Source organism: Schistocerca serialis, chromosome 5, assembly GCF_023864345.2.
Source record: "Schistocerca serialis cubense isolate TAMUIC-IGC-003099 chromosome 5, iqSchSeri2.2, whole genome shotgun sequence".
Classification (NCBI taxonomy): Eukaryota; Metazoa; Arthropoda; class Insecta; order Orthoptera; family Acrididae; genus Schistocerca; species Schistocerca serialis.
In genome coordinates, this window is record NC_064642.1 from 727,021,165 (window position 1) to 727,093,253 (window position 72,089).

Sequence of the window (72,089 nt, forward strand, 5' to 3'; positions counted from 1 at the left end):
CACGTAACAGCTAGACAATGCAACGTGCCACAAAGTTCGTCGTGGACGTGTTTCGTTCGAAAAATACCTCGATTAGTTCACAGTATATCCCTGCTAATCGCACTCCCCGGCTGTAGGTCCAATCACGCTGTGGATCCCGAACCGAGAAAGTTAGCGCAGCTGTCCACAATACTGGAGTTAGCATGAGTCCCTATTCCTAACCTCACTGACTCTCTTCCTGCACCTCCTGCAGTGCTCCGCTCTGTTAAAGGTGTTTATTCAGGATTCTGACAGGTTAACTTTAATTTTAAAAAGCAACAGCCTCAGTTGGCAAAGTTTACCTAGGTTTCAGTCGGGATAACCCAACCTTCTTCAGAATAAAAGTAACTACCGTTTGTCCATAGCAGACATCGTCAAGCTAAATCTACAAATCCATAAATTATCATCAGACTGTAAAATCTTATCTGACACAGCCTCAGTCCCATTTCTCGACCGCGATGCGGCAGCCACGAGTGCTGTACTGGAACTGACCGTAGCGTCATGTATGTGGCCCGCCTAGGAGGACACAGTACATTGCGCCTGCGCATAAACTGTGCGATGGGTACTTGTTAGGACAAAGAGCGAACCTAACTCCTGACCCTGAATTTTCTACTAAAGTGAAATAAAAGGAACAGCTGAGGAAAAGGGCGTATATGTTATACTGTGCAAAAAGTACTTAGATCGACTGTCTGAACATTTATTAAGTATTTGCTGGTCATGATATGAAGAAGGCATCACGTGCTTACAACGATAGCCTGTCTAGGAAAATTTTGTGCTTAAGCACGAAGTTTAATCATCTAAAAAGAACTTAGGAGCGGGAAGGTTAACATAGAGCCAACGTCGTCATTATTATGACTAGGTCTAAAATTTCTTTTGAGACGTAAATTTTAAGCATTTGCTTAGCTATGGTTACAACGCATGAACATCCTATTGACGTAGCACACAAATGGTCATGAATGATCTTATGAGCAAGTCTACATCTAATCTGTAACGCCCTACAATACGGGCCATATAAAATATGTGGTCATTATTCAAGATTAGTATATTTGACGTAAAATGGTCTAAAATCAAGTGAAAGTAAACTAATGCAAGTGCCTGATTGAGCTTCATGACGAAGTTATGCTTTTGAGTTACAGAAAACAACTGAGGCTGTTGGTTTTTAAAACTAAAATTAATATTTATACATTTTTGACAGGTCCACTAAATGTTGAAAATATTTAAATTTTGACAGGTGATCACATTAATATTTGTGTCTAGTGGATACATTGGGGTAAAGTGCTAAATCCTTCGTTCGGGAAACGTGACGATGTGCTTTGAAGAAGAACAGTACATTGGGTGAACACAGCTAGTTGGACAACTGTAGGCAAGCTGACATCATTGCATATGACGTTCAAATTCTGTGCACGAGTGGGGAACCTCGGGAAATGTGCTCCTATACATTCAACCATTTCCACCGTGTAGTCTATCTTCTACGTAAGTTGTGCAGAATAGTGTATTTGTGTGGGAATCTGAATATCTTGGAGGTTGCCTGTTTTTATCCGTGTGCTAGCGCCGCTGTCTCCATTACACAAAAAAAGTAGAAATAAATAAATAAATAAATAAATAAAATAAAAAAAGAGTTAATGTGGGCGAGTGAGGAATGGTCTTCACTCCAGCAATGGGTATGCTGCTAATTCCGCCCGTTACACTTAGACACGCCGATCTCTGCAACTTCTTCAGTTCCTTAGCTGCAACTTCTACTAACTTCCACCCTACTGTAACCGCATTCGTTATAAGTCTCATTGCAGAAGTGGGTATATGCTCTTGGGACTTGGACCTCAGTTACTTCCCACGGGACGTTATAATGAACACAAGAGCATTTTCCATCTTATAACTTATATCCGAGGAACCCCTGTTAGTTTGGCAATCATCCCTTAGTACTTCAGTACGCCTTCCACTGGTAGCATTTTGTCGAAAGGCTTCGCCTACCAGCCCGTGTCCTGGATATGTTTACTCATGGACAGTTTTACTGCGACTGGCTATTAGATCCTCTTCCTGTTCCTTCTATTACTTTTTACAATGTTAAAATCGGATTGTGCATTTGCTCTAACTGTACTTTCAAATTTGCTGAATATCACTATGACTAAATCATCTGTGTATCTCTATAAAAAGTAAATACCATTTAAATCTTTAATGAGTTCATTCACCGCTTGAATTAGCAATAGCGGGACATAACACAAACCTGCTGGCATGCAGTCGTGGAGTGCGTCAATCAATCTTCATGTCCATCATTCGTGGTTCTGAATATCGTCCATAATCTGCCAATCTGCCTACATATCATGGTCTCATGCACTTATGCAGTTCTAAAAATGCATTGGAATGTCGTATTGCTGAAAACCCACACAATATCCAAAACGACGCAAAGAGCAATTTATGAAAAATGTAGGGCTTTTTCTATCTCCCCAGAAAGTTAGTGAGCTAGTGTTTTGCATGGTTTACCTGCTAGGTATGAATGTTGGCTTCCATATAAAGGGACCTCAGCTAACCTTCTTTCCTTAACGTGAAAATTAACCTGTTTTTATAATGCCCTTAAAAAGATCCTTGATATGATCAGTTTTCCTTGGCTTTGGAATTAAAACAATAGTCATAGTCCTACAACAGTTTGGACTGATTGCTGCTGCTACACTGACTTAAAACAGCCCGACAAGAATCTGATTAATTTTGGTCTTGCTTGCTGTAGCAGAGCCTTTGCATCTGAGTCTGGTGACCTGAACAGAGACACATTCTATCGGCCACAGAAGTTTCTTGAAGCCACCACATTCTTTAGCAGATTACCAGTTCTCCTGAATGTTATCTGTTACCCAGTACCTGGCTGGGATTGAATCCTGGTCTGCGTTACCTGTCAGACTGCCGGGAGGATATTGAGTCTTGAGGAGTACATCCAACGCCTCATGTGGAGTTCTTGTACAACCATCCTCCTTGCTTGGTATGCCTCATGAAATTGCCGGTGTTCTGGTGAGGATTATGGGAAGTTTGGCTTCACCTGTTATACTTTCCACCTGCTCATAAAATACCTACAACAATAATTGTTTCTCTTGCTCAATGAAAACACTGGATTAACTGACGGCATCCCAACATTTCACCCTTTCTCCTCTTCTTCTTAGCTGTTTCCTTCGCAGTTCAAGGTTATTACTCGAAATAGGTACATTCCTGTTTGTGCACTTAATGATGATAGAAATGTTTTCATTGTGCAAAGTCACAATGACAGACCTCCCTTCTTCTGCCACTTTCTATAAAGCTACTAGACTTATTATCGAAGTTTTAACGCTCGGTAAGTGTGAGTTTCGATCTTTCATATACGAGTCGCAGTTTGTTTTCCTAGGATTTCTATAAGCCGTGGACTGTTTATCACCCATTGCACTCCTAATGAAGTGATCAGATATTTTGCAGATGACAATGTGGCCTCAAACCGAGAAGAATTTTATTGACTAAGATATTTATCGGTTCTTCGTGATATGCCATTATTTGATATATTTACCCATTAAAGTAGATCCAAAACCTATATAAATCAACTATTCCCTTCTTCTGTTCAAGGGTGTATGTTCCTTACCCCTATTCCAAACGACTAGATTGATCTCCATTAGGTATTTATGTAGGTAGTCACCTGTGCTGTTCGCATTGCAGCCAACAACCAGTTGTTCATCCATGGGCAATCAGCTATCAGTCCTCCCACTTCCTTGGAAGGAGGAACACTGTCGTTGCAAGGAAGGAAGTCCAGTACAATTTCCCTCGTGCTCGCACCCAAACACTATTTCATCCTGATAGTTACTAAGTCACTAGAAAGGAAGTTCACCTTCGGTATGAATGAAATTCCGTTTTTAATATAAAGAGATATTTTGAGGTATTTAGGTTTCTGCCATAAGTCAGCTTATATGCAAGTACTCCAAGCCATGGTACGCCCTCTTTATGTAAAACACGTTCCTGAATGAGTGCTACATCCAACTCCTGTTTTGCAAGAACGCGACTCAAAATGGCAGATTTCACATTTCTGCGTTGCAGGTTTATCTGAAACATTTCCATCCACCAGCTTGCCTCTTCTGATATATTTAATCACCCTGACGGTAACCTGTGAGAATAATAAGTTCGGTTTCTGGTCCTGTTCTCTTACTGCGTTCAGTGATTTCTCAGCGACTTCTACTATTGGGAATTGGCGACTTGATCCTTTTTTCCGGTTTATTTTTATCCCCGTCGATACGTTCTTGCTCTGCGCCTGGAAGTTTGAATCGGGTCTTTGGAGAAAGGTCCTTAAGCAGACAGGATATCCAGTAAAACCTCTTCGCGGTCTTGAATAGTTCCTCTGCAGTCCTGACCAGCAGCTTCACATCTTCCTGTGGATATGTACTGGGCACGGTCCCCCTTCCCCCCCCCCCCCCCCCCCACAACAGATTATGATTAGAGCACCTATGTCCAGACAGACACTCCTGAATTCGGGGCTTTTGCATTCTCCACAAATTTTCAGCGAGGGCCGGCTGAATCAGCTCTTTCAGCTGCGTGGTGTTAACATGTGGGTATTCTATTTGGATTGTCACCATCTAAAAAACCGAAACTGGAGCACTAATTATCTGTTTCCCTGCTTTGTACCTCGGCATTTTCTGTATATAGTTATAAAAAAAAGGATGGTTCAAATGGCTCTGCGCACTATGGGACTTAACATCTGTGGTCATCAGTCCCCTAGATCTTAGAACTACTTAAACCTAACTAACCTAAGTTTGCCTTTAGGAAAAGTAAAGGGACGAGAGAGGCGATTCTGACGTTACGGCTAATAATGGAAGCAAGGCTAAATAATAATCATGACACTTTGGTAGGATTTGTCGACCTGGAAAAAGTGTTCGACAATATAAAATGGTGCAAGCTGTTCGAGATTCTGAAAAAAGTAGGGGTAAGTTATAGGGAGAGACGGGTCATATGCAATATGTACAACAACCAAGAGGGAATAATAAAATTGGACGATCAAGAACGAAGTGCTCATATTAAGAAGGGTGTAAGACAAAGCTGTAGCCTTTCGCCCCTACTCTTCAATCTGTACATCGAGGAAGCAATTATGGAAATAAAACAAAGTTTCAGGAGTGGAATTAAAATACAAGGTGAAAGGATATCAAGGATACGATTCGCTGAAGACATTGCTATCCTGAGTGAAAGTGAAGAAGAATTAAATGATCTGCTGAACGGAATGAACAGTCAAATGAGTACACAGTATGGTTTGAGAGTAAATCGGAGAAAGACGAAGGTAATCAGAAGTAGTGGAAATGAGAACAGCGAGAAACTTATCAGGATTGATGGTCACGAAGTCAATGAAGTTAAGGAATTCTACTACCTAAGCAGTAAAATAACCAAGGACGGAGCAAGGAAGACATCAAAAGCAGACTCGCTATGGCAAAAAAGGCATTTCTGGCCAAGAGAAGTCTACTAATGTCAAATACCGGCCTTAATTTGAGGAAGAAATTTCTGAGGATGTACGTCTGGAGTACAACATTGTATGGTAGTGAAACATGGACTGTGGGAAAAACCGGAACACAAGAGAATCGAAGCATTTGAGATGTGGTGCTATAGACGAATGTTGAAAATTAGGTGGACTGATATGGTAAGGAATGAGGAGGTTCTACGCAGAATCGGAGAGGAAAGGAATATGTGGAAACCACTGATAAGGAGAAGGGACAGGATGATAGGACATCTGCTAAGACATGAGGGAATGACTTCCATGGTACTGGAGGAAGCTGTAGAGGGCAAAAACTGTAGAGGAAGACAGATATTGGAATACGTCAAGCAAATAATTGAGGACGTAGGTTGCAAGTGCTGCTCTGAGATCAAGAGGTTAGCACAGGAAAGGAATTCGTGGCGGGTCGCATCAAACCAGCCAGTAGACTGATGACCAAAAAAAAGAAACCTAAGGACGTCACACATATCCATACCGAAGGCAGGATTCTAACCTGCGACCGTATTATAGTTATCCTCGGACGTGGGAGTAATGAGTAATAGACGTCTCTGTCCCGTCCTCGTCTTGCAAGTGGAATGGGGCTGTTTACCCCTTTCACTCTGACATAGTCTTTTCTTGGTGGTGTTCAGTTCAAATCATTTTAGTTCCCTAGTTTTGTTTTCAGGAAGTTTTGCCTTCCTGTAATTTTCGTTCTCTTAGAAGTGTGCTTCTATTTGCTACTGACAGGTTTTCGACCTGGATTTGCTGGAGCTTCTCAGTGTCGTTTTCCAGTCCTTGGACTGTTCTGTCGTCCGATCCGATTGCGGAACGGCTTCCATCAGCTCAAAACAATAAGTTCGGTTATTCAAAGTATCATAAGGCCCCACAGATTTTGAGTTAATTCATGTATGCTCCACCTTACGGCTCACGAGAACTCGGGATGTATCACATTAATACCAGGGGATACCACATCGGTGTAGAGAATTGATCATGGAGTTTGCCCAATTATCGAATCACATCTTGCGTTAACCTTCCAATAGTGTTTCAAAGAGAAACGCACATATTGTGAAAGGGTCAGTTAGACCTGCTGATAAGGAAAATGTATTCTTGAAAGGCACTTCAAAGTATCTCTTGTAGATGGTTTTCTATGTAGAAAAAAGACATTGGAACTTAACAACATTTATTGAACATAATTACTACAAAATAAAAAGTTGTTTACAAAATTTTAATTGGAAAATAAGTTATTGTCACATGTAACTTCAAAATACTTTTTTGTAGCAAAACACACATTAGAGCTTAAATTTCAACTCTTGTTGCTGAAAACAATTACTATAAAATTTAAATTCAATTACAAAATTTGACTTTGAGGAAACATATTGAACTTAATGTCTATGCCTATCGCATTAACTTATGAAGTTCTTGTAGTACATGTTTGCCTGCTCTCGGCAGTGGAATGATTGACATCTACTGCACTTTTTGTTTGTCTTTCGCTCTTTCTTCGGTACACACTCCTTACATACGCTCCTTTTCCGTTCTTTTGCTCCTGAACTCGTACCTGCAATATTCTCCAAACTAACTTTGATCTTGTTAAAAAATTTTTGGTTATTCTTTCCTCTCGCATTTGTTTTGGTAGCTCATATTCAAATTCTCTTAGGAATAACCGCCTTCTGTACAATTTATTTTGATTGCAATATGGATTGATAAGTAGATAAAACAAACTGGAATTTATTGCAGCAATATCTAGCACGCTACAGAACAAACAAACAGGCCATAGTTTGGTACACCTTTTACAGGAATAAGTGCTGAGGAGTTTATCTGTTGTGTCAAATCCTCCTTTCGGTCTGATGCAATGACATATTACTTCAGCCTCCATATGCCTTTCTAAAGACAAGCTACAGTCATGGTGTTTGATAGAGAGTAATAGAATAGCTTTATTTTCCTTTTTGGCTCGTACGACCAAAGTTACGTCCCTTTGGAACCAAAAGATGATTGAACGTACTGGTGTGGTATTGCTTGGCTGCATTTCGTCCGCAATCTCAGAATTGTTGTTTCTGGTAGTTCCTACTCATATTACATTTTTATTAGAAGTTTCTTGGCCAGATTATTCACTGTAAAGAAATTATCTGTAGTAATGTTTACCTCAGTTTCCTCAGCATTTTCAACAAGCCTCAAAACAATATTTTTTTCTCGTGGTCCATTTTCCAGTTTTTACGTCAGATAACAACCCCAATTTTCCCTCATTTTTTTCTCTGCGTTTTGAAGTTATATACTGCCGGAACGTACGCCTTCCTCTGAATGGAACTAGTTGCTTATCCACTGTGACATATTCGTAAGGAAGAAACAATATAGGCAACTGTTCCACAAACATTTCAAAGTAATTCCCGGTAGCAGCCAGTTTATCATGATGTCGACTAGCTGGTCGATCTTTTTTGTTGTCAAATCTGAGAAATCTGTTTACCGTACGGAAACGCTGAAGTGACATCGTTGCACGAGAAACTGGTGGAGCATTCCTGTTGTCCAATATCTCTTTAAGAGATCCTCCAGAATGCTTGTACACACCAGCTAATATAAGATGTCCCAAGTAAGCCTTCAGTTCCTGACTTGTATTAGGAGTGGAAGTCGCATTTTTGACTTGTGATAACTATCTCATTTCTCTGTTTGTTCCGTTCAAAATCACTGTCATCATCACTTCAGTTATGAACAGTAGGAGTGATGATACTTTCTTTTCGTCAATCCGTTAAAGAGCAAACCCCATAGGCCCTGGAACAGCATGGAAAATGTTTTCACATCGAAAATAAAAATCTAAAACAAAGAAATATAAACTAAACTAGAATTAAATACAGTGCAATAAATTATATTACAAAGAAACACAATAAAACCTAAACCTGACAAAAATTAAAAATATCCTGCATACAAAACGCAAGGAGTTACGCTTGATAGAGGTTTTCATCTCCCTAGACAGTCTACATACAGAAGATAAAAGGGTAACAATGAGAAATCCAGTCCCAGCACCGCATTCTCCACCAAAACTATCACTAATGGCCTGACCGGGTTCCGAATGACAGCCCAGAGCATTAGTGGCTAGACTAAGATACAGTGCAATAATAAACATAGTATACCCATCAAATGCAATTCCGTATAATATAATTATTGTGCTCACCTTGGTGTTGACTCTGTTGGAGGATTTGTAGGCTAATTGTGCCATTACGGAACGTATATACTCTTACAACTTCATCGGTTTCTTTAGACAACGAAACACCGCCGTTATCTACTTCACAATCTCATCAATATCCTCATTCCAGCTTATACGTCATCATCATTACTTGAACCATTAAGAAAGACTAGAAAAATCAGGATTATCGACAGGATCATCTACCATTTCATCATCTGACTCATTCAAAAGCCTTTCTAACTGGTAACCACTTAGGAAACTTCTGCCGATTTTGGCACACAAAATCAGGCTAATGACGTAGTTGTTATACTTGTACCTAGTCCTACAAAAATTAAAATGTGAAATGCCTCTGAACCATTGTGGACCATACAATGACAATCGCATTTATTTCAAATAAAATATTGTTAGAATTCAAACGACAATTTTTGCCTAGGTCTAAACGATTCATTCACAATATGTGTGTCAAAGTTGTGTGTCTCCGAAATTATTTTAGATTTTGAAATAAAACTAAGGATTACCTAACGTCGTGAAGCATATAAATATTAATCGCGGTTTTCTGTTAGTTTTAGTAAACTAACTGAGTCAGTTAGTTCCAATCACAATAAGAAGGTTAAACGGCCAGTGTTTTAGGAAAAGAACTATGGGGAAAGATGCAGGGAGCTGTAGGGGGTTTTCAAACGTGTGTCGTGAGGTTCTTCCAATGAGACCTGTCTGGCTTGGGAGAGCCTGCCAGCAGCTATGGCCAGCCTTACGAAAGGACAGTGACATACGATTAAAATTTGCTTCTGTACTAGGTAATTCTAACACATTATATACTTCTGTGTATATGTATTCCTCCAAATCTCGTCATATTATGTAGGTTTTATTGCCTAATTGGTAAAAGCTCTGCCCGATTTTACGATATTTCGTATTTCGTTACTTATGCAAAATATTTACGTCTGGGGTGGAAGGACCCTTTGGTAACAACTCAACAAAGAAAGTAAATAAGACAGGCGAGATACACTGTAGGCTTCGTTTCCTCGTTCAAAACGGGCAGGTAATATGGCGACCTACAGTAAAGAATATTGGAGTGTACGCTACTTTTGTCTCTCCATCCTGCTTCTTAGAAATACGATGCTGCAGTCGTCCTAATCAGTCTTCGGCTGCGTGGATAATTGGTATGTAACATTAACTACTTCTCATCTACTGAAAGTGCATTCACTCAACCTGAGGGCCAAAAGGTGAGGAAAAGGGTGCTGTAGGTGGTCACTACGGACACGAAAGCAGCAATGAGGCTGAGCCGCACGGTGAGAACTCCAAGCAGGTTGGCCTCTGGGCGTCCAGAGGACACCTGCCGCGCCAGCAGCCGCAGCTCGCGGTGGGCGGCGCCGCCCACACGCCGCCCTTCCAGCAGCAGCTGCGAGCACAGCCTCTGCGTGCGCCTCGCTTCTGTCTCCACACAGTGGGCGGGCACGACGAGTATCGTCAGATGAGCAAGACTGAGGAACATAGTCAGACTCTCCTGCCAGCTACTGATATTACTCATAGCAAGGAATGATGATTTTGTTCCAAGGAAGTATATCTGAGCAGCCATAAACATTGAAATTGATATGAAGTATGTCACTAGAAAAACCTCATGAGCAGAGACAGCTAATTCTGACAATTCACTGAGTTTTGCATGCACTTGTGTGAGACTTCGCACATAGTCTGGTACACTCCAAAGAATTCTAGTGTGTGATCGTAGACTCCCTACGTACACAGACTGTTTCTTTACAGAAATGTTACCATAATATGCTACGTCGTTACTTATATCGCGAACGCAAACATTCAGAAGTGAAAGTCTGTATCTAATCACAAACTGTAAATTTGCAAATCTCAAAAGTGATAAAGAGGTAGCAAGAAAACCGCCCACAGTAAACGCTACACTTAGCCTAAGTTCATGAGATTTAATAACCGTCAACGTTGGTAAGTAGTATGAACAACCGTATAAAAATAGCAAAACCAGTTGTAGTCTTACTATCTTCTTCTCACATGTATTTACAGGACCAATATGAATCGTCAGAAGTTTGTCACATGATACTAACAACTTAGCCATTGTCTCATACTTTTGTGTATTGAGGAAAACATCTGACACTATCGTTACGAACGTCATTGTTGACAAATTCACTAATCTGAAAAGTGATACGACGTTCACTATAGACATTGTAGGGAGCGGTCTGCAGTAGAAGTGCGCGGAGAAATACCCAGATATCAGGTGTGATATGCTGGTGAGAGTTACAATAACTAGATCCGATTTTAATTTCTTCAGAGATCCAGTTTTCGTATCAACCGTAAATGGCATGAGACCAATCAACTTGCACGTGATGTGGAATTGCTTGGTGGCCAGTAGAAGTGTCCTAGTGTTTTCTGGCAGCAACGGGTTAGATACATACGGTGACATCACCTGCAACAGAACAAAAGAACAAAAAAAAAAAATACACAGTACTCATACTTCACAATAGCTCCTACTTTATAAGTAGTAATGAACCGGTTTTCAGATTTCTAGGCCATCGTCAGATAACCTGATTAAATAGGTAAATCACATATCAGCGGCAGTTTATATGAGCAAATTACATTTTGCAAGGATATAGCTAAACAAAAACAATGAATTTAGTAAGCAAGCTATGAATGAACAAGTTTTATGTTACTTTATAGTGAAAGATCTAAAGTATAAGAATGTACAGGCAATTAACGGCACACACTTGAAAATCAGCACAGAGCACTATGTTACATAAACAAAATAGCTAATGTATGGAATGAACATGCACGAAGAAGGGGGAGCAGAGCGGACGAAAGAGTCAGTGGAATGTGGAGTATAACAGTTATACAATTTATAACAAGCATATTATCTAATGCTGAGAAACATATTTACTGGCTGTTACTAATTGGAACTGATAAGCAAATGTTACCACAATGTATAGCGTCGTTTCTCATATCGCCAATGCAAATATTTAAAAGTGAAATTCTGTACCTAATAACAAATCGTAAATTTGTAAATCTGAGATGTCATAGAGAGTTGGCAAGAAAACTGCTGACAGTAAATGATGGACTCACAACAGTGCATAGAGTGCATTACAGTGCCTAATTTATAAGCCGCAATAACACCTATCTTGAAAAATTCTTGTTAACTTTATTTTTCTTTCACCTCTGTATGTGCAGATAATTTTCCGTTGAAAAGTAATTTATAATTCACAGCGGAATTTCTACCACAAAAACGCGTTAACGTTTTTCATTTCTTAGTTTCGTCTCTGAGAGTAAGGATAAGGTACTACAGACGTGTACTCGATCTCACGGAACTCGAGGAACTCACGAGCTTCGAACGTGGTCAGGTGCTTGGGTGTCACTTCTGTTATACGTCTGTACGTGAGATATCTCCACTCCCAAACATGCCTAGATCCACTCTTCCCGATGTGATAGTGAAATGGAAACGTGAAGGAACACGTACACCACGAAAGCGTACAGGCCGACCTCGTCCGTTGAATGACCGCCGACAGTTGGTAATTTGTAGCAGGCAGACATCTGTCTAGAGCATCACACAGGAATTCCAAAGTGCATCAGGATCCACTGCAACTTCTATGGCAGTTAGGCGGGAGGTGAGAAAACCTGGATTTCATGGTCGAGCGGCTTCTCATAAGCCACACATCACGGCGTAGAATGCCAAGCGACATTTCGCTTAGTATAAGGAGCATTAACATTGGACAGTTGAACAGTGGGAAAACTTTGTGTGGAGTGACGAATCATAGTACATAATGTGGCGATCCGAGGGAGTGAGAATGGCGAATGCCCAGTGAACTTCATCTGCCACCGTGTATAATGCCAACAGTAAAATTCGAAGGCGATGGTATTATGGTGTGGTCGTGTTTTCCATGGAGGGACTTGTACCCCTTGTTGTTTCGTGTGGCACTATCACAGCACAGGCCTACACTGTTGTTTTAAGCATCTTCTTGCTTCCCAGTGTTGAAGAACAATTCTGGGATGGCGACTGCTTCTTTCAACACGATCGAGCACCTGTTGATAATGCACGGCCTGTGGCGGAGTGGTTACCCTACAATAACATCCCTGTAATGGGTTGGCTTGCACAGAGTCCTGTCATGAATCCTACAGAAAACATTTGGGATGTTTTGGATCGCCGATTTCGTGCCAGGCCTCACCGACCGACATCGACACCTCCCCTCAGTGCAGCACTCCGTGAAGCATGGGCTGCCATCCCCCAAGAAACCTCCCAGCACCTTACTGAACGTATGCCTGCGAGCGCAATAGTTGTCATCGAGGCTAAGGGTGGGCCAACACAATATTGAATTCCAGCATTACCGATGGAGGGTGCCATGAAATTGTAAGTCATTTTCAGCCAGTTGTCCAGATACTTTTGATCACACGGTGTACAGAAAGAAATAGTGCAGTATTACAGACTAAGATACGTAATCAATCGGGAGTAAGCAGTAGTTAAAACTAAATAACTGCAGGAAAAAAATACGGTACAGAAAAGAAAACGGTCGCCCGAAGGGCAGACTAAACTCATAGAAAGGTCAAAATAGCTTCCGGGTAACTTAAAGGCAAACATGTCCTCAATACCAATGTAAAAGGAACTCCAACGTTAACCACAAACGAAAGCGAATATTAGTGGAAGGAGTACTATGTTTCCTATGTGGAGAGAAGAATATAAAATAAATATGCGTATGTAAGGCATGAGGGATCAAGTACTAATATCTGAGATTGAAAGAGCTTTAGAGGACATGTGATCGAACGAATCACAAGACATAGATAACACTCGCTCGGAGTTTCTGAAGTGACTGCAGGAATTGGCAGCCAAATGTTTCTCCAAATTAGTGTGTGGAATCTCCACGCATTCTTTTGGACTTTCGGAAGAGTATCAGCCACACAGTTCCTAAGTGAACAGGGTAAGTAACTGTGAAAGCGGCTGCACAATACGTCTGACAGATCAGGCGTTAAACTTTCTGACCAAATGAGTAGAAAGAATTTTGTGAACCTGTTACACAGGACAAACGAAACTACGCCACGGCAAATTAGTTCAAGGCTTTTGATATTCCCAAAACAATAAGTACTATGTATCTGGAATGATGGGTAATGAACAATAAGAATGGTAGATTAAGAGAGAAGGGTGTGAGGCAGAAGCACAGTCAACTTCACCACTGTTCACCCCTCAAAGCAAAGAATAAAGAAATTAATAAAAGGCAGATTCGAAAGTGGGATTAAATTTCGAGGTGGAAGGATGTCACACAAGCCTTGAGGCTGATATAGTGGGGTGTGCGTACTGTAAGACCTTTGGTACACACACCATCAGATTATTTGACTTGTTGCTCTAACGAAGTAGGCGAGTGTCAGCAATATGTCTCGTGGTCTTATCATGGAGTGTTTATCTTCTGCCGTTAGGTCAGGCGATAGAAATGCCACTTGCACGCTTAGAGCAGCAGATTGACAGTGACCAACTTTAAACAGAACTTGATTAATTTTTGCACACATTTATGAAAATAATAACAACCATAAACCCTACTTAACTTGATTCTGGATGATATTTACAATTGACAATTTGAAGTTCCTTTGGTCTTGGTAAGTTAATCTTATTCTCACATATCTCTGATACTTGACTAATTGTCTATACATTTATCTGCATGGCTATTTACAGGAATAAGATAATCTTATTAGGCGCAGACTGAAACGTGACTACAGACTAATGCAGACTAATGCAGACTGGTACAGAGTGGTGCAGACAAATGCGGACTGATTAATCGAAGGTTTGTACAGTTGTAATAATACCTCACGCGTTCAGATATCACCGCATGAGTGTGATCCGCGAGGAGGAGAGGTTCTACGCTAGCAGCAATCTCATTGGCTGCGTTACATATTAATACGTGGATCAGCGGAAGCAGTATTTGGTCCGTCTCTAAGACAACGCCATCTCGTAGTGCAGAGGCGGACGAGCGCTGCACCTGCGCTATTGTGCTTAGCGGGGCGCGCTCTAGTGGGAAAGTTGTTTACGCGCTGACTACGCGGAACTATGTACACTACACATGGCTCTCTTCTCTAATAGGATCTTTTTATGTGGTGAACTGTCTATTGACTACACTGTTTGAACTGAGAGTAAATCAAAGAAAGACGAACGTGTTAAGCAGTTGCGGAAATGTGATTAGGGGTAAATATAACATCACAAATGGAGATCACGATCTAGACGACGTGGAAGCACTCTCCTAAAGCAACGTATGTTAATTTCAGGAACAATCTCTACGAATGTTTGTTAGGAGCATAGCAATCTGTGGAGGTGCATCATGGACTGTGAGAAAACGTGATAAGAAGGAAATGGAAGAATCTGAAACTTGTTATACTGAAAGATGCTGAATTTTAGATACACTGATATAAGAATCCAGGTGGTTGCCACAGAATCGACTAACGGAGCAATACACGAAAAATATATTAGAAGATGTCAGAGAACATTCTCTATGTTACTATATGTTAAAAATTGAATGGGACTGCAGGTATGAGAATATCACAATTCATAACTGGTTACGTATGATGCAGATGCCACGCTGTAATGAGCAGGTTGTGATAAAGGAGGAGGTTGGGAAGGGAGGGGAAATCGCATGAGGTCGCGCCAGCCAGTGTGCTAACGACGAAAGTAAAGCAAAAAAAATAAAACACTTTAATGGACAATAACGGTTACTCCACACCAATGGTTTCCTAATATTTTGCTAATCACTGAGCTGTCTTCTCGGTGTCCAGGAATCTTGAATTTTTGTTTAATGTCACAGTCTTTAAATATTTCTTCATTCAGTGAAATGTGACTAAATGGTAGATTTACCATATGAGGAAAATTATTTTCATGATAATTTATTAGTGTTGTCAAAAGCAATAAGCGGAAGAATAAAACTGGCCCAGAGTGCTGTTTATAAACTAAATCGAATTTTCAAACCGAAGCATCTAGTGAGACTGGACCCATCAATGTGTGTAATTTGTTTCGAGTCACGGCAGAGAAATGTGGACTTAACTAGCAGAAAGCATTCAAGACTGAGGATCGTGTTGTGAGAGAGGGATGTATACATGTTTCGAATTACTGCGAGAGTAAGAGGAAATAAAATTCAAATGTAGTAAATAGCAAAGACCTCACCCGGCAGTACTAAAATTTAAATGTATATTGCCTGTATGTAAATGGAGACGAGTGGATAACTGCTGAAGTTCCCTGTTTCAGTCGAAGAAGAAGGCAAAGACTGGTACTACGTTGTAATTGATGTCGAATATCGTCTCACAGCAGGAAATACGAAAGATCATCGTGTATGAGTGTCACTGAAGAACATACTATTCCAGGAATAGTCAAGGAGAGAAATTTGCCCAATAGTGGATGCTAAAAAGCTGATGACTGTTGTAACTGTGGTGCTCTGTTTGACTTCCTAAATATCTCAGACAACCAGTCTCTACTGATTGCATCCTACTGTGAGGGTGTCGAAGTGAATCCACAGCAGAATTTTATATCTCTTTGGCCCGACTGCATAGATCGTACATTAACATAAAATGGTTTCAGTACAAGATACCGTTTGTAAATGTGACCGTAGAACACGAATGGCATGAAGTTATTAAATTGAACTAGTACCTGGAGTGAATTTAAATAACTATGATACGACGACTAGTAGGTTTGAATTCCAATATACACTCCTGGAAATGGAAAAAAGAACACATTGACACCGGTGTGTCAGACCCACCATACTTGCTCCGGACACTGCGAGAGGGCTGTACAAGCAATGATCACACGCACGGCACAGCGGACACACCAGGAACCGCGGTGTTGGCCGTCGAATGGCGCTAGCTGCGCAGCATTTGTGCACCGCCGCCGCCAGTGTCAGCCAGTTTGCCGTGGCATACGGAGCTCCATCGCAGTCTTTAACACTGGTAGCATGCCGCGACAGCGTGGACGTGAACCGTATGTGCAGTTGACGGACTTTGAGCGAGGGCGTATAGTGGGCATGCGGGAGGGCGGGTGGACGTACCGCCGAATTGCTCAACACGTGGGGCGTGAGGTCTCCACAGTACATCGATGTTGTCGCCAGTGGTCGGCGGAAGGTGCACGTGCCCGTCGACCTGGGACCGGACCGCAGCGACGCACGGATGCACGCCAAGACCGTAGGATCCTACGCAGTGCCGTAGGGGACCGCACCGCCACTTCCCAGGAAATTAGGGACACTGTTGCTCCTGGGGTATCGGCGAGGACCATTCGCAACCGTCTCCATGAAGCTGGGCTACGGTCCCGCACACCGTTAGGCCGTCTTCCGCTCACGCCCCAACATCGTGCAGCCCGCCTCCAGTGGTGTCGCGACAGGCGTGAATGGAGGGACGAATGGAGACGTGTCGTCTTCAGCGATGAGAGTCGCTTCTGCCTTGGTGCCAATGATGGTCGTATGCGTGTTTGGCGCCTTGCAGGTGAGCGCCACAATCAGGACTGCATACGACCGAGGCACACAGGGCCAACACCCGGCATCATGGTGTGGGGAGCGATCTCCTACACTGGCCGTACACCACTGGTGATCGTCGAGGGGACACTGAATAGTGCACGGTACATCCAAACCGTCATCGAACCCATCGTTCTACCATTCCTGGACCGGCAAGGGAACTTGCTGTTCCAACAGGACAATGCACGTCCGCATGTATCCTGTGCCACCCAACGTGCTCTAGAAGGTGTAAGTCAACTACCCTGGCCAGCAAGATCTCCGGATCTGTCCCCCATTGAGCATGTTTGGGACTGGATGAAGCGTCGTCTCACGCTGTCTGCACGTCCAGCACGAACGCTGGTCCAACTGAGGTGCCAGGTGGAAATGGCATGTCAAGCCGTTCCACAGGACTACATCCAGCATCTCTACTATTGTCTCCATGGGAGAATAGCAGCTTGCATTGCTGCGAAAGGTGGATATACACTGTACTAGTGCCGACATTGTGCATGCTCTGTTGCCTGTGTCTATGTGCCTGTGGTTCTGTCAGTGTGATCATGTGGTGTATCTGACCCCAGGAATGTGTCAATAAAGTTTCCCCTTCCTGAGACAATGAATTCACGGTGTTCTTATTTCAATTTCCAGGAGTGTATTATGACTGAACCATAAGGAGTTGCCAGACAAATTAAGTATCATCTAGGTACGAATAAGAACAATATAACCTAGTAACCTAGATGGGGCCATACAGCGTTTGTCACTTTACAACGCCAGTCGCTTTCGCCATTTCAGCATGAGGTCATACGATATAATAAACAGCTAGTTTCACGCTCGCTGGTGGCGAATTCAGCGCAAAAGCTGACACAGTCACGTACCACGTGTAACCAAACAGCTCCAAATGCAGTATATATGGACGCTACCACAGGGCTAGCATGAATGAGTTCCAGCCAGCACCAAAGCTGCATCCTGCCAGCTACTCTGATGATCAACAGCCGACAACAGAAACTACGTGAGCGACACCTAAGCAGGTGCGCTAAGAAAAGATAAACAAGCCTTTTGGGTTTCCGGACTGCGATTAGAGGTTTGATTCGAACCAATATTCCTCTATACGTTTGTCATTTCCATTCTGACATGCATCTGAACCTAGAGGTAGGGTTACTGCTATTGAAACTTGTTCCGCTTCATGATTCGTGGCCTGGAGAAACATCGTTAGACGCTCCTGTGTGTTATCTAATCCTAACAGAGTGTTAGGTCTGTGTGACCGTTTGTTTTCATAATTAGTTGAAGTATGACGTACGATAGAAATGTCGTCTGTCTTTTGCATATACGATATGTGGGTTTTCTTACACTAGTAGTAGTCTGTGCTCCCCGGCACACTGTAGACAGGTGTTTCTTTAGCTTAGTATTTCAGATGACCAGAAGGCTAAGATCATCAGTCTCCTATTCACTCCCCCATGAGTGTGCATATGGAGATATTAAGTAATTTGTTGCATGTAAATGGAAGAAAGCGTTTAAAATATTTGCATGCATCAACATCACATTTATATCGATACTGCGAAAGCCGCCGTATGGTGTGTGGCGGAGTGTACCCTGTACCGCTACTAGTCATTTTCTTTCCTGTTCTACTTGCAAATAAAGCGAGGAAAAATCGACCATTCATATGTCTCCGCATGAGGCCTAATTTCTTCGTAGTCCTTCCGCGCATTGTGTGATGGTAGCAGAAGAATCGTCCTGCAGTCAGTTTCAAACGCTAGTTCTCTACACTTTTTTCACTGCTGTTAATCACAAGTAACGTCACCTACCCTCCAGGGAATCCCGGTTGATATCCCGAAGCATCTCCGTAACACTTATGTGTTGTTCAAACCTATTGGTAACGTATCTAGCAGCCCGCCTCTGATCTGCTTCGATGTCTTCCTTCAGTCTGATTTGGTGCGGATCCCAAGCACTCGAGCAGTACTCAAGAATAGGTCTCACTAGTGTCCTATATGTTGTCTCCTTTACAAATGAACCATTCATTGCTAAAATTCTCTCAATAAACCGAATTATTCGATAATTCGTCTTCCCTACCACAGTTCTCCCATGCTACTTCCACCTCATCTCGCTTTGACTGTGTCAAGCAGGACACTAATAATACTGTGTGTAAAAATTACAGGTTTGTTCTTCCTACTCATCCGCATTAACTTCAATTTTTCTACGTTTAGAGCTATCTGCCATTCATCACACTAACCGGAATTTTTGTCTAGTCGTCTTGTATCTTCCTACAAACTTCCACACCTTACCATACAGTACGGCAACATCAGCAGATAATTGCAGACTGCTGGCCAGTCTGTCCACCTAATCATTTAGGCCTATGTATATAGAGTACAACATCGGTCCCATCACAGTTCCCTGTGGCACTCCTGACTACACCCTTGTCTCTGACGAACACTAACCGTCGAGGACAGCATACTGGGTTCTGTTACTTAACAATGGGTAGCTTTGAGGGATAAAATAGTGAAGGCAGCAGAGGATCAAATAGATGAAAAGATGAAGGCTAGCAGAATTCGTTGGGTAACCGAATAGATATTGAATTTAACTGATGAAAGAAGAATAGATAGAAATGTAGTAAATGAAGAGGCGAAAAGGAATACAAAATTCTGAAAAATTGAGATGGACAGAAGTTTCTAAATGGCTAAGTGGGGATGGGTGGAGGACTGATTTTAGGATGTAGAGGCAGATATCACAAGGGGAAGATAGATATAGCCTACAGGAAAGTTAAAGTGGCCTTTGGAGATAGCAGAACCACCTGTATGAATATCAAGAGCTCATGTGGAAAACCAGTCTTAAGCAAAGAGGGGAAAACACAAAGGTGGGCGCGCAGGGAAGCCGCACAGTCCGAGGCGCTTTGTCACGGTACGCGCGGCTCCCATCGTCGGTGGTTCGAGTCCTCCCTCGGGCATGGGCGTGTATGTTGTGCATAGCATAAGTTAATTTAAGTAGTATATAAGCCTAGGGACAGATGACCTGAGCAGGTTGCTCCCATAGGAACGTAACACAAATTTCAAAAAAAAATGCAGAAAGATAGAAGGACTGTATAGAGGGTCTATACAATGGCGATGTACTTGAGGGCAATATTATGGAAGTGGAAGAGGACGTAGATGAAGATGAATTGGGAGATATGATACTGCGTGAAGAATTTGATAGAGCACTGAAAGACCTAAGTCGAAACAATGGCATGGAAGTAGACAAAATTCCATTGGAACTACTGATAAACTTGGAAGGGCCAGCCATCTCTACTATCTGGCGAACAAGATGTGTGAGAGAGTCGAAATATCCTCAGACTTGAAGAAGAATGCAATAATTCCAATACCATAGTAAGCAGGTGTTGCTAGGTGTGAAAATTACCGAATTGTCAGTATAATAAGTCACGGCTGCAGAATACTAACACGGATTCTATACAAACGAGAGGAAAAGCTGGTAGAAGACGACCTCGGGGAAGATCAGTTTGAATTCCGTAGAAATATTGGAACACGCGAGGCAATACTGACATCTTATAAAACAGGTTAAAGTAAGGCAAACTTATGTTACTAGCATTTGTAGACTTAGATAAAGCTTTTGACAATGTTGACTGTAACACTCTCTTTGAAATTCTGAAGGTGGCAGGTGTAAAATACAGGGAGCGAAAGGCTATGTACAAGTTTTACCGATAACGGAAGTCAGCTACAAGAGTCGAATGGCGTGAAAAGGAAGCGGTGAAGGCGAAGGGAGTAGGACAGGTTTGTAGCCTCTCCCCAATGTTATTCAATCTGTATATTGAGCAAGCAGTAAAGAAAAGGAAAGAAATATTTGGAGTAGGATTAGAAATCCATGGAGAAAAAATAAAACCTTTGAGGTCTGCCGACGAGATTGTAATGCTGTCAGAGAGAGGAAAAAGCCTGGAAGACCAGCTGAACGGAATGGACTATGACTTGATAGAAGGATATAAGATGAACATCAACAAAACCAAAACGAGGATAATGGAATGTAGTCGAATTAAATCAGGGGATTCTGAGGGAACTAGATTCAGGAATAAGACACTAAAAGTAGAAGATGTTTTTTTGCCATTTTGGGAGGAAAATAAGTGATGGTGCTCAAAGTAGAGAGGATATAAAATGTAGATTGGCTATATCAATGAAAGCGTTTCCGAATAAGAGAAATTTGTTAAGATTCGTTTAGATTTAAGTGTCAGGAGGTGTTTTCTGAAAGCATTAGTACGGAGTGTAGCCACGGATGGAAGTGAAACATGGATGATAAACAGCGTAGACAAGAAGAGAAGCTTTCGATATGTGCTGTTACAGAATAACGTTGAAGATTGGATGGGTAGGTCACGTAAATATTGAGGAGTTACTGAACAGAATAGGGGGCAAGTGGAATTTATGGCACAACTTGACTAATAGAAGGGATCGGTTGGTAGGAGACGTTATGAGGCATCAAGGGATCACCAATTTACTTTTGAAGGGAAGTGTGGAGGGCAAAAGTCGTAGAGCCAGGCCAACGGATGAATACACTAAGAAGATTCAGAAGGATGCACGTTGCAAAAGCTATTCGGAAATGAAGAGGCTTGCTCATGTTAGACTATCATGCAGAGCAGAGCTGAAACGAACCAGTCTGTGGACTGAAGGCCATAAGAACACAACATGCTAGGTGAGGGGCCAATGCCGAAGGCTACTCTTTGTAAAATCGAACTGGTATTCCATCCGAACTTGATGATTTATTTCCGCTCAAATCTTTCAGTCGTTGACTGGGTGCCGCGGCAAACTTATCCTATCAATGACTAAATTGATGTGGCAGGAAATTCATCACCCTGATGGACAAAGTTGGCGAAAAATGTACAGAGTGGATGATGGGTGAGGGATGAGTCGGAGGATTATGAGAGGCGCCGAAGTATTCAAAAGCGTCCTGACTTTGTCTTTTGGAGGCTTGTCATTTCTACTGATTTTTCACACTTTTCGTCTGGTCCCTGCATTGATTCTGATTTACCCTGTTATCCTGTGACATCCTGAGTCAAACGACCCTTACTGTTGTTCTATGCTTGAATCTTTAGGCACCCGCCTGTTTCACCTCGTCTGACCTCAAATTCCGAATATAACAATACAATGAGGGGGTCATGATCGCAAACAATATATGCGGCGTGTACGTTAGGAACCTTCAGGTATCCGCTCTCGGAGAGGACAATAGCACCGTATTGGCCGCTGTGCAGTGGTTTTACCTGACGAGTTCGTAGGGAGGTTACGCTTCACGACGAAGAAGTTTGGACGCGCAGAGTGACGCCTCCAAAGCTGCGATAGATGCCACCCATCTGACACTGAGATTCGGCGAGATGGAACGTACTCGCAACGTCCATGACTGCACTTAACACCAAGTCACGTCGTATGATGAGAGAAAGTGGCTAAAGTAGTGCGTTACATACCTTATTACGGAATTGTGTCCATATCCAGGCAAACTGGTTCACATTCAATGTACGTGTTTATAATTTCTTAGATATTGTAAGAAATGTAAATATTTTGCACCTTTGTGCTTCGTCATTTTAGATTCCTGCATTTTGCCACCAAGTGTAGGTCCATTATCACTTCATTTCCTTATTTTACTGCAGTGAAGTGTGATTCATTATTTTATGTAAGTCTGCACGCAATCCGTGCACATTATAAAAACTGGTAGTATGTATGTGCGTCCCACATCTCCCAAACCACTGGACCAATTTTAAACACACCTGGTACACATATTCATTGCTGAGAAGCAACAGTCGCTGAGTTGGGGAGCGGGGTGGGGGTAAGTTCCATCTATCTATTTCAGGAGATATTGTGTCATAAACAATGAGATGCGTGGAAAACTGTTGCATCATGCGTGACGTTTAAATTGATTGCTTCTTTGCTACTCTCCCCACTCCTAACATATTTCGCAGACAGCATCCCCATACGTCGCTGAATGAACCAACAGAGATCTATCACTGTACGACACATATTACTAGAGATATGAAGTCATAAACAGTGATATATATGAAGAACTTAGGCTTCTTGCAAAAAGTTTTAATACATTTATTCATTACTACTCTGACACACTTACAGTCGAGTCAACTTAAGGAAATTCCTGTCGTCTGGTTGTGCCTTTGACAACTTACAGCTACGAGACGCAAACGGCCATAGGCGGAAATAATGGCATTCTGTAGAGCAATGAAGAGGCGTTGCCATGGAGGCTTGTACAAAACAGCGTTGTAGACGTGTGAAGCAACAGCGTCTAGCTTACAGAAACAGTAGGAGACACTAATTATACGTTTCTACATTATGCATATTTCTATGTATGACTGTTTCACATTTTAAAAGACTTTTTCATGAATACGCAGAAATCAAACATTTTCGATATTACGCTACGAATAAATTTCATATTTTTGTTTTCGCTTCTAATAGAAAAATTACAAAATGTATACCTGGGCACTAAAGGTTTTTCACCTACTTGTCTGTAAAACAAAGCTTCAATTTTCCCTAATTGCTAGTGGAAAGTAATTTATTATCGATTTCCTATTATCGTTATATGTCACTCTTTGGACAGCAAGTGTACATTAAAGCAAGCTTTAGAGACGGCTGCTTGTCACTCGGGCAAACCTGTAAGGTGATCGCGGTCGCCCTCCACTCGGTCCCTTTGGAAGCATGTAAGCTTTGCCGATTATACTTCCAGCTTGAGCTTTGTGACCTTTCACGTATTTTAAGGGATGTACTCCACTCAACGTTGTTTGAGTACAGCTTTTACCTTAAGCCAGACAATCTCTTAATCAGAGAACCTTTCATCTCGTTTTCCATTAATCAAATGACCTTGTGGTAAGCGATTGTCATGTCTATAGCTTACAGGCAACATATCCATCGGTATCGAATGCACATGGCTGGTAGTTTAGCACTTCATATGGATCGCAATTGCTCATCTTATTGAAACTTTCGGGACCGAGACAACTTTGGTTGATCAAGATGCCTCTATGAAAACTCATTGCGAAACACGTATTTCAAAAAATTAGAGAGGTTTTATTGAACTAAGGGTACCCTGTGGTCTACGGATAGCGTCTTTGGCTAATAATCAAAACGACCTCGGACCAGGATTCGGTCACAGCCAACGATTGAATTTTCAGTAGAAAAATCATTAGCAATGGCCACCGAAGGCAACAAGAGCGTAGGCAGTCACTCTTCATCAGCCAACGATATTCTCAGCGTGACGGAGGAGGGTTGTGGTGCGAGAAAGCCCCTAAATGTCGGGATAATAAGTAACGATTAACGACATGAGGTTTCAGAAGCCGCATCTAAATACATATTACATAATAACTATGAGCTGGACACTCGGTCAATTAGTGAAAAAAGAGTAATGATGATCATGCCATCGGTCAAAGATTACGGATTAGTCCCCCAAATTCGGAGCTAATTGCAGGGGAGATTAAAATGGGTACTGAATGTGGGAGAAAGACTGAAAAACCAGCTCTAGTGTAACCTTCTCCTAGTTGCAATGTGGCATCTTAAAAGTTTACTTCTGATAGGGAAGGTAGAAAATATTATAATGCTCAATCTGGATATAGTTTGTGGATCAGGGAAGCGAAATGAACGGAAGAAAAGATTTTCTAGTCACACGAATATAGAGAATATCACCAGCATTAGCAAGTGGTATACAGGTCTGGGACTCTGTATTAATAGGACGGCAAGGCCGAATCTGATTTACGCCATCATTAATAGTTGAGATGTACAATCCTAGATTTCAGGATTGACACGGTGCCCCACACTTACAGACTGTTAACCAAGGTCCAAGCATACACAATAGGGTCCCAGATATGTGAGTGGCTCGAAGACAAGTTACGTAATAGAATGCAGTACGTTGTCCTCGACGGCGAGTGTTCATCAGAGGCAGGATTGACGAAGAAAAGAGTAATCGGTCCGCTCTTGTTCGCTACATAAATTGTGTAACGAACTGAGTGAGTAGCTAACTGCGGCTGTTTGCTGATGACGCTGCGGTGTACGCGAAGATGTATTTGTTGGGTAACTGTCAGAGGATACAAGACGTCTTACGAGTAGACCAATGTATTATTTCACGTGGTGAACAGCAGCTTGATCTAAATGTGGAAGTTTATGTAGGCGAGTAGGAAGAAAAATCGTATTACATCCTGGTACAGCATTGGCGGTGTGTTGAGTGCACACTCACGTCGATTAAGTACCTCGGCGTAGCGTTGCAAAGCAATCTAAAATGGAAAGAGCTCGCAAGGACGGTATTAGTTATTGCGAATGGTCCTATTGAGTTATTGGGAGAATCGTAGGACAGTGTAGTTCATCAATAAAGGAAAACAGGTGTAGAACGCCCGTGCGACACATTCTTCAGTACTGTTCAAGTGTTTGGAATTTCCGCCAGTTCGGATTAAGACTGCCGTCGAGGTAATTCAGAAGCTGTATCTGACAGCGATGACTTTGATCAACACATGATTTTACCGGGATGCTTAGTGAGCTACACTGAGAAAATTTAGAAAACTGGTTTTTAGGCTGACTGCACAACGATTCTACTGTCGTCGGGGCACATTTCGCGAAAGGACGACAAAGATAACAAAAATTAGGGCCCTTATGCGAGTGGAACAGGAAAAGATGTGACTAATAATAATACAAGGTATTCTCCGCTATATGCCATATAGTGACTGTAGAAATGTACGTCGACACCGACCGGGTAACCCACTACAATATAGAAGAGGGTAGGGGGAGGGATAGCAAACAGAGTTGTGAGAGAATATGGGCTCGATGGTACTAATGAGACCACAGATAAAGTATTTGATTTTGCAATACGTTTCAGCTGCAAATAATGAACACAATGTTCAATAATCACAGCAGGACTACTACTACATGAAAACGCCTGGAGATGCAGGCCTCTACGGCTGGATTACATCACGGTGAGACAGAGATACCGATATAACATATCAATAATTAACAGTATTGTACGCTTTACTGTTCGGAATTATCATTTCGTAGTGCTGTATATGCCACAAGCTAAATCCGCATGAAATCGACAATGTAGAAGAGATTTTTAAATCTCTTTGAATATGTAATACATCTGCAGTTACTGTTATTTACCCACAGAATAACCGATGAGTTGTACCTGTAAGTTATTATATTTTTGTTGTAGCTCCTGTTTCCAGTAATTTACGGACACTGAAACACTGATCGTCGTGTATGGGACGGTGACAAGTACGCTGTACGTTCGTGAAGTACAAATTATTAATCAAACTTTTCACGAATAACTATATAAGTTACCAACGGATACTTACTGCTTCAACTGAATGATGGCGTACCAAGAAGTGCTATAGAGCTACTTGACTGCACAGTTGCCAGTATCTTGGCGTAAATACGATGCAACTAATGACGTGAAAACAGGTGGCTCCTGCACAGACGTCTCGGTGACGCGTCGTCGATACGCGCCTGCTACTATCTCTAACTAATGACGTCAATATACGCTACCTCCATTACTTAAATGAGCGCAGCTCGTGAGATATCGACAACGGAACATTATGCAGCAGCGTAACGAGTTGACTGCCAAAAACTGAATCGTTGAAAAATGATGTATGTGAAGAATGTGGAGTTTGTGGAGTTACATATTATTTTGACTGCTAGATCACTATTTTCAGCGCTCAGTTTAGCTGTTACATCATGAAACCGTTATCGCAGCATTACTGCAAAGATGATTTAGTAACTAGTATCAACTACAATAAGTGTTTGTCTGTGGGGACTGCGGGAACCGCGGTTTGGTGCCCCCGAGCGTCCGGACGAATGAGGGCATCGCTCACACAAAAAGGATGCTGGAGCACACCTTTCAAACACACTTGATGTTGAATTGTACGGTCACTGGTTTGCTACTTGGTAAGATGATTCGTGTTGTTGTAATTCATTGTAGGCATTGCGAAACTGCAAAATTTTGTCGTTGATCATTCGGTGAGGTAGTTACGTTTTATCGTTAAATTTTAATCACTTCAAGTTGTGTAATTGATATGGACAGTGGGAACAGACTTGCGATACTTGGTTCATTACTAAAAATTTGTTTCTCAGCTAGGTCAGCAGCTAAGAGGCTTCTAACGGAATTTGACCTAGTCACTTAATCTAAAGACTATTACAGTCAGTTCAGTCCCTGTTCCATCAGCTTAATTTCCTAAATGCTTTGTATCACATATACAGGATTCGTTCACATTATAAGTACATATTTAAGTTTTACCTAACATGTATCGCTTGTATATTAAGGGAGCAATGTATTAGTTTGTTTATTTGGTTTCACAAGTCGGTTGTATGATGTGGTATATAAATACCCCCACGAAGTACGATTTCCTAGCTACTGGTTTTGTTGTTTAAAAGCATTAACATGGATGATACTCTACAGCTATTATACGATCTCACCATGCCGTACGGTAATTTTGGCTCTACGAAGAGAGAAATTCCAACACTTTCACATGATATTTCAAATAAAAGATCGCTTTCAGTATTATCAATATTACGTATGCCCTTCTACGAACGCATTTTTCAGGGTAAGTGTGACAGTGTAGCAACTTGAGGAGACGATGTACTTGGCTCTACACAAGTGTACGTGTTCGATGTTTCGTATTTGACCATCACGATTACGAATCAGTGGAGAGCGTTTTTAGGTCGAGTTGCTAAAATACATTCACTATTGCTGGAATATTACAGATTGTTTTTACTGATTTACTTTCTTTTTAATTTGTTGTTTACTTTTGATTATTGTGGCGGAATTTTGATTATTCGTCTGCTGTCGCTTATCTGGTGATTATATATAGAGATTTCGGCGATTTAGTGGAAAGTTATAACCGTATTTCTGTTATCAGTTGTTCGGCTTATGTTTTCAGTGGATTAGTGACCTATACCTAATGCCGTCGGCACACGGACCGTGCTGTCGAACGTTAACGTTGAGCGTGTCAAGTTCACCGTGCTGCTGAACGCTCAGGAATGATACAACTCGTGCATACGGTACGTGGGCTCCAACGTGGTATACGCGATCGCAGCGCACTCCAGCGGCAGTTGAGGGGTGTTTCTAGTTCGTAAATCACACTGTTTACTCTATTGAAACCCACATTTCCTCCATCGTTCATGAAAAGGAAGGTACCATGTCCAATCAATAAGGACACAGGCTTATAAAGGTTCTATTACAAACAGTGCGGTACAAATTTGGAATACTTCTCCGCATAAGATAAACATTATTTCATAATTCCCACATTTTAGTAAAACCCCAAGGTCAGTCTTACTTGATCACTGTTTCTACCCAGTAGCTGAATCTTTGCAACATGTGAATTACGAAGCGTAAAATAAAAAGGAGCAAAATATCTTTATACAAGTAGGGCAAGCTGTCCTGTAGATTAAGCCAATCGAACAAAGTCACCCCTCAAAAAAAAGTTAGCTTATATTTACATAACATCAAATATTATATTATATATTTATATGAGGCTAATAATAAAGTATCAGAACCTAATAAAAACGCGAATGTTAGGAAAAAATATGGCAGTGTCATGATGCGAACCACCGCCCAAACCAACAGAGGACAAGGACGCTACTCATTACGCTATACGAACTTCACACACGCAAATCTATCATATTATGTTACAACGTGCCGAAAACCTTAATCGTAAATATGTTACTAACTGAAATTTAATTATAACAAATTGTACCAAAAACAATACGTTTCGGGTGGATAATCAGTGTGTCGCTGCCTTCAAATAGCCTACTCTCATAATAGGCAAGTTACAATAATTATTTTGCCACGAATATAATGTTTCTCATTATTTTATTGGAACGAATCACACAGTTTTCAACGGGTTTTTCAGTGATTCTCAATTTGCTGGTGCTCAGATACGGCATATATACATATAGGCTTGAAACGAATGCCAATATGGCGCCTCACATTTCTGTACTGAAGGCAGACGGCGTGCGTGTGACGTAGGTGGCGTTGTGCCATCTCATTGGTCAACGCTCAGACGCACGCTCATAATATCTGACATGCCAGATATTGCTCTGCACGTTAGGAAAGACTCCCGATCGAGCTATTCCATGCTATGACGTCAGAAACTCGGCACGCTCAACGCTCAACGTTCGGATGCACGGTCCGTGTGGCGACGGCTTTAGACGTTGCTAGTTTCTTTGGGTCATTCGGTATTCACTACGAGATGAATTGTGTGTATGGCTCGGTCCTCCCGTCAGGTTGATTGGTCGCCATATGCAAGTCTTTTAGCTGATGCCGCTTGTGTGTTCATGATGAAACGATCATGAAGACAACACGACACCCAGTCCCCGAGAGGAGAATATCTTCGAATCGGCCGGGGAACCAAACCCGAGCCCCTAGTATAGCATTTTGCTGCTCTGATGACTCACCTATCGTGGTGGACCTTACGAGATTGAGAGGACGTGTAGCAAGAATCAGTAGTATCTTAGGAGTTTAGATAGGAGTGAGAAATCTAAACTGGTGTGGCAGACTGATGGTGTTGCTTTGAGGGGGAGGGCAGGTAATTCTTAAGTAGTGTTGACAGTGCAGTCTACAAGTGTACCTGCTGTGATGTTTTGTCAGATAACCCTCCAGATTCTACCAACTGTCATGTTGAAATTGAAAAACCGAATGTTGGTCTTATTTGTTTTCAGAACTTGATAAGAATGTTAGCAGCATAAAGGATGTAATAGAGGCCCAGTTAAAGATAAGCTGAATAATTCATTGACTATAACAAGATATAACAACAATAACAAAATAGCTATGACAAGAAATGGCACAGGTAAATTAAGAGACCGAGTAGGAGATAAAGCAAAGGAACATAATGAAAAGTTAGAGGTTACTGCTCGCAGTTTAAGTGAAAAGGTGGAAAGGATTTCAAGATAGCAGCACACTAATATTAATGCAGACGAAGCACATATTCGAAACTTAGAACAAAAGTTAGACTCCTGTGAGGAAACTGCTTCAGGCAGGTTTTATGTCCTCGATATCCAAGGTAGTTGCATTCTGAACGGTAGCAACTCTGTACCAGAAAACAGATTTGTTACTGTAGATTTTTAATGAAGGTGTGAATAGACATCATAAGTCATTACAAGGAGGTTTCCATGTTTTGTTTTATTAGAGGAGTGTGTGAAATCTGAGACAAATCTGTCAGGGAGAACTGATACTATTCCAAGTCAGGAATATTAAAGGAAAGGGTTTACTGAGGCACCTGTCTTGGATTTGGTCTGTATTTGTTATCATACGCTTCTACAGTGATGAGCCACCTGTCACATTACTTGTCAATAAAATGACCTTGTCTTTAAGAGTCTCCACTTTTTTCGGTAGTGTATTCAAGTTCAGTGAATTTATTTATTTTATTACGCCTCTTCCGTTCCAACGGTCACCCACCCCGCTTTACTTTCTGTACGCTATATTCCGTGACCCACCTTTCATGCGGCAGTGCATAGTTCTGAGAACGCTATCTTTTACATTCTGTCCTGCTCCATTTACGAATGATGCATAATCAAACTGTCAAAAGGCTATTTCATGAGCTCTAATTTCTCTGGTTTTCCCATTGTACTCATTTCGTGGAACATATTTGGGAGAAAGCAATGTGTTTTCTTTTTTCAGAAAGAATTCTCTCGGAATTCCAACACTAAATCTGCCTGACATGCAAATCGCTTGTCTTGTAATGTCTACCACTATAGCTTCATGAGCATCGCGTAATACTCTAACGCATACTAAACTAAACTGTGATGGAACTTATTGTCCCTCTTTGACTCTTCTATATACTCCTCTGGATATTATCCCCAACCTTTGGCAGAATCAGCAACGTGCAGCGGGCATGAGGAAGAAGAAGGCCATAAAAACTATCGTGTCATGAAGCTCTGTCTATTGAAAAAATATTCCGGATTGGTCCCACATTCGGGTCCCCAGGAGGTGCTGCCGAGTGGGCGGTGATCATGAGAAAGAGATGGAATAACCAAGGAAAGGGTGACACTATACGAGCCGGAGTGTGAAATGTCGCAAGTTTGAATGTCGTAGGAAAGCTAGGAAATCTGAAACGGGGAAATGCAAATGCGCAGTCCATATATGGAGCGGATCAGTGCACTGAAATGGAAGGTATTTCGGGTCAGTCGACACAGGGTAATATTAGCAGCAATAAAGGAACGTATAACGGAAGTACGATTGGGGAAACATGAGAGAGAATGAGTTACTGTAAAGAAATCAGTGACCGGGTTTGTGTCACTGTATGTGACAGCAAATCAACGCAGACAACGATTCTTCAGGTGGAAATAACGACACCGAAAGCACAAGATGAAGAGATACAGAGAGTATATGAAAATACGGTTATTCATCATGTGAAGGGAAAAAAATGTGATAATCATGAGGAATTAGAACGCGAATGTATGGAACGGAACAGGAGAAGGGGTTCCTGGAGAATGTTGGATAGGTCGCAGAAGTGAGAAAGACAAGTTGAGTCCTGCAAGAGATATCAAATGGTGCTGGCGAATACTCACAAGACTCCCAAACACTCGTTCGACTTATACTTGAGTATTGCTCATCAGTGTGGGATCCGTACCAGGTCGGGTTGACGGAGGAGATAGAAAAGATCCAAAGAAGAGCGGCGCGTTTCGTCACCGGGTTATTTGGTAACCGTGATAGCGTTACGGAGATGTTTAATAAACTCAAGTGGCAGACTCTGCAAGAGAGGCGCTCTGCATTGCGGTGTAGCTTGCTGTCCAGGTTTCGAGAGGGTGCGTTTCTGGATGAGGTATCGAATATATTGCTTCCCCCTACTCATACCTCCCGAGGAGATCACGAATGTAAAATTAGAGAGATTAGAGCGCGCACGGAGGCTTTCAGACAGTCGTTCTTCCCGCGAACCATACGCGACTGGAACAGGAAAGGGAGGTAATGACAGTGGCACGTAAAGTGCCCTCCGCCACACACCGTTGGGTGGCTTGCGGAGTATCAATGTAGATGTAGATGTAGATGTAGATGTAGATGAAGACGAAGAGGTGCACTAAGAAAAGTGCCGGAAACATGGGAAGATTCCATGGTCAGACACAGAGTCGGAATTCAGGTATTGGATTGTAAGGCGTAACCAATAGCAGATACAGGCTCGACTCTTATTTTAGTAAGGATTATATGCAGACTGAAGTTTGAGCCACTCATTCGGAAGAAGCAAAGTAGAAGGTTGCGCGATAGTTCTGTAGTGGAGAATGATAGGACGCTTTTGGAGATCGCTAAGGATGGGGTACTCCTATATAGAATGTCCCACTAGGCAATTCAATTGAAAAGGATTGGACATCGCTAAGAAGGGCAGTCGAAGATCTTAGACTGTCGGACATCGGTACAAGGTAGGTAACTCCGAAGAAACCCTGGGTTACAGAAGAAATATTGAAACTGATCGACGAAAGGAGTAAGTTCGTAAATGTTCAGGGAGAAACAGGAGTACAGCAATATAAATAATTTGATAATGAAAGAAAGAGAAAGTGCACGCCAACCAAGGGAAAATGGAGACAGGAAAAATCTGAAGGAGCCGTAAAAGAAATTACCGTCAGAATGACTGACTCAGCATACAGAAAAGTCAAAATAACTTCCTTGTAATTTAAAGAGAGGATTCAAGGGGAATCTCTTTGTTACACGCAGATAAAACAGCGAATAGTTGGAAAGAGTGTATTGAAGTCCTGTATTAGGGGGGGGGGGGGGACTGCTCTTTGACTTCATAGAACAAGGAACTGAAGTCGATAAGGTTCAAATGGTTCAAATGGCTCTGAGCACTATTGGACTTAACAACTGAGGCCATGAGGCCCCTAGAACTTAGAACTACTTAAACCTAACTAACCTAAGGACGTCACACACATCCATGCTCGAGGCAGGATTAGAACCTGCGGCCGTAGCAGTCGCGCGTTCCAGACTGAAGCGCCTCGAACCGCTCGGCCGCTCCGGCCGGCCAGCTATTTTCTTTTTTTTGTGTGTGTAACTGTGACCTAAACCACGTTGCAGTCATTAGGTACGGATCCTTCGTGTAGCGAGAAGTTGTACACGACTGCTAAACTGGAGCTACTTCATCAATATACTCCGAAAGAATAGCAGTTAGTTGGAAATTATAATATCCTGCCGTTATGTAGACATGAGTGACACCACCGGCAGTCGACCAATGGCGTAAACGCCCAGAAGATGACCCCTACGTCGGGTTGAAAGCGGTAGGCGGTATTATAATAATAAATGCGATTAAGATTGTTTTTGAATAATTGATTAAGCATACTAATATATTCTTCATCTCCACAACCATATTGTCCAAAAATCTAGTTCAAGTGGGCCACCAGAGACGATGTGATCAAACGTTTACTTCGTTGGTTTTCCTAAAATCGAACAAGAGAGGAGCTCAAATCTCGGTCGTGGGACGGTAGTAGAAATCGAGCCCGAGCCAACGTGTGAAGAGTGTGCTGCGCTATTGTCTATGCTAGGAGAACGACTAGCAGTATTTACATCTGGAATGCAGATTGAAATTCGGCGCAATGTCCTTATTGGCCAACTTCGAAGCTAATTAACTCGAATACGTCGCAACATATAAGAAGAAAGGCTATTATTTATATAACAATATTTTTTCATGCCAAACCAAAACTCTGCGTATTACACAAAAACAGCAGCTGCAACAGTGAAGTTTGATAGCGGTGCTAGTTCTGCATCACATGTTCACTTCTGAGTCGGACAATTTTTTCCAAATGATTGGTGACATGGTGGAGTGGTAGAATGCAGAAGTCTACATTTCAGGAGTCAAGGAAACGTACATCCATGAAAATCACCTCCTCGTCATTACCTAAAGAAGCGAGTTGGATAATTATGTCCTGCGCAGAGCGAATCGCGACGATGTTGAAAAGCAAAAACATCCTCTTCATAGCATTCCGTAACCCTTGATCTTGACAGCCATCCAGACCCTCTTCAGGAGATATTACGCTCTTGCGAAGATTTGTCTCTTACAAGCATAATCTGTCAGCACCCCGTCACGAAATTCTTAAAACAAAACTCAACTTTACGTTGCTCGATGACAGTTGTACCTTTGTCTTTTTCGGCACTGGTGAATCCGTAAGTCGCTACAGCCTGCTGTACTTCTGCATGGTAGAGTCGCAATACCACCGCCTACGTTGGTAAACATACAGTACGCACTCACAGACGGCAGATGGCAGTACTAGCATTGCAGGGTATACAATGCGTAGGGGGATGACGCGGAAACAGTGCAGTGTTGTCATATTGCGGAAAAGAAGCGATTTCTTTGGCGTCCAGAGGGGCTTATCATTGGCTTTCAGGCCAAGGATGGAAGCATTTCCGAAACGGCTAAGTCTGTAAACTGAGCTGTGGTTAAAGTGCACGGTGAATGGTAGAGTGGCGCTATGTAAAACCGACCCTGGGGCAACTCTGGTGCACCACTGGCCACAGATCACAGCAGTGAACGAGGGCTGTTGGGATGTGGACGTGCGAACAGAAGAGCAACCGACTGACCGGATGAACTAAGGGGCTACAGACAGTGTCTCTTGAGCGACAATTCAGCGGACATTGCTGCGTTGGACCTCCGCAGCAGTCACCATGTTCATTCACTCCAACTTAATGCTGTTCGTCGGCGACGAAAAACCCCATCGGGACGTCTACTGAGCGGCGACAGGAGGCATATCAGGTGAATCACTTTTTCTGCTCCATCAGGCAGATGGCAGTAGGCATGTACTGCGTGAATTGTTTGAAAGGAGACACCCTGTAACAATAGTCTGGAGGGTCATGTTGGAGGTGAGAGCGTTGTGGTCTGGGGAATGTTTTTGTAGAATCCCCTAGGTGATCTCATCATTATAGAAGCCACAACGAATCAACAGAAGTATGCATCTGTCCTTGGAGCCATGTACACCCGTTTACGCAGTTTGTTTTTCCCCGGTACGACAGCAAGTAACAGCTAGACAATGCAGCTTCCCACAAAGTTCGTAGTGGACATGTTTGATTCGAAAAATACCACGATGAGTTCACAGTATATATCTGCTAACCATACTGTAGATCCAATCATGCTGTGGATCCCGAACCGAGAGAGTTAGCTCAACTGTCCACAATACTGAAGTTAGCATGACTCCCTATTCATAACCACACTGACTCTCTTCCTGAATCTCCTGCAGTGTTCCGCTCTGCTGAAGGTGTTTATTGATGATTCCTACAAGTTAATTTTAATTTTAAAAACCAACAGCCTCAGTTGGCAAAGTTTACCTAGGTTTCAGTCGGGATAACCCAACCTTCTTCAGGGTAAAGGTAACTCACGTTAGTCCATAGTGGACGTCGTCAAGCTGAAACTACAAAACAATAAATTATCGTGAGATTTGTAAAAACTTATATGAAACTGCCTCGGCCCCACTTCGCAACCGCGATGCGGCAGCCACGAGTGCTGTAGTGGAACTGACCGCAGCGTCATGAGGCCCGCCTAGGCGGACACAGAACCTTGCGCCTGCGCGTAAACCGTGTGATGGGTACTTGTGACAAGAAGCGCACCTAACTCCTGAACTCACTAGTAAAGTGAAGTAAAATAGAGGTACAGCTGAGGAAAATGGCGTATATGTTGTCCTGTGCAAAACGTACTTAGATCGACTGTCTTAACATTTATGAATTATTTGCTGATCATGATATGAGGAAGACATCACGTGCTTACAACGTATGGCCTGTCTAGGAAAATTTTGTGCTTAATCACGAAGTTATATCATCTGAGAAGAACTTTGGAGTGAGAAGGTTAATATAAAGCCAAATCGTCATTATTATGACTAGGTCTAAAATTTCTTTTGAGACGTAAATGTTAAGCATTTGCTTAGCTATCGTTACAACGCATGAACATCCTATTGACTTAGCAGACAAATGGTCATGACTGAACTTATGAACAAGTCTACATCTAATCTGTAACATCCGGCAATACGGGCCACATATAATAGTCATTATTAAAGATTAGTATATTTGACCTGAAATGGTCTAGAATCATGTCAAAATAAACTAATGTACGTGCCTGATTGAGCTTCATGACGAAGTTATGGTTATGAGCTACAGAAAAAAAATTGAGGCTGTTGGTTTTTAAAATTAAAATTAATACTTATACTGTTGCAGGGATGCGAAATGTTGAAAATATTTAAATTTTGACAAGTGGTCACATTAATATTTGTGTCCAGTGGATACATTGGGGTAAAGTGCTAAATCCTTCGTTCGGCAAAGGCGGCGATGTGCTTTGAAGAAGACACGTGGATTGGGTGAACACAGCTAGTTGGATAACTGTGAGCAAGCTGACGCCATTGCATGTGACGTTCAATTTCTGTGCACGAGTGGCGGACCTCGGGAAATGTGCTCCTATACATTCAATCATTTCCACTGTGTAGTCTATCTTCTATGTAAGTTTTGCTGCAGAATAGTGTATTTATGTGGGAGTCTGAATATCGTGGAGGTTACCTGTATGCTATTGCCGCTGGATCCATTAAAAAAAAAAAAAAAAAAAAAAAGACGTAATGTGGGCGCGTGAGGAATGTTCTTCACTCCAGCAAGCAATGTCTATGCTGTTAATTCCGCCCGGTACACATAGACACGCCGTTCTCTGCAACTTCTTGAGCTCCTTAGCTGTAACTTCTACTTTATTCCACCCTAAGGTAATAGCGTTAGTTATAAGTCTCAGCATTTCTAGAGACAAGATACAGCATGGCGTATTGTAGAGAGTAATAGAATAGCTTTATTTTGCTTTTTGGCTCGTACGACCAAAGTTACGTCCCTCTGGAACCCAAAGACGATTGATCGTACTGGTGTGGTATTTCTTGGCTGCATTTCGTCCGGAATCTCAGAACTGTTGTTTCTGAGAGTTTCTACCCACAATACATTTTTCTTAGTAGTTTCTTGGCCAGATTATACACCGTAAAGAAATTATCTGTGGTAATGCTTGCCTCAGTTTCCTCAGCATTTTCAACAAGCTTAAAAACAACATTTGGTTCTCGTGGTCCATTCTCCAGTTTTTACGTCAGATAACAATCACAATTTTCCCTCATATTTTTCTCTGCGTTTTGAAGGTATATCCTGCCGGAAAGTACGCCTTCCTCTGAATGGAACCACTTGCTTATCCACTGTGACATCTTCGTAAGGAACGAACATTATGGGCAACTGTTCCAAAAACATTTCAAAGAAATTCCTGGTAGCAGCCAGTTTATCATAATGTCGACTAGCTGGTCGATCTTTTCTGTTGTCAAATCTGAGAAATCTGTTGACTGTATGGAAACGCTGAAGTGACATCGTTGCATGAGAAACTGGCGGAGCATTCATGTTTTCCCATAGCTCTTTAAGAGAGTCTCCAGTAGGTTTGTACAAACCAGCTAATATTAGATGTCCCAAGTAAGCCTTCAGTTCCTGACTGAGTGGAAGTCGCATTTTTGACTTGTGATACCCATCTCATTTCTCTGTTGGTTTCATTCAAAAACACTGTCATCCTGTCTTCAGTTATGAACAGGTAGTTTCGTCAATCCGTTAAAGAGCAAACCCCATAGGCCCTGGAATAGGATGGAAAATTTTTTCACATCTAAACGAAAAATCTAAAACAATGAAGAATAAAGCAAACTAGAGTTAAATGCAATGCAATAAAATAAATTTCAAAGAAACACAATAATACCTAAACCTGACAATAAGTAAAAAGTAAAAATATAGTGCTTACAAACCCCAAGGACTTTTGCATGATAGAGGTTTTCATCTCCTTAGACAGTCTACACAGAGAAGGTAAGAGGATAACATGTCCCAGCATCGCGTTCTCCACCAAAACAATCACTAATGGCTGGGTCGAGTTCCGAACCCAGAAACACAACTATGACAACCAAGCGCATTAGTCTCTAGACTATGACGCAGTGCAGTAATAAACATAGTATTCCCATAAAATACAATATCGTATAATATATGTATTACGCTCACCTTGCTGTTGACTCTGTTGGAGGATTTGTAGGTTTATTGTGCCATTACTCCTCCATCTACATCTGTTTCTTTAGACAACGATACACCTCCTTTTTCTGCTTCACAATCACATCAATATTCTCACTTCCAGCTGATACGTTATCATCATCACTTGAACCATCAGAAAAATCAAGAAAAATCAGGATTAACTTCAGAATCATCTACCATTTCATCATCTCACTCATTCAAAAGCCTTTCTAACTGATAACCACTTAGGAAACTTCTATCCATTTCGGTACACAAAATCAGGCTAGTGACATAATTGTTATATTTGTACCTAGTCTTCCAAAAAAAAAAAAAATGTGAAATGCCACTGAACCATTGGTGGATCATACAATGACAACTGCATTTTATTCAAATAAAATATTGTTAGAATTCAAACGACAGTTTTTGCCTGAGTCTAAATGACCCATTGACAATGTGTGTGTCCAAGTTGTGTGTCTGCGAAATTATTTTGGAACTTGAGATAAAACTGAGGATTACGTGACGTCCTGTTAGGGTATAAATATTAATCGCGGTTTTCTAGTAATTTTTTAAACTAACTGAGTAAGTTAGATCCATTCACAGTAAGAAGGATGAACGGCCAGTGTTTTAGCAAAATAACTATGGGAAAAGATGCAGGGAGCAATAGGGGGTGTTCAGACGTGTCGTCAGGTCCATCCAATGAAACCTGCCTGGCTTGTTGGAGCTTGCCAGCAGCCATGGTCAGCCTTACGACAGGACAGTGACATACGACTAAAATTTATTTATGTACTAGTCAATTCTAACACATAATGTACATCTGTGTATATGTATTCCTCCAAATCTCGTCATATTGTGTAGGTTTTATTGCCTACTTGGTAAACGTTCTGCCCCAGTTTACGATATCTCATATTTCGTTACTTATACAAAATATTTACGTCGGGGATGGAAGTACATTTTGGTAAAAACTCAACAAACAAAGTAAATAAGAAAGGTGAGATACACTGTAGGTTTGATTTAACATAGGAGTGTACGCTACTTCTGTCACTCCATCCTGCTTCTCAGAAGTAAATCCGATGATCCAGCCGTCCTAACCAGTCTTCGGTTACTGGGTAATGGGTATGTAACATGAACTACTTCTCATCTACTGAATGTGCGTTCATTCAACCTGAGGGCCAAAAGGTGAGGAAAAGGGTGCTGTAGGTGGTCACTATGGACACGAAAGCAGCAATGAGGCTCAGCCGCACGGTGAGAACTCACAGCAGGTTGGCCACTGGGCGTCCAGAGGACACCTGCCGCGCCAGCAGCCGCAGCTCGCGGTGGGCGGCGCCGCCCACACGCCGCCCTTCCAGCAGCAGCTGCGAGCACAGTCTCTGCGTGCGCCTCCCTTCTGCCTCCACAAAGTGGGCGGGCACGACGAGTATCGTCAGATGAGCAAGACTGAGAAACACATTCAGATTCCCCTGCCAGCTATTGATGTTAATCATAGCTAGGTACGATAATTTCGTTCCAAGAAAGTATACCTGAGCAGCCATAAACATTGAAATTGATATGAAGTATGACACTAGAAAAACTTCATGAGCAGAGACCACTAATTCTGACAATTCGCTGAGTTTTGCGTGCACTAGTGTGAGAGTTCGCACATAGTCTGGTACACTCCAAAGAATACTAGAGTGTGATCGTAGACTCCCTCTGTACACAGACTCTTTCTTAAGAGAAATGTTACCATAATATGCTACGTCGTTCCTTATATCGCGAACGCAAACATTCAGAAGTGAAAGTCTGTGCCTAATCACAAACTGTAAATTTGCAAATCTCAACAGTGATAAAGAGGTAGCAAGAAAACCACCCACAGTAAACACTAGGCTCAGCATATGGTCCTGAGAGTTACTAATAGTGAACAATGGTAAGTAGTATGATCAACCATAACAAAATAGCAAAACCAATTGTAGCCTTACTATCTTCTTCTCACATGTATTTACAGGACCAATATGAATCATCAGAAGTTTGTCACATGATGCTATCAACTTAACCATAGTCTCACACTTTTGTGTATTGAGGAAAACATCTGACACTATCGAAACGAACGTCATTGTTGACAAACTCACGAACATGAAAAGTGATATGAAGTTCACCATCGACATTGTAGGGAACGGTCTGCAGTAGAGGTGCACGGAGACACACGCAGAAATCATGTGTGATACGCTGGCGAGGGTTACAGTGACTAGATCCGATTTTAACTTCTTCACAGATCCAGTTTTCGTATCAACCGTAAATGGCATGAGACCAAGAAACTTGCATGTGAAGTGGAATGCCTTGGTGGCCAATAGAAGTGTCCTAGTGTTCTCTGGCAGCAACGGGTTAGATTCATGCGCTGACATCACCTGCGAAAGGGAAGAAGATAAAAAATACACTGTACTCGTACTTCATAATAACACCTATTTTATAGGTAGTAATGAACCGGTTTTTAGATTTCTAGGCCATCGTCAGATAACCTGATTAAATAGGTAGGTCACATATCAGCGGCAGTTTATAGAAGCAAATTACATTTTGCAAAGATATAGGTAACAAAAACGCAACTACAATGAATTTAGTAAGTATGCTATGAATGAACATGTTTTAAGTTACTTTATAGTGAAACATCTAAAGTATAAGAATGTACAGGCAATAAACTGCACACACTTGAGAATCGGCACAGAGCACTGTTACATAAACAAAATAACTAATGGAATGAACATGCACGAAAAAGGGGGAGCAGAACGGACGAAAGAGTCAGTGGAATGTCTAGGATAACAGTTACACAATTTAAAACAAGCATATTATCTAATGTTGAGAAAAATATTTACTGGCTGTTACTACTTGGAACTGATAAGCAAATGTTACCATAATGTGCAGCGTCGTTTCTCATATCGCCAATGCAAATATTTAGAAATGAAATTATGTACCTAATAACAAATCGTAAATTTGTAAATCTGAGATGTCATAGAGAGTTGGCAAGAAAACTGCTCACAGTAAATGATAGACACATACAATGCGCAGTGTGCATTACAGTGCCTAATTTATAAGCCACAATAATAACTATCTTGAAAAATTCTTGTTAACTTTATTTTTCATTCGCCTCTGTATGTACAGATAAGTTTCTGTTGAAAAGTAATTTATAATTCACAGCGGTATTTCTATCACAAATAACGCGTTAACATTTTTTGTCTCTTACATTCGTCTCTGAGAGTAAGGATAAGTTTTTACAGACGTACAATCGATCTGTTAGACTGCGCGAGAACCCACTTTTAAAGAGGCAGCACGATCTGTTCGTTTTAATACTCAAGGGCATGGAAGACTACCAAAACACACTAGGAATATATTTCTCGATATAGTGATTTAGGTGTTCTAAATTTAACTGAAACTGCAGTAGGACTTCCCGAGTTCCTATATTCCTATGATCCTCTCACAATGCACCGGGAGTCTTAGACCCACAGAAGAGTAGGCTGAAATTTAAGAGAATCGTCAGGAACAATCAAAGTACAGCGAGGTGAGATCTAGGTACGTTGAGAAGCCATGATGTTTCGACGCTGTCTGGGGTACTGAATGTCATGTTCAGTTAAAGGGGAACTGACATATCTAAAAATTATAATCATATAACCTGGACACACAAATATTGGTACAGGTAAAATGTAGGCAATGAAGATGTGGATTAGAATCCAAAACTACTCCAGCTGACAGATGAAAGGAGAAAGTACACAAACGATCAGGTACACTCTGTGATCAAAAGTATCCGGACACCCCCAAAAACATACGATTTTCGTATTACGTGCATTGTGCTGCCACCTACTGCCAGGTACTCCTTATCAACGACCTCAGTGGTCATTAGACAACGCGAGGGAGAAGAATGGGGCGCTCCGCGGAACTCACGAGCTTCGAACGTGGTCATGTGCTTGGGTGTCACTACTGTCATACGTCTGTACGTGAGATATCTCCACTCCTAAACATCCCTAGGTCCACTCTTTTCGATGTGATAGTGAGACGGAAACGTGAAGGAACACGTACAGCACAAAAGCGTATAGGCTGACCTCGTCCGTTGACTGACAGAGACCGTCGACAGTTCGCAATGTGTAGTACGCAGACATCTGTCTAGACCATCACACAGGAATTCCAAAGTGCATCAGGATCCACTGCAACTACTACAACAGTTAGGTGGGAGGTGAGAAAACTTTGATTTCTTGGTCGCCGGTAAATACCAAACGACGCCTCGCTTAGTATAAGGTGCATAAACATTGGACAATTGAACAGTGGGAAAACGTTTTGTGGAGTGACGAATCATGGTACACAATGTGGCGATCCGAGGGTGTGAATATCGCGAATGCTCAGTGAACGTCATCTGCCAGCGCGTGTAATGCAAACAGTAAAATTCCGAGGCGGTGGTGTTATGGTGTGGTCGTGTTTTCCATGGAGAGAACTTGCACCCCTTTTTGTTTTGCGTGGCACTATCACAGCACCGGCCTACACTGATGTTTTAAGCATCTTCTTGCTTCCCAGTGTTGAAGAGCAATTATGGGATGGCGACTGCTTCTTTCACTACGATAGAGCACCTGTTCATAATGCAATCCTGTGGCGGAGTGGTTACCCCACAATTACATCGCTGTAATGGGTTGGCTTGCACAAAGTCCTGTCGCGAATCCTACGGAAAACCTTTGGGATGTTTTGGAACGCCGTCTTCGTGCCAGGCCTCACAGACCGACATCGATACCTCTCCTCAGTGCACCAGTCCGTGATGAATGGGCTGCCATTCCCCAAGAAACGTTGCAGCACCTCACTGAACATATGCCTGCGAGCGCGGTAGCTGTCATCGAGGCTAAGGGTGGGCCAACACAATATTGAATTCCAGCATTACCGATGGAGGGTGCCATGGACTTGTAAGTCATTGTCAGCCAGGTGTCCGGATACTTTTGATCACACAGTGTACGGAAGAAAATTGTGCAGTATTACAGATCAATAATAAATGAAAAGCACCAAACTGGTTTTTTTCATTTATTATCATAATGTTGTTTTACCAAGAACCGACGGAAGATTCTGTTAATACGATTACAGACTAAAATACGTAATCAATCGGGAGTAAACAGCAGTTAAAAAGAAATGTCTGCAGGAAAAATTACGGTACAGAAAAGAAACCGGTCGCTCGAAGGGCAGACTCAACTCATAGAAAGGTCAAAATAGTTTCCGGCTAACTTAAAAGCGAACATGTCCACATTACCAATGTAAAACGAACTCCAACGTTAACCACAAACGAAAGCGAATATTAGTGAAAGGAGCACTATGTTTCTTATGTTGATAGAAGAATATAAAATAGATATGCATATGTAAGGCATGAGGGATCCATTATTAATATCTGAGACTGAAAGAGCTTTACAGGACATGTGATCGAACGGATCACAAGGCATAGATATTACACGTTCGTAGTTTCTGAAAATGGTTCAAATGGCTCTGAGCACTATGGGACTCAACTGCTGTGGTCATAAGTCCCCTAGAACTTAGAACTACTTAAACCTAACTAACCTAAGGACAGCACACAACACCCAGCCATCACGAGGCAGAGAAAATCCCTGACCCCGCCGGGAATCGAACCCGGGAACCCGGGCGTGGGAAGCAAGAACGCTACCGCACGACCACGAGATGCGGGCTGTAGTTTCTGAAGTGACAGCAGGAATTGGCAGCCAAATGTTGCTCCAAATTAGTGTGTGAAATCTCCAGGCAGTCTTTTGGACTTTCGGAAGAGCGTCAGCCATACTGTTCCTAAGTGAACAGGGTAAGTAAGTGCGAGAGCGGATGCACATTCGACTGACAGATCAGGCGTTAGACTTTCTGACCAAATAAGTAGAAAGAATTTTGTGAACCTGTTACACAGGACAAACGAAACTACGCCACTGCATCGTGGTGCAAGGCTTTTGATATTCCCAAAACAATAAGGTGATATATATGGAATGACGAATAATGAACAATAAGAATAGTAGAATAAGAGAGAAGGGCGTGAGGCAGGAACACAGTGAACTTTACCACTGTTCAACTCTTAAAGTAAAGAATTAACGTCCGCAACTCGTGGTCGTGCGGTAGCGTTCTCGCTTCCCGCGCCCGGGTTCCCGGGTTCGATTCCCGGCGGTGTCACGGATTTTCTCTGCCTCGTGATGACTGGGTGTTGTGTGATGTCCTTAGGTTAGTTAGGTTTAAGTAGTTCTAAGTTCTAGGAGACTGATGACCATAGTTGTTAAGTCCCGTAGTGCTCAGAGCCATTTGAACCATAGTGCCCAGAGCCAAAGAATTAGCGAAATAAATAAAAGGAAGATTCTAAAGTGGAATTAAATTTCGGGGTGGAAGGATCTCGCACAAGACCTGCGGCTGACATAGCTCTAGTCTCTAATAGGATCTTTTTTATGTGATGAACTGTCTTTTGACTACACTGTTTGAACTGATAGTAAGTCAAAAAAGACGAACGTGTTAAGCAGTTGCGGAAATGTGATTAGGGGCAAATATAACATCGAAAATGGGGATAACGATGTGGACGAAGTAGAAGCATTCTGCTAAAGCAAGTACACTAGTATCGAACTATATCAATTTGAGGAACAAATCTCTACGAATGTTTGTTACGAGCACAGCGATCTGTGGAGGTGCATCCTGGACTGTGAGAAAACTTGATAAGAAGGAAATGGATGAGTCGGAAACTTGATATACTGAAAGATGCTGAATACTAGAGTGATATAAGAATCTAGGTGGTTGCCATAGAAACAACTAACTGAGCAATATACGAAAAATAGATTAGAAGATATGAAGATATTTAATCAAATATCAGAGAACATTATCTACGTTAGTATACGATAAAAATTGAAGGGGACTACAGGGATGAGAATAACACAATAACTGGCTACGTATGGTCCAGATGCCACGCTGTAATGAGCAAGTTGTGACAAGGGGGCGGGTTGAGGAGGGTGGGTAAATCCTATGAGGTCGCGCCATCCAGTGTGCTGACGACCAAACTAAAGAAAAAAAAAAAGTAACCCTTTTATGGATAATAATGGGAACTCCATACCAAATGTTTCCTAATATTCTGTGCTGTCTCCTCAGTGTCCAGGAAACATGAATTTTTGTTTAGTGTCACAGTCTTTAAATATTTCTTCATTCAGCCTCTAAATGGTAGATTTATCGAATGAGGAAAATGATTGTTATGATAATTTATCACTGTTGCCAAAAGCAATAAGCGGAAGAGTAAATCTGGCCCAGAGTGCTGTTTATAAACTATATCTAGTTTTCAAAGCGAAGTATCTAGTGAGACTGAACCCATCAATGTGTGTTATCCGTTTCGCCTCACGGCAGAGGAATATGAACTTAACTAGCAGAAAGCATTCAAAAATGAGGATCGTTTTGTGAGAGAGGGATGTACGCACGATTCGAATTACTACGAGAGTTGTTGTTGTTGTTGTGGTCTTCAGTCCTGAGACTAGTTTGATGCAGCTCTCCATGCTACTCTATCCTGTGCAAGCTTCTCCATCTCCCTGGACCTACTGCAACCTACATCCTTCTGAATCTGCTTGGTGTATTCATCCCTTGGTCTCCCTCTACGATTTATACCCTCCACGCTGCCCTCCAATACCAAATTGGTGAGCCCTTGATGCCTCATAACATGTCCTACCAACCGATCCCTTCTTCTAGTCAAGTTCTGCCAAAAACTTCTCTTCTCCCCAACACCTCATCAGTTATGTGATCTACCCATCTAATCTTCAACATTCTTCTGTAGCACCACATTTCGAAAGCTTCTATTCTCTTCTTGTCTAAGCTATTTATTGACCATGTTTCACTTCCATACATGGCTACACTCCATACAAATACTTTCAGAAACGATTTCCTGACACATAAATCAATACTCGATGTTAACAAATTTCTCTTCTTCAGAAACGCTTTCCTTCCCATTGGCAATCTCCATTTTATATCCCCTCTACTTCGACAATCATCAGTTACTTTGCTCCCCAAATAGCAAAACTCCTTTACTAATTTAAGTGTCTCATTTCCTAATCTAATACCCTCAACATCACCCGACTTAATTCGACTACATTCTACTATACCCGTTTGGGTTTTGTTGATGTCCATCTTATATCCTCCCTTCAAGACACCATCCATTCCGTTCAACGGCTCTTCCAAGTCCTTTGGTGTCTCTGACAGAATGTCACCGGCGAACCTAAAAGTTTTTATTTCTTCTCCATGGATTTTAATACCTACTCCGAAGTTTTCTTTTGTTTCCTTCACTGCTTTCTCTAGGTCTACAAATGCTAGCTTCTAAGATAAGCTGTAAGGTCAGTATTGCCTCACGTGTTCCAATATTTCTACGGAATCCAAACTGATCTTCCCCGAGATCGGCTTCTACCAGTTTTTCCATTCGTCTGTAAACAATTCGCGTTAGTATTTTGCAGCCGTGACTTATTAAACTGATAGTTCGGTGATTTTCACATCTGTCAACACCCGCTTTCTTTGGGATTGGGATTATTAAGTTCTTCTTTAGGTCTGAGCGTATTTCGCCTGTCTCATACATCTTGCTCACCAGATGGTAGAATTTTGTCAGGACTGGCTCTCCCAAGGCCGTCAGTATTGTAATGGAATGTTGTCTACTCCTGGGGCCTTGTTTCGACTCAGGTCTTTCAGTGCTCTGTCGAACTCTTCACACAGTATCATATCTCCCATTTCATTTTCATCTACATCCTCCCCCATTTCCATAAAATTGTCCTCAACTACATCGCCCTTGTATAGACCCTCTATATACTCCTTCCACCTTTCTGCTTTCCCTTCTTTGCTTAAAACTGAGTTTCCATCTGAGCTCTTGATATTCATACAGATGGTTCTCCTTTCTCCAAAGGTCTCTTTAATTTACCTGTAGGCAGTATCTATCTTACCCCTAGTGATATATGGCTCTACATCCTTACATTTATCCTCTAGCCATCCCTGCTTAGCCATTTTGCACTTCCTGTCGATCTCATTTTTGAGACGTTTGTATTCCTTTTTGCCTGTTTCATTTTCTGCATTTTCATATTTTCTCCTTTCATCAATTAAATTCAACATTTCTTTTGTTATCCAAGGATTTCTACTAGCCCTCGTCTTTTTACCTACTTGATCCTCTGCTGCCCTCACTACTTCATCCCTCAAGGCTACCCATTCTTCTTCTACTGTATTTCTTTCCCCCATTCCTGCCATTTGTTCCCTTACGCTCTCCCTGAAACTCTGTACCACCTCTGGTTCTTTCAGTCATCCAGCTCCCATCTCCTTAATTTCCCACCTTTTTGTTCTTCAGTTTTAATCTATAGTTCATAACCAATAGATTGTGGTCAGAATCCACATCTGCCCCTTACAGTTTAAAACCTGGTTCCTAAATCTCTGTCCTATCAGGGTTCTTCCATGTAAGAGGAAATAAAATTCAAATGTAGTACTACAAGCAGTACTACAATTTAAATGCATATGGCCTGGAGGTAGATGGAGGCACGTGGATAACTGTTGAAATTCCTTGTTTCAGTCGAAGAGGCAGGTAAAGACTGATACTACGTTGTAATGGAAGTCGAATATCGTGTCACAATAGGAAATACGGAAGATCATCGTGTATGAGTGTCACTGAAGATCATACTATACCAGGAAAAGTGAAGGAGAGAAATTCACCCAATAGTGGATGCTAAATAGCTGATGACTGTTGTAATTGTGGTGCTCTGTTTGACAACCTAAATGTGTCAGACTACTAGTCTCAAAGTATTAGAGTCGTTAGTCGCTTCATAGCTTAAGAGAATTACAGCTTGGTCCGAAGCAGCCTTCCTCCTGCCGACGGTGGGTGACGTCAGCAGCTCGGTCAGTATGTGTGCCTTCTTCTCCCCTTGGCCCGACTGCATAGATCGTACATTAACATAAAATAGTTTCAGTACAAGATTATGTTCCTAATGTGACTGTAGAACACGAATGGCATGAAGTTATTAAACTGAACTAGTAACTGGCGTGAGTTTAAATACCTATAATACCACGACTAGCAGGTTTGAATTCGAAAATATCATGACCGAACCATAAAGAGTTGCCAGACAAATAAAGTATCATCTAGACACGAAAGAGAACAATAATACCTAGTAACCTAGATGGGGGATACAGCGTCTGTTGCTTTAAAACACCAGTCGCTTTCGTCATTTCAGCATGAGGTCATACGAAATAATAAACAGCCAGTTTCACGCTCGCTGGTGGCGAATTCAGCGCAAAAGCTGACACAGTCACGTACCATATGTAACCAAACAGCTCCAAGTGCAGTATATATGGACGCTACCAGAGGGCCAGCATGAATGAGTTCCAGCCAGCAGCAAAGCTGCATCCTGCCAGCTACTCTGAGGATCAACAGCCGACAACAGAAACTACGTGAGTCACAACTAAGCAGGTGCGCTAAGAAAAGATAAACAAGCCTTATGGGTTTCCGGACTGCGATTAGTGGTTTGATTTGTACAAATATTCCTCTATACGTTTGTCATTTCCATTGTGACATGCAACTGAACCTAGAGGTAGAATTACAGCGATAGAAACTGGTTCCTCTTCATGATTCGTGGCCTGGAAAAACATCGTCAGACGCTCCTGTGTGTTATCTAATCCTAAGAGAGTGTTAGGTCTGTGTGACGGTTTGTTTTCATAATTAGTTGAAGTATCACGTAGAACAGAAATGTCGTCTGTGTTTTACATATACGGTACGTGGGTTGTCATACACTAGTAGTTAGCTAGTGTCTGTGCTTCTCAGCACACTGTAGAAAGGTGTGGCTTAATATTTTAGAAGACCAGAAAGCTAAGATCATCAGTCTCCTATTCACTCCCCCCATGAGTGTGCAAGCTGAGATATTGAGTAATTTTTGCATGCAAATTGAAAGAAAGCGTTTAAAATATTTGCATGCATCTACATCACATCTACATCGATACTCCGAAGGCCGCCGTATGGTGTGCGGCGGAGTGTAGCCCTACCCTGTACCGCTAGTAGCCATTTCCTTTCCTGTTCTACTTGCAAATAAAGCGAGGAAAAAGCGACCATTCATATGCCTCCGCATGAGGCCTAATTTCTTGTATCTTCTCATCGTAGTCCTTACGCGCATTGCTTGATGGTGGCAGTACAATCATCCTGTAGTCAGTTTCAAACGCTGGTTCCCTACATTTTTTTCACTGCTGTTTCTCAAAATGAACGTCACCTACCCTCCAGCGATTTCCATTTGAGTTCTCCAAGCATCTCCGTAACACTTATGTGTTGTTCAAACCTATTGGTAACGTATCTAGCAGCTTGCCTCTGATCTGCTTCGATGCCTTCCATCAGTCTGATCTGGTGCGGATCCCAAGCACTCGAGCACCATTCAAGAATATGTCACACTCGCGTGCTGCATGATGACTCCTTTGCAGGTGAACCACTCATTGCTAACATTCTCCAAATAAACCGAATTAGACGATTCGTCGTCCCCACCACAGCTCTCACATGCTCCTTCCACCTCATCTCGGTTTGCCTGTGTCAAGCAGGACGCTAGTAATACTGTGTGAAAAAATTACAGGTTTGATCGTCCTACTCATCCGCATTACCTTAAATTTTTCTACGTTTAGGGCTAGCTGCCATTCATCACACCAACCGGAAATTTTGTCTAGTCGTCTTGTATCTTCCTACAGTCACTCAAGTACCACACCTTACCATACAGCACGGCATCATCAGCAAATAGCCGCAGACTGCTGGCCAGTGTGTGCACCAAATCATTTAGGCCTATGTATAGAGAGAACAACAACGGTCCCATTACATTTCCCTGCGGCACTCCTGACTACACTCTTGTCTCTGATGAACACTCACCGTCGAGGACAACATACTGGGTTCTGATACTTAAGAATGGGTAGCACTGAGGGATGAAATAGTAAAGGGAGCAGAGGATCAAATAGATAAAAAGTCGAGGGCTAGTAGAAATCATTGGGTAACCGAATAGATATTGAATTTAACTGACGAAAGAAGAAAATATAGAAATGCAGTAAATGAATCAGGCGAAAAGGAATACAAAAGTCGCAAAAAGTGAGATGGACAGAAGGTGCAAAGTGGCTTAGCGGGGATGGCTAGAGGGCAAATTTAAGGATGTAGATGTAGAAACAAGAGCACGGAAGTAGACAACATTCCATTAGAACTACTAATAGCCTTGGGGGGGGGGGGGGGGGGTAGTCCTGACAAAACTCAACCATCTGGTGAGCAAGATGTATGAGACAGCCGAAATACGATCAGACGTCAAGAAGACTATAATAATTCCAATCCCAAAGTAAGCAGCTGTTAATAGGTGTGATAATTACCGAATTGTCAGTTTAATAAATATCGGCGGCAGAATACTAACACGGATTCTACACAAACGAGAGGAAAAGCTGGTAGAAGACGACCTCGGGGAAGATCAGTTTGGATTCCGTAGAAATATAGGAACACGCGAGGCAATACTAACATCTTAGGAGACAGGTTAAAGAAAGGCAAATGTATGTTTCTAACATTTGTAGACTTAGAGAAAGCTTTTCACAATGTTGACTGGAACACTCTCTTTCAAATTCTGAAGGTGGCAGGTGTAAAATAAAGGGAGCGAAAGGCTATTTACAGTCTGTACAGAAAACAGAAGGCAGTTATAAGAATCGAATGGCGTGAAAAGGAAGCAGTGGCTGGGAAGGAAGTGGGACAGGGTTGTAGTCTGTCCCCGATGTTATTCAATCTGTGTACTGAGCAAGCAGTTAAAGAAACAAAAGAAAAATTTGGAGTAGGATTTGAAACCCATGGAGCAGAAATAAAAACTTTGAGGTCTACCGACGACATTGTAATGCTGTCAAAGGGCCTGGAAGACCAGCTTAAAGGAATGGACAGTGACTTGAAAGAAGGATATAAGGTGACCATCAACAAAACCAAAACGCAGATAATGGAATGTAGTGTAATTAAATCAGGTGATTCTGAGGGAACTGGATGAAGAGATGAGACACTAAGAGTGGAAGATGTGTTTTGCTATTTGAGGAGCAAAATAACTGATGGTGCTCGAAGTGGAGAGGACATAAAATGTGGATTGCCTATGGCAAAGAAAGCGTTTCTGAAGAAGAGAAATTTGTTAAGATCCGTTTAGATTTAAGTGGGAGGAGGGCTTTTCTGAAAGCATATGTAGGGAGTGTAGCCACGGATGGAAGTGAAATAAGGATGACAAACAGCTTAGACAAGAAGAGAATAGAAGCTTTCGAAATGTGGTGTTACAGAATAATGTTGAAGATTAGATGGGTAGATCACGTAAATAATGAGGAGGTACTGAACAGAATCGGGGAGAAGAGGAATTTATGGCACAACTTGAATAATAGGAGGAATCGGTTGGCAGGAGACGTTATGAGGCATCAAGGGATCACCAATTTACTTTTTAACGGAAGTGTGGAGGACAAAAGTCGTAGAGACAGGCCAACGGATGAATACACTAAGCAAATTCAGAAGGATGCAGGTTGCACAAGCTATTCGGAAATGAAGAGGCTTGGTCAGGTTAGAGTATCACGCGGAGCTGAAACGAACCAGTCTGTGTACTGAAGACCAAAAGAACACATGATAGGTGAGGGGCCAATTGCGAAGGCTACTCGTTGAAAAATTGAACTGGTATTCCATCCGGACCTGATGATTTATTTCCTTTCAGTTCCTTCTCCACTCCAGTTACGCTTATTACTATGTCATACATAAGGGAGTCTGTCCGACGGTCAAATGATGGTATGTTTGTTTTCCGTAGAAATATAGGAACACGCTGGTGTTCTGATGTTATACGCTAGCCGCCACCCAGGAACTTCTCAAAGCAAGTTTGGAAACATGAAACTTCCTGGCAGATTAAAACTGTGTGCCGGACCGAGATTCGACCTCGGGTCTGTGCCTTTCGCGGGCAAGTGCTCTACCATCCGAGCTATCCAAGTACGACTCACGCATCGTCCTCACAGCTTTACTTCTGCCATTATCTCGTCTCCTACCTTCCAAAGTTTACTGAAGCTCTCCTGCGAACCTTGCAGAACTAGCACTCCTGAAAGAAAGGATATTGCGGAGACATGGCTTAGCCGGATTCGAGTCTCGGTCCGGCACACAGTTTTAATCTGCCAGGAAGTTTCATATCAGCGCACACTCCGCTGCAGAGTGAAAATCTCATTCTGGAAACATCCCCCAGGCTGTGGCTAAGGCAGGTCACGGCAATAACCTTTCTTTCAGCAGTGCTAGTTCTGCAAGTTTCGCAGGACAGCATCTGTAAAGTTTGGAAGGTAGGAGACGTACTGGCGGAAGTAAAGCAGTGAGGACGGGGCGTGAGTCGTGTTTGGATAGCTCAGATGGTAGAGCACTTGCCCGCGAAAGGCAAAGGTCCAGAGTTCGAGTCTCGCTCCGACACACATTTTTAATCTGCCAGGAAGGTTCAAGTTTGGAAAGTTTCTCACCCTACAACAAAACTGTCGGAGGTAAATACCTAGAAACTATCGTTGCTTGGGTGCCGCGGCATTATCCTACCAATGACTAAATTGATGTGGCAGGAAATTCATCACCCTGATGGACAAAGTTGGGGGAAAATGTACAGAGTTGTCGGCGCAGGCAGCCTCAAGGGTATTTAACGCTGTGGAGTCTGGTACCCTTTTGGACAATGGGTGAGAGATGAATCGGAGGATTATGAGAGGAGTCGAAGTTATCCAAAAGCGTCCTGACTTTGTCTTTTGGAGGCTTGTCATTTCTACTGAGTTTTCAGACTTTTCGTTTGGTCCCTGCATTCATTCAGATTTACCCTGGTATCCTGTGACATCCTGAGTGAAACGACCCTTACCGTTGTTCTATGCTTGAATCTTTAGGCACCCGCCTGTTTCACCTCGTCTGACCTCAAATTCCGGATATGACATAGACAATGAGGAGGTCATTATAGTAAACAATATATGCGGCGCGTACATTAGGAACCTTCAGGTAACCGTTCTCGGAGAGGACAATAGTACCGCACGGGCCGCTGTGCAGCGCTTTTACCTGACGAGTACGTAGGGAGGTTACGCGTCACGAAGGAAGAAGTTTGGACACTCAGAGAGACACCTCCAAAGCTGTGATAGATGCCAACCAATAGACGCTGAGATTCGGCAGGAAGCAACGCACTCGCAACGTCCATGACTGCCCATAACACCATCTCACGTCGTGTGATGAGAGAAAGTGGCTAAAGTCGTGCACTACTTGCTTTATTACAGAATTGTGTCCATGTGCAGGCAAACTGGTCCACATTCAATGTTTGTGTTTACAATTTCTTAGCTATTGTAAGAAATGTAAATACACTCCTGGAAATTGAAATAAGAACACCGTGAATTCATTGTCCCAAGAAGGGGAAACTTTATTGACACATTCCTGGGGTCAGATACATCACATGATCACACTGACAGAACCACAGGCACATAGACACAGGCAACAGAGCATGCACAATGTCGGCACTAGTACAGTGTATATCCACCTTTCGCAGCAATGCAGGCTGCTATTCTCCCATGGAGACGATCGTAGAGATGCTGGATGTAGTCCTGTGGAACGGCTTGCCATGCCATTTCCACCTGGCGCCTCAGTTGGACCAGCGTTCGTGCTGGACGTGCAGACCGCGTGAGACGACGCTTCATCCAGTCCCAAACATGCTCAATGGGGGACAGATCCGGAGATCTTGCTGGCCAGGGTAGTTGACTTACACCTTCTAGAGCACGTTGGGTGGCACGGGATACATGCGGACGTGCATTGTCCTGTTGGAACAGCAAGTTCCCTTGCCGGTCTAGGAATGGTAGAACGATGGTTTCGATGACGGTTTGGATGTACCGTGCACTATTCAGTGACCCCTCGACGATCACCAGTGGTGTACGGCCAGTGTAGGAGATCGCTCCCCACACCATGATGCCGGGTGTTGGCCCTGTGTGCCTCGGTCGTATGCAGTCCTGATTGTGGCGCTCACCTGCACGGCGCCAAACACGCATACGACCATCATTGGCACCAAGGCAGAAGCGACTCTCATCGCTGAAGACGACACGTCTCCATTCGTCCCTCCATTCACGCCTGTCGCGACACCACTGGAGGCGAGCTGCACGATGTTGGGGCGTGAGCGGAAGACGGCCTAACGGTGTGCGGGACCGTAGCCCAGCTTCATGGAGACGGTTGCGAATGGTCCTCGCCGATACCCCAGGAGCAACAGTGTCCCTAATTTGCTGGGAAGTGGCGGTGCGGTCCCCTACGGCACTGCGTAGGATCCTACGGTCTTGGCGTGCATCCGTGCGTCGCTGCGGTCCGGTCCCAGATCGACGGGCACGTGCACCTTCCGCCGACCACTGGCGACAACATCGATGTACTGTGGAGACCTCACGCCCCACGTGTTGAGCAATTCGGCGGTACGTCCACCCGGCCTCCCGCATGCCCACTATACGCCCTCGCTCAAAGTCCGTCAACTGCACATACGGTTCACGTCCACGCTGTCGCGGCATGCTACCAGTGTTAAAGACTGCGATGGAGCTCCGTATGCCACGGCAAACTGGCTGACACTGACGGCGGCGGTGCACAAATGTTGCGCAGCTAGCGCCATTCGACGGCCAACACCGCGGTTCCTGGTGTGTCCGCTGTGCCGTGCGTGTGATCATTGCTTGTACAGCCCTCTCGCAGTGTCCGGTGCAAGTATGGTGGGTCTGACACACCGGTGTCAATGTGTTCTTTTTTCCATTTCCAGGAGTGTACTTTGTAGCTCTGTGCTTTACCATTTTAGTTTCCTTAATTTTGGCACCAAGTGTAGGTCCATTATCATTTCATTTCCTTATTTTACTGCAATGAAGTGTGATTCAGTATTTTATGTATGTCTGCACGCAATCCGTGCACATTATAAAAAATGGTTGCATGTATGTACGTCCCACATCCTCTCCTAAACCCTGGACCGATTTTAAACACACCTGGTACACATATCCATCGCTGAGCGGCAACAGTCGGTGAGTGGGGAAGCGGGGGTGGGGGAAAGAAGCATCTACCTATTTCAAGAGATATTGTGTCATAAACAATGAGATGCGTGGAAAACTGCTGCATTAAGCTTGACTTTTACATTGATTGCTTCTTTGCTACTCAAACCATTCCTAACATATTTCGCAGACAGTCTCCACACATGTCGCAGAATGTACCACCAGAAGTCTACCACTGTACGACACATATTTCTAGAGATATGAAATAAGCATTGATATGTGTGGAGAACTTAGGCTTCTTGCAAAAAGTTTTAATACATTTATTCTTTACTATTGTGACACTCCTACAGTCGAGTCAACTTAAGGAAATTCCTGTCGTCTGGTTGTGCCTTTGACAACTTACAGCTACGAGACGCAAACAGCCATAGGCGAAAATAATAGCATTCTGTAGAGCCATGAAGAGGCGTTGCCGTGGAGACTTGTACAAAACAGTGTTGTAGACGTGTGAAGCAACAGCGTCTAGCTTACAGAAACAGTAGGAGACACTAATTATACGTTTCTACATTATGCATATTTCTATGTATTACTGTTTCAGATTTTAAAAGATTTTTTCACGAATACACAGAATTGAAACATTTTCGATAATACGCTAGGAATAAATTTCATTCTTTTGTTTTCGCTTCTAATAGAAAAATTACAAAATGAATACCTGGGCCCTATAGGTTTTTCACCCACTTGTCTATAAAACAGAGTTTCAATTTTCCCTAATTGCTAGTAGAAATTAAGTTATTATTGATTTCATAATATGGTTATATGTCACTCTTAGGACAGCAAGTGTACATTAAAGCAAGCTTTAGAGACAGCTGCTTGTCACTCGGGCAAACCTCCAAGGTGATCGCGGTCGCCCTCCACTTGGTCCCTTTGCAAGAGTGTAAGCTTTGCCGATTATACTTCCATCTTGAGCTTTGTGACCTTTCACGTATTTTAAGGGATGTACTCCACTCAACGTTGTTGGAGTACAGCTTTTACCTTAAGCCAGACAATCTCCCAATCAGAGAACATTGCATCTCGTTTTCCATTAATCTTATAACCTTGTGGTAAGCGATTGTCATGTCTATAGCTTACAGGCAACATATCCATCGGTATCGAATGCACATGGCTGGTAGTTTAGCACTTCATATGGATCGCAATTGCTCATCTTATTAAAACTTTCGGGACCGACATAACTTTGGTTGATCAAGATGCCTCTTTGAAAACTCATTGCGAAACACGTGTTTCAAAAAATTTGAGAGATTTTATTGAACTAAGGGTGCCCTGTGGTCTAGGCATAGTGTCTTTGGCTACTAATCAAAACGACCTTGGACCAGGATTCGGTCACAGCCAACGATTGAATTTTCAGTAGAAAAATCATCAGCAATGGCCACCGAAGGCTACCAGAGCGTAGGCAGTCACTCTTCATCAGCCAACGATAATCTCAGCGTGACGGAGGAGGGTTGTGCTGGGAAAAAGCCCCTAAATATCGGGATAATGAGTAACGATTAACGACATGAGGTTTCAGAAGCCACATCTAAATAAATATTACATAATAAGTATGAGCGGAACACTCGGTCAGTTAGTGAAAAAAGAGTAATGATGATCACGCCATCGGTCAAAGATTACGGATTAGTCCCCCACATTCGGAGCTAGTTGCAGGGGAGATCCAAGTGGGTACTGAATGTGGGAGAAAGACTGAATAACCAGTTCCAGTGTAACCTTCTCCGAGTTGCACTGTGGGATTTTAAAAGTTTGCTTCTGATAGGGAACGTCGAAAATATTATAATGCTAAGTTTGGATGTAGTTCGTGAGTCAGTGAAGTGAAATGAACGAAGAAAAAGATTTTCTAGTCACACGAATATACGGAATATCACCAGTGGTATACAGGTTTGGGACTCTTTATTAATGGGACGGCAAGGCTGAATATGATTTACGCCATCATTTATAGTTCAGATGTACGATCCCAGATTTCAGGATTGACACGGTGCCCCACACTTACTGACTGTTAACCAAGGTCCATCATACACAATAGTGACCCAGATATGTGAGTGGCTCGAAGACTAGTTACGTAATAGAATCCAGTTCGTTGTCCTCGACGGCGAGTGTTCATCAGGGGCAGGATTGCCCAAGAAAAGTGGGACCGCTCTTGTTCTCTGCATAAATTGTGTGACGAACTGAGTGAGTAGCCAGCTGTGGCTGTTTGCTGATGAAGCTGCGGTGTACGCGAAGATGTATTTGTCGGGCAACTGTAAGAGGATACAAGACGGCCTACGAGTAGACAAATGTCCTGTTTCGTGTGGTGAACAGCAGCTTGACCTAAATGTGGAAGTTTATGTAGACCAGTAGGAAGAAAAATCCCATTACATCCTAGCACAGCATTGGCAGTGTGGTAAGTGCACAATCACGTCGATTAAATTCCTAGGCGTAGCGTTGCAAAGCAATCTAAAAAGGAACGTGCACGTAAGCACGGTATTAGTTAAGGCGAATGGTCCAATTGATTTATTGGGGGAATCGTAGGACTGTGCAGTTCATCAATAAAGGAAAACGCGTGTAGAACACCCGTGCAACACATTCTTGAGTACTGCTCAAGTGTTTGGAATCTCCGCCAGTTCGGATTAAGACTGCCGTCGAGGAAATTCCGAAGCTGTATCTGTCAGCGATAAGTTTAATCATCATATTTTACCGGGATGCTTTGTGAGCTCCACTGAGAAAATTTAGAAAACTGGTTTTTAAGCTGACTGCACAACGGTTCTACTGCCGCCGGCGCACATTTCACGTAAGGACGACAAAGTTAAGAAAAATTAATGCCCTTACGGAGGCAAATAGACAGCAGTTTCTCCCTCGATCGGTATGCGAGTGGAACAGGAAAAGATGTGACTAATAATATTACCAGGTACTCTCCGCTATATGCCGTATAGTGACTTTCGGAGTATCTATTTTGATGTAGACGTAGATACCGCAAGTAGAACATGAAGATATACGTCGACACTGACCGGGTAACCCAGTATAATACAGAAAAGATAAGATTATGATGACCGTGGTGGATTGCATCGTTGCTGCAGGGGAAGGGACAGCAAACAGAGTTGTGAGAGAATATGGGCTCGAGAGTAGTTATGAGACTACAGATAAAAGTATTTAATTTTGCAATACGTTTCAGCTGCAAATAATGAACACAATCTTCAATAATCACATCAGGACTACTACTACATGAAAACGCCTGGAGACGCAGGCATCTACGGCTGGATTATATCACGGTGAGACAGAGATACCGACATAAAATACCAATAAGTAACAGTAATGTACGCTTTACTGTTTGGAATTACCATTTCGTAGTGCTGTATATGCCACACGCCAAATCCGCATTTACTGGACGATTTATAAGAGGTTTTTAAATCTCGTTGATTATGTAATACATCTGCAGTGAAAGTTCTTTAAACAAAGATTAACCGATGAGAATATAATTCTAGTTGTACCTGTAAGTTAATTATATTTTTGTTGTAGCTCCTGTTTCCAGTAATTTATGGTCACTCTAACACTGATTGTCGTGTACCCTGTATGATCGTGAACTACAAATTATTAACCAAACTTTTCACGAATCACTGTAAGTCTTAGCATCGGATACTTACTGCTTCAACTGAATGATGGGATTCCAAGAAGTTCTATGGAGCTAATTGGCTGCACAGTTGTCAGTATTTTGGCGTACTTACGATGCAACTAATGACGTAAAAACAGGTGGCTCCTGCACTGACGTCGCGGTGACGCGTCGTCGATACGCGCCTGCTTGCTGTCTCTAATTAATGACGTCAATATACGCTACCTCCATTACTTAAATGAGCGCAGCTCCTAAGATAACGACAACGGAACATTATATAGCAGCGTAACGAGTTGAGTACCAAAAACTGAATCGTTGAAAAATGATGAATGTGAAGAATGTGGAGTTGTAGAGTTACTTATTATTTTAATTTGACTGTTAGATCACTATTTTCAACGTTTGTTTAGCTGCTTTTTCACTTCGATTACTTCATGAAATAGTTATCGCGGCATTACCACAAAGATCACTTAGTAACCAGAATCAACTACAAAAAACGGCCGCTGTGGCCGAGCTGTTCTAGGCGCTTCAGTCTGGAACCGTGCGACCGCTACGGTAGCAGGTTCGAATCCTGCCTCAGGCATAGATGTGTGCGTTGTCCTCACTTCAGTTAGGTTTAAGTAATTCTAAGTTCTAGGGGACTGATGACCTTAGATGTTAAGTTCCATAGTGCACAGAACCACTTGAACCATTTCTGAACTACAAGAAGCGTTTGTCTGAAAGGACTGCGGGAACCGCGGTTTGGTGCTCCCGAGCGTCCGGACGCATCAGGGCATTGCTCACACACAAAGGGTGCTGGAGCACAGCTTTCAAACACACTATTTTCGTGTCTAGCTGGAGGGTCACTGGTTTGCTACTTGGTAAGATGATTCGTGTTGTTGTAATTCATCGTAGGCATTGCGAAACTATAAAATTTTTTCGTTGATCTTTCGGTGATGTAGTTATGTTTTATCGCTAAATTTTAATGTTCAAGTTGTGGAATTGCTATGGACAGTGGGAATAGACTTGCGATACTTGTTTCATTACAAATCTTCTGTTTCTTTGCGAGGTTAGTACCTAAGAGGCTTCTAACGGAATTCGACTTAGTCACTTTATCTAAAGACTGTTACAGTCAGTTCAGTCCCTTTTCCATCAGTTTAATTTCCTAAATGCCTTATATCACATATACAGGATTCGTTCACATTATAAGTACATATTTAAGTTTTACCTAAAGTGTATCGCTTGTATATTAAGGGAGCGATGTATCACTTTGTTTACTTGGTTTCACAAGTCGGTTGTATGATGTGGTACCTAAATGCTCCCACGTAGTACGATTTCCTAGCCACTGGTTTGTTACTTAAAAGAATTAACATGGATGATACTCTGCACCTATTATACGATCTCACCATGGCAAGGTAATTTTGGCTCTACGAAGAGAGAAATGCCAACACTTTCACATGATATTTTAAATCAAAGATCGCTTTCAGTACTATCAATATTACGTATACCCTTCTACGAACGCAATTTTCGTGGTTAGTGTGACAGTGTAGCAACTTGTAGAGCCGATGTACTTGGCTCTACACAAGTGTACTTGTTCGATGATTCGTATTTGACCATCACGACTATGAGTCAGTGGATAGTGTTTTTAGGTTTAATTGCTAAAATACATACACTATTGCTGAAATATTACAGATCGTTTTTCGTACTCACGTTCACTGTGCATCATCTATGCTCACTATTTCCCATAGAGCTACTGAAGTAAGTGTGAACTGGTACTACCATTTTTCATTTAGTAGGTTGTTTTCATTGATCTACTTTCTTTTTAATTAGGGTTTTATTGTTGATTATTGTGACGGAATGTTGATTATTCGTCTGCTATCGCTTATCTGGTGATTATATATAGAAATTTCGGCGACTTAGTGCAAAGGTATTACCATATTTCTGTTATCAGTTGTTCGGCTTACGTTCTGCCGAAGATTAGTGACCTATACCGCAGGAGTTGGTTGTTTTTTTGGGTCCTTCGGTATTCATTACGAGATGTAATGTGTGTATGGCTCGGTCCTCCCGTCAGGTTAACTGGTCGCCTTATGCAAGTCTTTTAGCTGATGCCGCTTGTGTGTTCATGATGAAACGATCATGAAGACAACACGACACCCAGTCCCCGAGAGGAGAAAATCTCAGACAAAACCGGGGAATCAAACCCGAGCTCCTAGCATAGCATTTTGCGACTCCGATGACTCACCATTCGTGGTGGACCTTACGAGATTGAGAGGACGTGTAGCAAGAATCAGTAGTATCTTAGGAGTTTAGATAGGAGTGAGAAATCTAAACTGGTGTAGCAGACTGATGGTGTTGCTTTGAGGGGGAGAGCAGGTAATTCTTAAGTAGTGTTGACACTGCAGTCTACAAGTGTACCTGCTGTGATGCTTTGTCAGATAACCCTCCAGATTCTACCAACTGTCATGTTCAAATTGAAAAACCGAATGTTGGTCTTATTTGTTTTCAGAACTTGATAAGAATGTTAGAAGCATAAAGGATGTAATAGAGGCGCAGTAAAAGATAAGCGGAATAATTAATGGACTATGACAAGATATAACAACAATAACAAAATAACTATAACAAGAAATGGCACAGGTAAATAAAAAGACCAAGTAGGAGATAAAGCAAAGGAACATAATGAGAAGTTAGAGGTTACTGCTGGCAGAATAAGTGGAAAGGTGGAAAGCATTTCAAGGGAGCAGCACACTAATATTAATGAGGTAGAAGCAAGACTTAGAACAAAAGATAGACTCCAGTGAGGAAACTGCTTCAGGCAGCTTTAATGTCCTCACTATTCAAGGTAGTTGCATTCTGAATGGTAGCAACTCTATACCAGAAAACGGATTTGTTACTGTAGATTTTTAATGAAGATGTGAATAGACATCATAAGGCATTACAAGGAGGTTTCCATGTTTTATTAGAGGAGTATGTGAAATCTGAGACAAATCTTGAATGGGGGCTTAATTAAATAAGATTGAAAATACTTTTAGTTTTTAGTAGCTGTATGGCCGATTACGCTGTGTCTCGTAAACGGCTGGCCCTGACTAGTATTATTACGCTATCTGACTGCAAAGAACAACAACAAGAATGAAATGAAATTTTTCGTTGACACAATTAATTAATTAAGTCCCCAGCAACTATGAAACCTACGAAACCAATGCATAAGTATAACTGTTCTGTATGTGGAAGTTTGACTCAACGCACATCTGGCACGGTTCTTCTTCAACAAGACAAGAATTTTTTTTATACTAATTTTACTGACGTGATAAAAGAAAATTACAAATACTATAATTGCTCAAGGAAAGTAGAATTACACTCTAATACAAGAACACACGCCAGATGCTTTGTTGACTGAACCTGTAATGACGCATTATTTAGGACACTAAAATAAAAACAAACTGAGTTATTTACCTCATTTATTTTGATGAAAATCATTCTAATCCTTACATTATATCTCAACCAGAACTCTCCAATATCACATCTCAGCAAGCACTGCCTAATAGCACATCTCAACAAACACTCTCTGCTACAACATCTCAGCACAGACTACCACGAGACCTCGACAGGCACTGACTACTACGAGCTCTCGACAAGCACTGACTGCTACGAGTTCTTAACAGGCACTGACTGCTACGAGTTCTCTCCTAGCACTGACTTCTACGAGTTCTTAACAGGCACTGACTACTACGAGCTCTCTCCTAGCACTGACTTCTACGAGTTCTTAACAGGCCCTGACCTCTACGAGCTCTCGACGAGCACTGTGGAGGCGGCTTAATAATACTCTTTGGCGCAATCTCTGGCGCAGTGGTTCAGTGTAGCCACCTTTCATATGCCCCTCCTCCACAGGCCAGAATTTGATGGTATTTTTGCCAGCACTGGTGGTGAAAATACCACCAAATTCGTCCAGAAAAATACAGACAAAAATAAAAGATAATATTAATACCTAAATATCACATAATTAGTTAAAATTTTCGCTTTGCACTGACCTTTCAATAACCTAATAATTAAAATACAGTAGGCAATACAAATTCTTTTCATGCATGTGGCTTTACATAATAGTTTACACAATACATAAAAAATCAGTTTATACAAATGTTCACATAAAATACTTTTTATTATTCAAAAAAAACAAATAGTTGATAATTCCAGCCCAGCAATGGTCAACAGGTGCAAACACCAACAAGTGACATCGTTTCAGCAGAAGCAGTCCATCAGTTGCACCCAGCAATGTTGAGCAGGTGCAGACACCAACAAGTGACATCATTTCAGTAGAAGCAGTCCATCAGTTGCACCCAGGAATGTTGAGCAGGTGCAGACACCAACAAGTGACATCATTTCAGTAGAAGCAGTCCATCAGTTGCACCCAGCAATATTGAGCAGGTGCAGACACCAACAAGTGACATCATTTCAGTAGAAGCAGTCCATCAGTTGCACTCAGCAATGTTGAGCAGGTGCAGACACCTACAAGTGACATCATTTCAGTAGAAACAGTCCATCAGTTGCACCCAGCAATGTTGAGCAGGTGCAGACACCAACAAGTGACATCATTTCAGTAGAAGCAGTTCCATCTGTGACACCCAGTAAAGTTGAAGAGGTACACACAGCAACAAGTCACATTAGTTAGGTAGAAGCAGTCCATCAGTGGCACCCAGCAATGTTGAGTAGGTGCAGACACCGGCAAGTGACATCATTTCCATAGAAGTAGCTTCATCTGTGCACCCAGTAATGTTGAGTAGGTGCAGACAGCAAGAAGTGACTTCATTTCCATACAAGTAGTCCATCAGTTGCACCTAGCAATGATGAGCAGGTCCAGAGAGCAGTCCATGATATTCACTATCACTGATCAGACAGTTCAAGCATGAACAATCGTTTGAATACCCATACTAATCACACTGTTCATCAGCAGAAATTAATCATTCCTAAGTGTCACACATTATGTTGAAAAGGTGCAGGTAACAGTTCATAATATTTACCCTCACTAATCAGACAGTTCAGGCATGAACAATAGTTCGAATGCACATACAAATGCCTTTACACTAAACATACAAATCATAACAATCACACAAATGATGTCAGATAATTTTCATATTAACTATTACAAATACACAAATATCAGTAAACCTATAATATTTATGGGTGTCAGTGCAAGCCACAACAACAAATAAAATAATATTTACGAGATAGGTGGGTAGGATTAGGAAAGGAAAACACACAAAACACACTCATTCATCTTTCATCCACATTAAGTACTACTGTGTAATTGAATGGATTTAACTGTGTAAATGTAATTCTGTCAAAATCTGATGTTCATCATGTGTATCAAGTAGTAGTGGCAGCAATGTATAACAGTCAATAATAGTTAGGTCAACGTCATAGTCATCATGTCAAGACCAATGTTTGCCAAGCCAGATCAAATGTACTGTTGTTGAACAACTGCCAGTGAGCCAAGATATGCAAATACTTCCTCTCTTCAAAAAAAAGTATATACTGCTTAGTGATCTAACAAAGTGTGTGTATAGACTATCTTCCTTCCACTTTAGTGTTCTAGTCTGCTATCTTCATCCTCCTTGTTCCATAAGACCAACAAAAAAAATATGCATCTCACTTACTTTACCTCTTATCCACCAAAACTCCAATAATCATCAACTTCACACAATCTCAATAATACCTCAATAATACCTCTTCAATACGTCGATACATATAAACCTTATTGCCAATATATGCTCCTCACTTACTTTACCTCTTATCCACCAAAACTCCAATAATCATCAACTTCACACAATCTCAATAATACCTCTTCAATGCGTCGATACATATAAACCTTATTACCAATATCATTTCACTTCCATAACAACTCTTTCCTCTAGTCAGTCTCCTCGAACAAGTACAGATAAAATCCTAGTACAAACTTCAGTTCATCATCCCACACAATCTGAAGACACATTGTCAACACACAACTTCTGTGTAATCCGTCTGACCCAAATCTTCTACTCATTATGAATTATAAAAAAAGAAATTCATACATGACCTCTAACAGACTTAATTCGAATAACTCTTTGTAATTAAGTACGATTACGGAGTGTGAATGATCATAATATTTCACAGTGTGTACATCATTTCAAGAATTATGGCAGAAGCAAACATGTGGAGTATTTCTTGTATCAAGTGTCACTTCCTATTTCAATTGCTCACGAAAAATGCAGTGTAATAACTGTTAATGGTCTAAACCTAGTAATGGTATGTCATGTCATTAGCTTCCTTCCTATTAGCATAAATTTATACAGCTTCCATAAAACCTCAGCTCATGTGACTTCAACGAAGTTCTTTGTACCAATGTCGTTCGTCGAATTATAGCAGTTCATTTTCTTATCTTAAAAATATAAGGCACTTAGCGTAAGCAAAACAAGCAATAGCGAGTAAATATACCAGTAGAGAACACAATGTCAACAAGTGGATGCAGCACAATCCTTACAACGAGGCTCTGCCAAGCGAACAATCTATAATTAATCCAATAGGGTGACCTAAACTCTATGTTCATACACAGTATATCAGCATTTCTATATACCAAATTAAAGAGTAGTTATGACAACAACAGATATGTATAAATATGCAATCCATACGCAAAGCAGTAAACATGTCATTAGCATCATATCAGCATAAGCAAATAAATGTTCATATGTCATCTTAATAAGCAAACATGAAGGCGCAAGCAGATAAATCACAAAGTATAACTTACATACATAATCACAGTCAGCAAAATTAATCAGGTTACAACTATAATTTAAATAAATAAGCACAGCAGGCACATAATTTAAAAAAATATGACATCAGCGAAAAAGCATAGCAGCCAAGCGATGCATAATATATACAAATAACAATCCAGGTCATTAATAAAACATTGACAAAAATCAGAAAATGTACGCAAGCACGTCGCTTCACACGTAAATTCATAGAACATGAAATTAGCACAAAGTATGAATCACGTAATCGCGAGCAGCAAGTTACGTCTAAAGTACGTACCTAAGTGGAAATACGTTACCTGAAAAATAAACCCAATTAATAGTTACCTTTTTATTTTATTAGTTTCTTCTTGGAAATTACATTCTTCCTGAAAATTTCTCGATAGTAAGTCCTCTTAACGTCGGAGACACACAGAATTTACCTGAAGTTCTTAAATATTTTATAGAACCGTATCCTGAAAAATACTGAATGTTAATAACATAATTCATCAAGTCACTATAGCTTTATACTGAATTTAATCGGAGAAATTAAACTGTGTATTTGTTTACGGCTGTCAGTGCATTCGCACTGAGCGCTCGATCAGCTGTAGGCGCGTGACGTAGGAAGCAATTGTTCGCGGTCAACGACTGCCTTGTGCGGCGCGCAGACTTGACTGTTGCTTTGAGTATGTGCCGCCGCCAAAACACAGCGCGGTATCCTTGTACTCTCTGCATGTTTACATCTAGCTGTTAGTTTCTCTAAAGTATGTCATTCCACAAAAATTTTTATTAGATATATGGTGTATTCCCTTGGAGCGTCGTGATTTAAGAGTTTCTACTTCGACAGTGTTATCATGAATAATTTTACGAATTCTATATGGACCGTTATAAAGCAGAAAAAATTTGCGACACAAGCCTTTTCCTTTGTGTGACAAACGATGAGACTTAATTAACACCTTTTGACCAACTGACAAGATTTTTGAACGACCAGGACGCTTAGCTGATTTCTCTCTTCTAGCAGCCGCAGATGCAATATTTCGTAGAGCCAGGTTGACAACTTCAGAATGCCGCAGTTTCCGTGTAGGCGGAAAAGGAACAATTTCAGATATGCGATTTGCCGGTGCTTTGTTTTTTAGTATTAGTAAAGGCGGTAAAGAAGTTGAATCATTAGGGAGTTCATTCAGAATGTTTTGAAAAATATGAAGATACTGATCCCACGTTCTGTGATTCTGATGTCAATAAAGACGACACAATTTATTGATTTCCTTCATCCATCTCTTTGAAACGTTAGATTGAGGGTGAAAAGGTGAAATGAAGATTGGTTTAATTTTACGACGCTGTAGAGTACGAAGCCAAATTTTAGAACGAAACTGTGATCCATTATCTGATATAACCTTATCAACATGACCCACTTCTTTAAGAAAATGTTTGATGAAAGCGTTAGATACTGAACGAGCTGTTGCTTTGCGTAAAGGTGTAAAACATACATATTTTGACGTCAACTCCACTGCTACGAAAATGTACGCAAAACCATTAGTAGATCGAACCACTGGACCGAACAAATCAACTGCAGCCATCTCCTTTAATTTCGCTGGAATGATAGGAAACAACGGTGCTCTGTGAGAAACTGTTGGCGGCTTAGCCTTTTGACATAACTTGCATTTGGCCAGAACAGATCGAATACGTTTTTCCATATTACTGAAGTAGCAATTTTCTCGTAATTTATGAAAGCATTTTCTGGGACCAAAGTGTGCATAACTGAAATGCGTGTACCAAATCAGCTTATTAACCCACTCATCAGGAATACAAACTAACCAAACAGAGTTGTCGACCGATTTTCGTTTAAAAAGAATGTCATTGCGAACTAAATAATGCTGTCTAATCGCCACGCTTTCCTTTCTCCTCCACTTCTCCTTAATGTCCGTCCAGATTGAATCCTTATTTTGCTCCTTAGCGATGTCCTGGAGCGAAGACGAAATAAAGTTCTCAAACGCAACACCTTGAATATACATCAAACAATAATTGTTTTCTATGCAGTCCTCTTCAGCACTTTGTTTCAAACCCATAGGTGCACGTGATAAAGCATCAGCAACAATATTTGAAGAACCCTGTATGTAAACAATACTAAAGTCAAATTCCTGTAGGTACAACGCCCATCGCGACAATCTGCCATGAGTTAATTTTGTTGACATAAGAAATTCCAGAGCTCGATGATCGGTGTAAACCTTAGTATGTCTGCCAAACAAAAATGTGCGAAATTTTGTGAAAGCCCAAACAACAGCCAAAGCTTCAAGTTCCGTAATCGAATAATTCTTTTCTGATTTAGAAAGGACGCGACTTCCAAATGCAATAGTTTTCTGGACTACAACGCCGTCTTCTTCTATCTCTTGAAATAAATGTGCACCTAGGCCTTTGTATGATGAGTCCGTCGCCAAACAAAAATCTTTAGATAAATCCGGATGTGAAAGAAGTGGAGCAGCAACTAAAGCTTCACGAAGCTGTTCAAATTCTGACTGAGCTTCCTCATCCCAACACCAATTAGATTTCTTTCCAGATAGTTCACACAAACGAGGTGTGGCCAAATCGTCCAATTTAACAAAGCGTCGAAGAAAATTACAGACACCAAGGAAACTACGAACATCACGTTTTGTGGTAGGAACAGCATAATTACGAATAGCGTCTAATTTTTCTGGATCAGGAAGAATACCTTCTGTAGAAATAATGTGACCGAGAAATTTCACCTGAGAACGACCAAATTCAGATTTTTCTAAGTTCACTGTAATGCCAACTCTTGCAAAGATACGTAACAATGAGTCCAAAATTGTGTTGTGCTCACTCCAAGAATGTTTAGCAATAAGAATGTCGTCAACATATGAAGTAATATTGTCACGAAGATAAACAGGTATAATTTCATTTAAGCTACGAATGAATGCTGCTGAAGATATAGTAAGTCCAAACGGTAATTTCCGAAACTGTTAACAGTTACCAAAGCCTAAGAAGGCAGTGTATTTTCTATAATCAGGGTGGAGTTCTATTTGCCAAAAACTTGCGCGCATGTCAATCGTGGATAAAACTTTAATTCCATGGAAATGTTGAAGAAGTTCATCTAAATTTTGTGGGCGGTCAGTTTCAGGAATGATGATATTATTTATCTGTCTGGAATCCAGAACCAAACGAATTGACCCATCCTTTTTAAGAACAACGTGTAATGGACTGGTATAAGGACTGACTGTAGGCTCAATAATGCCCTGATCTAACATGTACTGAAGTTCATTCTTAACCTTGTCTCTGTAAGCCAAAGGAATAGCGTGCGTTTTCCCGCGAAATGGTGTGTGTTCTTTTACTTTAAATAAATATTGTAAGCCTTGTATAGTTCCTGTGTGATGACTAAATACTGTAGCATGTGAAGTCAAAATGTGGTGCAGCTCTTCTCTTGCAACGTCATCTGGCACTTCAGCTTTCTTAACCTTTTCATTAATTAATTCTTCGCTATTAATTGTATGATCCATCGCGTCTCTGTATCTATTGTCATTGTCATGAATAAACACACTGTCGTCATAATGCTCAACGAAAACATCATAAGTAAGAAACCTTAAACATTTTGTATCTGACTCAGATCTTGTTAAACACTCGAAAAATTTCAAACATTTCGGCATTCCGGCAACAGTCAAATTCACACTTCCTTCTTTAAAGTTCAAAATTGCCTTATGTGCGTTAAGAAACTCCATACCTAATATAATTTGGGTACTGAGTAATGGAACAATAATAAAATTAGCAGAAAATTCGTATCCTTGACAAATAAAATTTAAGTTGGTCTGTTGTTTGACTTCCACACTTTTTCCAGAAATATCACCTAGAATTGTAGTTTTAGAAATAGGTAACACAGGACAGGCAATAGTTCTTTCACATATACGAAAAACTAATTCACTAATGACATTCAATGGACTCCCAAAATCTAAAACTGCAGTGAACTTATTCTTACCCACACCTACTTCAATAACAGGGTGTAAAAATGCGTCTACATTATTTTCCTTTTCGTCTAGCAAAATGTCTCTCATGTCTTCCAGGCGTACGTAGTGTAAAGTCGTAGTGTCATTACTTTCTGAACCGTCTGTATTGCTACCAGGAGCCGAAGCTGCAAGTCATTGTCGATTGTTTGCGTCACGTCTTTGATTATTCCCGTCATTTCGCGGATCAATTTCTACTATTTGCACTTGTCTCTCTGAAGTTCTGTCACGTGGAGGATGCCAATTAGGTCCCTCCTGTCTGTTAGATGCAAATTCTTGGTTGTGTCTGTTATTAAAATTTCTGTTTTCCTGTCTGTCTGCATAACTACTTCTTGTGTAATTTCGACTGTCACTTCTGAAATTATTGTTGTATCTGCTACCCTGATTATTTCTGTAGTAAGAATTTCTATTACTGTTTGAATAATTTCTGTCTTGATGATACCGATTACTGATTCGTATGATTGATCATTCCGGTACGAATTACCGTTATTATAATTGTCTGTGTAATTTCTGTTAGAACGTCTGTTATTGTCATAAGGCTGGTATCTATTGTCCTGTCTGTTACGTCTGTCATTCTCAAAATTACCGCTATAACGTTCGCTCCAATCACTATCCCTTTTCTCTGAAAATCTATTGTAATTACTGTTACTGAAAAAGTTACAAGAAGTCCCGTCGTCGTTGTCATACTCAAGTTCTTGCAACAAAGTCTTAAAAGTCTCAATGTCGTCTTTACATCTTCCGGCTAAAGCAATTTGTCTTATGGATTGTGGCAGCTTAGTTAAACAAATGCGAATTAATTCAGTCGGGCTGTAAGGGTTGGACAGGAACTGATTCTTTCGAATCATGTCTTCAAAATATTCTGCTGGCGTGCGGAACTCAGACTGTTTGAAATTACGCTGCATAATAAGACTGTGTTTGACTCTGTCTTGCGTGTTTTCGGACCAATATGACGATAGAAATGCATGATAAAAATCATTTAGATTATTACAATCTCTAATGAGTGCGCGCATCCGCGTCGCCGGTTCGTTTTCTAAATATCCACACATAAATTCCAGTTTGTGACTTAGTGGCCAATTTGGTGGAAGTGCGTACATAAATTGATCTAACCATGCACATGGAAGTATGTCATTCTTAGAGTTGCGGAAGATCTTAAATTTCCGAACAGTCAAAAAGTGTTTATAGTCAAGTTTTCGCCTCGTGGCGACAAAGACCTACCGCGTCTGTCCCAGTCCGAATGTCGATTATTGTCAAGTTCGCGCGCCTGGCGCTCTCTTGTTGCTTCTCGTAAATGAAATAAATTATTTTCTTCAAACCCCTTTGCTATCTGTGATTCTAAGTTTCTTCTACTGTCCTTTCCTACTATTTCGCCTTCAATTTGTTTGACTTGCTTTCGTAATGCCTCAAATTCCCTTTTCACGCGTTCATTAAATTTTCCCTGATTTTCAACATGCTTATTTATGTTCTGATACTCTTCGGTTTCTGCAAATGGCAATGGTGCTGTATCATCTGAATCTCTGTCCCCATGTAAACTAAGATTTGTCAATTTATCTGAAATCTCCTCAACTCTTTCCGATAAATCACCTATTTGTTCTTTCTATTTATTTACGACTTCCGTAAGTGTCGCGACTCGGGTTTCAGTATTAACACATTTAGTAGTTAATTGTTCATACTGTTGTGTTAGGTTATTTAATCTGTCATTCGGTACGGATTCCTCGATTCTCTCAAATATTTCTTCCTTATCTTTTGCATGTTGTAAATTTAACTCTGAAAATTTCTGTACTATCACGCGATCTCTTTCTTCCTGTTCTCTATCCTGTTCCCTTTGTCTGATTTCTACTGCAATTAATCTATTATTGTGAGCATTCACAATTGGTTGTACTTCTTCTCTGATTTCTTTCTTTAACTCATCTTTCATATTTTTGAAACATGTCCCTATTCGTGAGTCTAACCGTGTTTCCAAAGTTCCCATCTCTGTTTTAAATTCAGATCCTAACCGTGTTTCCATTGTTCCCATAACAGTTTTTAATTCAGATCTCAAAGTTCCCATCTGTGAGTCTAACCGAGATCCCAAATTTAATATTGCACCCATCAACTGCTCCATATTAAATGGTTCAGAATTCTTTTCGCCCCTAACATTTCCCGCAAAACTATCTTCCTTCGTCATAACTGTAAGGCTATCTGTGTTCGATACTACTTCAGAATCTTCTGTCGTTAATCTCGTATTCTGTGAATTTTCTGACTGAGAAAAATTTTGAAATGGTTCCGGACTATTTTCCCGACTTATTAAATTGTTTTCCACTTCATTATTCATCATACTGTTGTCCTGTGTTGGCAAGTTCGCCATGTCAACAATTTCGTCATTCTCACTATTCATCATTTTCGCCTTTTTCATTGATCGCGTAATCATTTACAAAACATAAAAAATTCGTCACTGTACGAAAATTACACACAATGACTCTTTATCTCCAACAATACCATTTACATGAAATGTTTACCTCAAACACGATTAATCGAACAATTGAAATAATTGCACTAAATTGTCAAACCCATAGACAAGACAATAAAAATTAAATTTTGAAAAATACCATTAGAAGAATGCCAATTAACAAATCTACACATGCAATATAAACTACAATTACTACACTAGAAATTACTACAACTATACTACTGTCTACTATTTTTACAATCAGAAGAATTCCAAGGGACGATCCGAAGCAGCGGTCGCCACGTGCATGGGG